The sequence below is a fragment of the Nicotiana sylvestris genome, chromosome 10 (genome assembly GCF_000393655.2).
Source record: "Nicotiana sylvestris chromosome 10, ASM39365v2, whole genome shotgun sequence".
Taxonomy (NCBI): Eukaryota; Viridiplantae; Streptophyta; class Magnoliopsida; order Solanales; family Solanaceae; genus Nicotiana; species Nicotiana sylvestris.
Window position 1 is genome coordinate 96,299,371 of NC_091066.1, and position 72,089 is coordinate 96,371,459.

The 72,089-nt window shown below is 39.8% G+C and overlaps 1 protein-coding gene across 9 annotated transcripts; it reads left to right on the top strand.

The window, feature by feature from the left end:
* Window positions 1-4,984: 4,984 nt before the first annotated feature.
* LOC104238080 (uncharacterized) lies at window positions 4,985-40,925 on the top strand. 9 transcript variants are annotated; one of them, XR_011402661.1, is made up of 8 exons: window positions 5,005-5,285; window positions 7,413-7,454; window positions 7,744-7,929; window positions 8,023-8,112; window positions 8,516-8,635; window positions 8,751-8,829; window positions 16,823-16,886; window positions 40,572-40,925. XR_011402661.1 is itself a non-coding variant. In XM_070158499.1 (7 exons), the coding sequence occupies exons 1-6, from the start codon at window positions 5,118-5,120 to the stop codon at window positions 8,772-8,774; spliced, it is 630 nt and encodes a 209-aa protein (XP_070014600.1). In that variant the 5' UTR covers window positions 5,004-5,117; the 3' UTR covers window positions 8,775-8,799; window positions 40,572-40,925. The 9 variants fall into 9 exon arrangements, 4 of the variants coding, with proteins under 4 accessions (XP_009790660.1, XP_070014600.1, XP_070014599.1 ...); XR_011402659.1 differs by lacking the exon at window positions 40,572-40,925 and adding an exon at window positions 21,941-22,207; XM_070158499.1 differs by lacking the exon at window positions 16,823-16,886 and having other exon boundaries at window positions 5,004-5,285; window positions 8,751-8,799.
* Window positions 40,926-72,089: the final 31,164 nt, after the last annotated feature.

Sequence of the window (72,089 nt, forward strand, 5' to 3'; positions counted from 1 at the left end):
CTTTGTCAACATGCAGAGGGTATTTTGGTCAGTTCAATTACAATGGAGTAATAGGATTGGTCAAAAAAGAATCTTACTGTAGCTACTGTATAAACTTTTGAGTGATTTACCTAAACTACCTTTTGCTTATGTCATTGCTCATCACCCTTAAGATATGGCATAGTTTTGGAATTCTGACCATTTATTCTACATGCCATGCGTTTATAGTAGCATCTGAAGTTGTCACTTCCTATCACGTGGACCCTCTTTTAATTTTTCTAGCAATTATAAATTATAAATCAGTTTATTTGTTGCAATGGTAACACAACATGGCGGGTGGTGCCTATGTATGCACTCCTGAAATAATAAAGTAATCTATTTATTTACTGAAGTCGATGTGGTATGTCAAATCGGCGCATAAGGCAAAAAAATTAAATAAAATAGGTATCCTTCCGACGTAATTAACCAATTATCACAATAAAAAATGATAGAAATAGGACACCATAAACGAGCGTCTTTTAACTTTTCGCCTTTGGAATAGGTCACCAGAAGAATAAGTAAAATTTCAAGGTCAAAAGTTGAAAGTCGTAAGATAGGTCACTTGACCAATGTGCAAACTTTCAAAAGTTAAAAATTGTGCCCATGAAACTTGTTAAATTTAAAATTTTGCTGCGGTAAAAAAAGTACACCCTAGCCTCCGTTTCAGTTTACGTGAACCTATTTCTTTTATGGTCTGTTCCACAAAGAATGACCCTTTTTTAAATTTTAAATTTTTTTAGCTTAAACTTACAATTCTACTCTTAATGAGAATCTTTTAAAATCACACAAATATTCTGGCTCCTTTTAACTTATTTAGGACCACACATTCCAAAAATCTTCATTTTTTCTTAAATTCCGTGCCCAGTCAAACAGGTTCACGTACACTGAAACGGAGAGTGTAATAAATAGTCATTTTTTGAATCGGCTGTTACACTTTAACCACCTATTAAATTGAATTGGCAAAGTAGCCACTCATTAATGCGGAAATACAAGTCTGTTTAGGAATGTCTACTAGACGTTAAACATTTATAGTTCAAAATCCAGGAACAATTCCTGGATTTTGAATGATATGAAGCAACAGTTATTAATTGTTGAAGTACAATGTAATTTAAAAAATCAAAATTCATTCCTGAATTTTGCACTAGTAAATGATTAACCCGCCAGAACTTCAAAGCAGGGGAGATGACCGACAAATCCACATAATCTTTACCAACTATCATTTTGGCCTTTGTTTTCATCTCCTTGAGATATACTTGAATGATGTATCCATTGGAGGCATATTAGTTATATACGAAACCCAGTGAAAGGATTTGGATTTTGTGCTTAGATAACGAGAACGAGAAATTTGTTGTTCCTTATTGAGTTAATCTGGTCCTATGTTTGAGTTATCATTGTTGCGCTTACATAAAACTGCAAATTGAAAAACTAAGTTTTAATTAGTGAATATGAAATCCTTATAACAGACCACATATTTTGATATTGCGGCATAAATTTTGTTCTAAGAATTGGTTTGAAACTCCAACATAGTATATTGGGGTTTCACCTTTAAAAGTTTCAAACTCAAACATATAATGTTGGAGTTTCAAATGTAATTGATTTTTAAACTCTAGCATAGTACGCTAGAGTTTTACTTGCAAAGTTTCGAGCTCCAATATAAGCATCAATTTAATTCGATCCATTGGCTAATCTAGTACTTCATTTAAAAAAGGGAAATTTTCATAAAGCACTATCTTTTAGTAGTAATTAGACATTTATAGATATCATTTGCTATATTATGGATTATAGATATCTTTTATGTGATTATAAGATGTATTTAAGTTATTGTATTCATGAATACAGTAGCAAAAATAGGCGTGAATCAGGGAAATCCAGCTAATCGGTTGTTGTATTCGAGTGTATTCGACTGTATTCATGGAGTGAAATATTGGATTACAGCTGGACAGATTATTGTATTCGACTGTATTCACGGCGTGAAATAGGGGATTACACTGTTTTTAAAACGGAAAGTGAATCAATTAACATAATAGACTCCTAATATAACTCAACAAACTCAATTATAACACACAAAAATTTGTATTTTCAGTTATAAAAAAGTTTCTCAACCAAAAAATACCCCCCAAAACATAACAATCTTCAGAGAAATCATATAATACATCTGAATACATAAATTATATTAATAAAAAAAATGTATGAATACATTTATGGCATATAGCGAGATAGTGAATACAATGAAATACATAGAATACAGCGGGATACATTGAAATACAATGAAAAAAAGACAGAGAATACAATAAAATACATGGAATACAACGAGATATATTGAATTACAATGAATACAATGAAAATCATAAAAATACAGCGTAATACGTTGAAATTACATTGAAATATATTTAAAAAGATGTTCTTCTTCATCGCGAAAGAAAGAAATCGTCACTTAGTGGATCTCCGAAACCGAATCCTCTTTCCACGACTGCCGCCATCTCCTCGCTGTACTTGAAATTATGAGCAATATTCCCATGTTGAAGTTGATGAAAATCTTGAAAATTTTGAGTACTACTCAAACGATCAGAATCTTGAACTTCTTGTTTGCACCATAGCCTTTGTTGTTGTTGAACTTCTTGTTTGCACCATAATCTTGAACTTCTTATTTGCCCCATAGTACTACTCAAAATTTTGAGTACTACTCAAATGATCAGAATCTTGAACTTCATAAGCCGCCGCCAACTCCTCTACTGCAGTTCAATTCCAGAAGAAGACAAAGCAAAAATAATGAAAAAAAGTTGATTAGCGTATAAAGGGAGGGGAAAGTGGGAAGGGATAGAAAGAAAATCGGTGGAAGGAGGAGGAGATCGGAAATTTTAATGGGATGGGGGAAGAGAATGTGATATATCAAAGTAGAGAGAGAAAGAAAATAGTGCAACTGATTAGCGTATTTAGTGGCTTATGGCTAGGAGATAACCAAAATTAAATATTTTGCTATAAACCTTAAAAGGTATCTATGGAATATAATTTTTTTAAATGGTATTTATTTAAAATAAATAAGGTGTTAACCTTTGCTATAGGATGTAATTATATTTAAATTTTTTTTCTATAAAGAATAAAAGGTATTTATAGAATGTAATATTTTAAAATGGTATTTATTTAAAATAAATAGGCTACTAAGATTTTCTATAAGATGTAAAAATTCCTTTAAAAAATTAGCTAAACTTTCCCGAAAAGTGACTAACCCAGGAAATTTTTTGGGCCAGGTGACCTATCCCAAATGTCATCCCACAAGTCTACCTGAAATTAACAAAGCGTAACCCCCAAAGGGGTGGTCTTGGCAAAATATCCCCATTTTTAATGGTCTTAGCAAAATGTCCTTATTTTTACTTGAACACCATAGTTCTCCAATTTTTAAAGTTTTTTTATATCAAATTATACTACTAGGCAGGTTGCCTAGTAGCTACTTTATTAATAATAAAAACCAAAAAAACCACGTAGAAAAAGTACAATTAAGGGGGGCAAAAACTACAGTAGTGTTGCGTATATGCCTTGGCTATATAATCACTCCTGTGCGCCTCTATTGCCTTATGATGACAGCCTCTTAGCCTCGAGCGAGCTCGAAAATAACAAACGGAAGACCAAAATATCCGCGACCGGATAGATATTACGGCAGGAATTTTGGCGCATATCGACAAGGAACCGGCAATTAGCAAATCAAGAAATTTTTACCTTTTATAGAAATGAGCAGGACTCCTCTACTACATAAAGTGAGGTCTGATAATTCATTGGACACATTGTAATACGCATCCCAAAGCAATATACTGTTATTGCCAGTTCTTATTATCTCATCATTCTGTTCCGATATCGATTAAGGCATTTTTGACTGGAGGTGACCAACCTTCAAGACCAAGATTGTTCAACTTGTGTGGTTTGCATTTATTTTTCTATCATTAATTTTAATATTAATATGATTTCTCAATTTGTATCAAGTTAGATCACGTATCCTTAAAATCGCGTATAAATTCAATTATTATCCGATTTTGAGGGTAAACAACTACAATATGGGAAGAGTTAAACATAGCAACTCAACACTCAAACCAATTAGATTGAATAAAGGATATTTGTACCTCTACTAAGAGCATCATACTTCCAAATAACTCATAAATCTCGTTGGCCATTATCACACCAATTATCCTTTGACATATTTAGCTAAACTATAACCATAACATCTTTAATAACTTCTCAACACACATTGATAGCATAAAAATCGTTTTACACGCAATGAACTATGCCTAACAACCCATAACTTCAAACACTTCATAACAACAAAAATTCCAATAAAATGGATACCCTGCCACAAAATCTCTATAAACTCAATATAGATGGTGCACACCAAAAGAACTCCAACATTGGAGGAGTAGGTGAAATCATAAGAGATTCCACAGGAAATTGGATTAATGGGTTTTTATGCCACATAATGGCCTCGTCACTATCTAAGCAAAAATTCTCGCCCTATTAAAAGGATTGGAACTTGCTTTCACAAAAAATCGAATTCCGATCATAGTGGAAATAAGCTTCCAGGTATTACTAAACCTTTTAAACGACAAATCCCACGGTAAAACTAATGCTAATTTTCTCCATGATTGCAGGTTCCTGCTCAACGCACTAGGACAACCGAATGTTAGGCATGTCTACCGGGAAAGAAACCAAGTGGCGCACAGACTAACACAGTTTGGGAGCAACTGTAACTCGCATACTAACGCTGAGTGTGACGAGAACTTTTGGAGTGAACCAACTTTATTTGCTTTATCTACTTTCTGCAAAGACTTATTAGAAATTATTTCGTTAAAATTAGTCTGGCACGGTAATAACTCTATTTAATTTACTGCTTAATAATAAATCCAGCGTATAAAAAAAAAGAGACAATCCCATAAACTTGGATGAATAATTTAATCCGGTCCTAAAGAGGTGTATGCGATTCCGAAATAATTAAATACCGCCAATTTTGGGACATTCCTCTATGCTTTTGTGTCCATCACCCCAAGTCCACAGCATTTAACAATAGGGCCCAGCTAGGTTGAATTGACGCCTTCAAGTGGGAGCAACGAAGGAAGATGAGCGTGTGGAAGCATTTAGCGCTGTTGGGGAGAGCCAATTCGAAGGAATCAATAGAATATATACTTGAAGCTCTGTGGAGAACTCGCAAGACAGGGCTTGATGCCGCCGACCGCCAAATATTCCGCGAAATGCTTCAGCTTCCTAATGATTCTGACCTCGACCCTGTAAGTTCTCTTCTCTTCCATATACTTCCTCCTTCCACCTTTCTTCATATCTGTTCGGTAGCAGATGAAATTAATTTGTTGCTAATACGTAATCATATGCTGAACTTAACAACTAGTCTAGAATTTGTCTAAGTCATACTTTATTTTTCCTTCTCACCACTCTTTTTTTTTGCACAACTGTATCTCAATATTCTTATGGGAGGGGAATTAAGAAGGCATTTGATAAGATGGGATGAGGTGTTGCTATGCAAAAAATATGGAGGTTTATGTGTCAGAAACCTAAGATTTCACAACAAAAGTTTATTGCTCAAATGGTTTTCGAGATGCGATATTGGAGAGAGGAACACTGGAAGGAGGTTATGAAATGCAAATATGGGCTACAGGACTTCGGATGCACCACTCTAGTTGTATGTTCACTTGGTGCTGCTTTTTCAAAATTTATCAATAGTTTATGGGGTGAATTTCAAGAGCTTACAAATGGAAATGGGAGGAAAATTAAATTTTGGGGAGACAAGTGGTATGGGGAAAAACCACCTTAGCTAATGCCTTTTCTGATTTTTACAGCTCAGCAGTTTACAAAAGCTGTGCGATTGCAGATTGCTGGGATGGCAAAAGTTGGAATCCCCATTCTCCAGTTTAGAAGAAATTTTCATGACTCGGAAATTGGAAGAGTTAGGATTTTACTGGAGAACGCTGAAGGGATTGTGCTGGACAGATCAGTAAGGGATTCTGTTTGTTGGAAGGGTTAAAGATGGCAACTTTTCTGTAAAATCTTGTTATCAATTGCTGACAAGGAAGTTGGCTAAAGACGACATGGAATGGCTTGGATAATAACATGGAAATCCGAGGCTCCAAGCAAAGAATGTTTGGTTGGATTCATCAGGCGAAGCTTGTTTGACACAAGATAAGTTGCAGAGCAGGGGCTTTAACCTATGTATCCAGTGTTATATTTGTAGGGGAAGAGGGAGTCGATGAATCATCTTTTTTTGTTTGCAAGTATGTTTGGAAAATACGGGGCATGATTTTGAATTTGTATGGGATGCACTGTTTTATGCCATCCAATGTCAAGCAGACTTTAAGGAGTTGGAAAAGTTGGCCACTGAGAAAGAAGTAGAAGAAGATTTGAGAAGCATCTCTGTTTTATGATTCATGTGGTTAATACCTTGAAAGGAATCAAAGTCTATTGAGTGCATGAAGGAGAACATTCTATTGTGAAATATAGATTTATTCAGAATTTTAAAATATGGTGTAATGCTTCTTTTGATTGGCATTGATGTAATGTTGGAATTCTTAGGTTCCCTACAGATTTAAGGAATTTAATTCCAGTGACCCTTCTGTACTGAACAAAACCTTTTGGTGCATCACCACAAGGAAGAAAGTCTCCTATTTATACATGTAGAAATTCTTCCATATAATAAATAAGAATTAGGTGAGTATAAAATTGTATGAACACGAGATCATGGGTTAAAGACTAGTAACTTAACTTTTAGTAGGGTAATAAATGGATAGATCATGAGATAGTGGTTTCAAGAGTCATACAAGAAAATATGACTACTTTTCACCATTAAACCATTAAAATGTAAAGTCATGCAAATGGATAATATTAGTTTTAATGTTAAAATGCAATATCTCCAACATCTAGTACTACATGGTAGCATATAGAACGTGCAGTGTGTTTTTCTAGGACTATCGCCATTGTATACCCCGTGAGATTGTACTTGTCGATGGGCTCTGTAGAAGATCTGGGCAAAGCTAGAAACTGAATGTAGTGAAGATAAATTATTGCATTTTACAGCTTTTCAGAAGGAATATAATTTGCAACATGAAGATTTCTCTACAAATGCGTTCAACTGCATTTGTTTAGTAGCATCTACTGAGTCTCTGTAACTTTTATCATCCTTTAAGCATAGCCCATTGCTACGAAAGGATGAACATTGTTTTAGCAACTTTGTTTTTCTCTAAATGAATCATTCCTTATTGTTTCGTCATTTGCATATGAGAATGATAGTTTTGGAGGAATACTGATATTCTGATGTAAAGTTCAGAACAGCTGCACCTTCAGGTATTAGCCTGGTTCCTCCTTATGTTGGTGCTACTTTGTGTTTTATATAGGTTAAATTTGTGCAGGCGGTGATCAGGTTGCTGGAATTTTCTCTATGTGAATATTGTGTACGTCTAAGTATCATATACAAATGTTTGTTTTATTAGTTGTAAGAATGTAAAATTTAATCTGTAATCTATAGTCATCTCTATTTTGCATAATGAGCTTATTTGGTTTCATTCCTGAAGTTTCTTACATTAGTTATTAAAAGTTTACTTATTAAAAAAAGGGAAGAAATAAAAAGATATGGGAATTACTTCAAGTAATGTGATAACTGTTACCATTCTCAAAAAAAAAAATTACTTCAAGTAATGTGATTCTTATATCAGCCATCATATTTACATGTTTGTTTTGCAGCTTCTGGTGTGCCTTCGTATTTTGATTCGCAAATGTGTTTATGAGAATGCCAAGAAGGATGAAATTCAAAAGTTGTTTCCTGCTGAGGTCCAACCCGAGTTACAAAGATTATTAACACTTCTACTGCAAAAATTTCAAAAGGAGTGGCGTGAAGATATAGCTAAAGAATATACAGCTAATGACCGGGTCTGAAACTGTCTCAATAGGTTCAGCAGTAATGCATGTAGTATTATCTAGCTGAAGAATGGAACACTAAAGTTGAATCTTATCCACAATCAGGTCATGTTGCCTCAACTGAGAGCAATGACATGGAGCAGGGGAAATGAGGGCAGTGAAATTGGAGGCCCTGCAGCAATTACAAATTTAAAGGTACAAATGATATATCTACTTTTGTACCATTATAAAAAAGGTACAAGTTATCTATCTTGGCATGTCAATCTGGAGAAAGAGAAGAAGAATTTCCATGGTATTTCACTCCTATGATGAAAAAAATCAATTGCTTAACATTTATGGACTGCTTTCTTATGTGATTGGTCATATATTAAGCCGTTCCATACCAAGCCTTACTCATTCCTTGAGTTGTGTCTATTAGCAATCATTATTTAGCAAAGAAAAGTGAGTTCTTTCCATTTTATTTCCTTTTTGGCCTCAGGCTTCTGACTTTCAGGAAAGAGCATAGTGACTTTGCTTTTCATGTTTGTCTTTTCATTTTAATGTGACAAATGGAAAGTTTTGTGCTTTTAATAGTTTTTCTAAAGCCTGTTCCATGCAGCTTCAAGGTGATGCAAAATCTAGCTGCAAAGAAAGGGATGTGCAGTTCCAGTTGACCAAAGGCACTTTAGAAACAATGTTGAAGTCAATGTACTCTGTAAGGAGCCAACTGTCTGATGATGTGAGTTTAGCAAAAGAATTGGGTTTTGATAGTTTTCTCTCTCTATAGGATATTCCTTGTCACCACGAGCTTGCAACATTGACTGTTCTCTATATCATCGCTCTTAAACTTGTAGGTACAAATATCAGATAGATCGTAATTGTGTACCCCAACAATCAAATGTGGTATGATTCTCTAATCTCCTTGACTAGAAGGTAATGTACTTTCATATGTATGTTAATTCACACAATGCTAAGGTAGATGGTTTCTGCTTCGTTTTACTCCCTGTTTAGTTGAAAGATTGCCTTTAAGGCTGAAAAGATTGATACATATATTTTGACAAGTGGGAAAGACGTATTTTGCATGGAGAAGCTTTAATCTCCTAGGAGTTGGATATGATTACCACCTTACTTTGCATCATTTTGGACATGGTAGATATATTTTGACCCATTCTTATCTTCCAATTTCTGTTGGAAGTATATTTCTGGATAACTCAAATGTAATTGCATGTCGTGCTGGCCACACATCATTCAAATGTAGTTCCATGTTTCAATATGTTTTCTTATTCTTGATGCTCAATCTTGACCATACTAACAGAGGTTTAGGAATTACATTATAATACCTGTTTGTGTAATTTGATCTTGGAACTAGTTCCGAGGCTTACAAGGGGTCGTTTGATACAATTGTGGGATATCCCATGGGATTAGTTATCCCACCTTTTATATGGATAACTAATTCCACCATTTTAGTGTAAAAGTTGTCTCGGGATTAACTAATACCCCAAACCAAACATGAGATAAAGTTAATCCCAAAGTCTAGATCAGGATCATTATCCTTATCCCATGTACCAAACGATCCCTAAAGGTATTAAAGGCAAGCCCTTAAAACTTTTAAAAATGTCTCTCGCAAGCGGTTACCACTATTAGCTCACTCAAGCCCGTGAACTTTTGTTTTGTTTTAACCCTTTCCATCACTTTTATTTAATATAAATAGTTAAATTTAGGGGTTTAAAGAATATTTTTCTCCTCTCTTTATGCTAGAAAGGTGGCAGAATTTCCTTTTCAAAGTTAGGGGATGCTAACACATAGGAGGATAGAAATATTTGAGCCCCTCTGATAATAAGAAAAATCTAAATTGCTCTCTTGTTCTAAGATAATTTTTATGAGTAGAACTTGAGGGGAGTGGGTTGTGTGTTACCACAATAAAAGTTTAGGCAGTTGAGTGACACTAAAAATGGCTTAAGGGCTTATTTAAGATTTTCTTGAAAAGCGTAGGAGCTTTAAACATGATATTTATTGGTCGTCTTCTATAACCCATAGTTCTTTTGTTTAATTTGGGCCTAAATTATTTGGTCGTAAGGGAGATATCGACCTTTCTAAAGTACAGTCGTTCATATCGGCATGGCTCAGCCAAGGAACCCTGAACCAAAATGTTGTCTTTTTGGACTCAAACAATAAAAATAGGTGATAAAAAACAACTGAGTACCATTTTATACATAATGCAGTTTTTCGCCGTGTTATATCGTAACGGCACGTTTGTCCGTTAAGGTGCGCTAAATTTGAACTTTAAATTGGCTGGCAAAGTTTACATATAGCGCATATGCAGGATGCGCTATGCTAGAAGTTGAAAAGACAGGTAGGTATAGCGCATCCTATATATGCGCTATACCTATATAAAATATCGGGCCCGTCTCCTTCCCAGATCAGACAGAAGCAGAAGTTAAAAAATCAGTCCCCCCCCCCCCCAATATTTTTAGCAATAAAACTTCATTGGAGCCCACTCGTCCCCCAAAAAGTGTCTTGTATTCTAGCAAGCTAATATCGGATCCAAGGCGTTGTCGTGTAGTGGATCTCGTCTATTGCTCGTTTCGGCCCCCAAATCATCAAACTTTCACATTTCAAAAGACTTTAAATCGAGGTATTCCGACTTACTTTTTGGTAAAACTCATGTATATAAAATGCTTATTAGTTATTTTTTTACTGTGGTGTATGTTTTTTTGTGATCGTTTTGTGATTTAATTAATTTTTTATTTTTTATCTGGATTAGTTTATTTACATGCTAAAAAATTACTAAAAAAATATATATTATTATTTTATAAATAATTATTGTTATATGTGATTTTTTTTGTTGTACATATATTAATATGTGACTTCACTGTTGTTTAGTACCCTTTAGTGTTATGTTGTGCCCTTAATTGTTATGTAGTGCCCTTTAGTGTAGGAAAACTAATAATAAATTTTAGCTTATGGTAGTTGACTTTGTTTATGGCCATTTAGAGTAGTGTTACTTTAGTGCTCTTTAAGATTCCTTTGTGTAGAATAAAAAATACGTGCCCTCTTTAACAAACTCAGATAGAGTATTCAATTAGTATAAAAATATAGGAAACTAACATATGAAATATTAATATGGGAAATTTATCAACCTAAGTATTTGTTATATGAATAATTACTAAAATATCTTTTTAGTTATTAAAATTAATTATTTAATTCTCTGTTAACCCCAAAAATATCTAAAAAAAAGATGATTGTTCAAACATAAGCCCTCTCGAATTTTAGTCAAAAAAATGTAAGAAAATAACATAAAAAACAACAATATAAGAAATTTGTTAAACTAAGTATTTTTATATGAATACTTATTAATTATATCATGTATAGTTATAAAAATTAATTATTCAATTCTATTATACCCAAAAATAGCTGAGTAAGAAACTAACATATAAAATGATAATATAGAAAATGTATCAACCTAAGTAATAATATAGAAAAATTATTGATTAAATATTAATATAAAAGATATTGCAACATATTTAAAGATGTTAAATAATTAAACAGAAAAATACTTTAATTAATATTGTTCAATTTACATACATCATCATGGAGGTTCCCCCTGTGCATCCTGGACCTGCATCTCGAGAGCTACTGTTGCTACAAGGCAATCATAGGTCTTCACACATCTGGGATGGGCGGTGTCTGGCCTAGATATTCCGCCCCAGATGTATAGACGATATGTGGGAGTTCATTAGGGACCACCCACTACATCCTCGTATAGTTAGATGCCTTCAGGATACGAGTTTTTACAGGATCATAGAGATCGGCCAGTCGCAGTTCGACTGAACATTGATCACGGTTATGATAGAGCGGTGGCGACCGGAGATGCACACATTTCATCTACCCATCGACGAGGCTACCATCACGCTTGACTGGACGTGGAGGTTCTTTTCGGGCTGCCTGTTGATGGTATACCTGTAGCTTACCCGCATGCTCTTAGAGACTATACAGGAGTAGATTACCTTCATGTGTTGCAGCGGCTTACCGGTTTCTAGCCAGCGGAGTCGAGTGCATTGAGTTGGGCTAGTTGATTGCAGCTGACGCCCGTTCGGCAACATTTGGTGGTGATGGATGCGGAGATTATTAATGATTCGTCACTAGAGGATATCGACCGGCACACGAGACTGTTGCTGCTGATGATGTTTGGTGGTATATTGTTCCCGAACACTTCGAAAAACCTAGTCAGCTTGTGATGTCTACATTTTCTGGAGTGGCTAGATGATTTATCTTGTTACAGTTGGGGTGCAACTGTTCTAGCTTACCTGTATAGGCAGATGTTTCGGGTGTGCATGGGCACCTAGAGAGACGTTGCCGATTTTTTACCATTGCTGCAGGTGAAAACATAGTCAATTCTTTTCATGATTATAATATACATAGTAAAAAATGCCTTAAATTTTACGTCCACAATCTATATTAGGTTTGGGCTTAGGAGATGACTCATGAACCACGACACTCTTTTATGCTATACATTCGTATCGCCCTGCTTAGTCGCGCTATCAAAAAGCATAATCTTTGACAGCACCGTTGGTCTAGATTCATCCTACATTGTTGTCCGAATGTCGTCAAGATCCCTTGTGAGGGCATCCACATTCGGCATACTAGGTAACTGATCAAGGTAGGGAATCTCCCTTGAATGAAACGACACATGGGACTCGTACAATCTCGGTCTAACGGGAGGTGGAGTCTGCATATATGGAGCATGCTGATTGGTGGCATCATGCTCCCTCGTCAAATCAGGTTCATCATTCTCGTCCTCATCATCATCACCCTCATCAGGGAAGGGTGTGTGATCTCCAGACTCATTGGCATTGTTTTCATAATCACTATCATCTTCCTGACTCTGCGCATCTGCCAAATCCCGATTACATATATCGTCTTCGGGCAATTGAGCAAGGACAGGACCTTCAAGTTGCTAAGTTTTCACTGCACAACTAATAAAATAATGAGTTTCTCAAATTCATCCAAATATTACATATAAACTTTATCACTTAACTTACAAATCATAATCTGTTGATATCCTACTGATGACTCCCGGATGGACCACCATGATCCAATACACCAAAACTAGGCATGTTCCAACTGTCCGTTGGTTCATAACTTGTAAAATTCATATCTGGCCGGTACCCTTGTGGAATATATGAGTGTTAATACAAATACAATACATAAAAAAAATATATCGTAATACAAAGGAAAATTGAAGTTTACCACTCGACTTGTGGATTATGTAAACTTGAAGAGAAATTATGTCTTCGTTCCTCATTCGCCCGTGGAGATAAGTTTGGATCTGGCCAAACTCTTTCAAACGGAACCTGCTCGGATAAAACTGCTCCAAAAAATCACCCCATGATTGAGGGTTATCCCTATTTTGCGGAACCTCAATATTGCAGACGTCTTTAGCCTTGGCGTTCTAACATTTTTATCACAAGAAGTTCCCGGTATTCATCCGGAGTTTTCAAAAATCTGTCAGAGTTTTATCGTTTTCGATGTTAAACTCAGCATAACAAGCAACCCCTTGCGGAGTAACAGAATACGAATATTTTCCGGTTACTGTAATATTAATTGAACGTTTCCTCACTCATTTTTTACATAATAACAATACCAATCTATCGTACTCCATTGTAAGTGGCAACTTAACATGACACTGTGGAGAACAAGTATAGCGTACTGAGTTATTCTCCACCACAACCTCACCCCCCCAATATAATGAAACCCTAATTTTTCGCTCTTCGAACATTATGACAAAATGCAAAATAAGTTAACCAACAAATATTTCGGAAGACCTGAAGGATCCTGAATGGATTTTTACTAAATTTTGAAACTCCTTAAATAAGTAAAAAAAACAGTCCTGGGAGTACAATAATTGAGGGTCTAGCGCATGCATAATAAGCACTATATATGTAGCGCGTATTATGCATGCGCTATGCCCTTAATTATTGGTGGGTCAATAAAGTTAAGATGAATTATTGGTTGCAGACATTGCGAGAACGTCAGATTTATGCTAAGTTCTCAAAGTGTGAATTTTGGCTAGACTCAACAACATTTCTGGGGAATGTTGTATCCAAAGATGGAATTATGGTAGATACCAAGAAGATAGAAGCTGTGCAGAGATGGCCCAAACCTACTTCTCCTATAAAGATTCGTAACTTTTTAGGCTTCACAAGCTATTACAGACGTTTTGTGCAGGATTTCTCCAGAACAGCAGCGCCACTGACTAAGCCAACATAGAAAAATGCAAAGCTTCAGTCGACCGAAGAATGTGAGTAGTGCTTTCAAAAACTCAAAATGTGTCTGACAACCACACCAATATTAGCCTTACCATCGAGTTCTGGAGGATTTACAATATTCTGTGATGTCTCGGTGGGATTAGGATGTGTTCTCATGCAAAATGGTCGTGTTATAGCTTATTCTTCGAAACAATTAAAAAAGCACGAGTAAAACTATCATACACATGATTTGAAGATGGCTACAATGGTATTTGCTTTAAAAATTTGGAGGCATTACATATATGGTGAAACTTGTGAGATTTATACTGACCATATGCAGTTCCAATACATTTTTCAGCAGAGAGATTTGAATCTTCGGCAACATTGGTGGATGGAACTGCTCAAGGACTATGATTGTTCTATTTTGTATTATCCTGGAAAAGCCAATGTGGTGGCTGAGCATTGGGCAGAAAATCTATGAGAAGTTCGGCACATATAGTTCCTGCAAGGAGACCTTTGATTGAAAATATGCATAGACTAGTGGGTACATGTGTCAGATTTAGTGTCGGAAATTTAGAGGCATTGTTGGCTTGTGTTCAGGCTAAGTCTTCATTAGTTGAGCGCATTAAGGCCAACCAATATGAAGAAGAGCAATTATGCAAATACAGAGATGAGGTCTTAGCTGGTAAAAACAAGGATATGATTGTTGGAAGGGATGGTGTTCTTCGAACGGGTGACAAGCTATGTGTAGCAGATGTAGATGGGGTGAGACGGGCTATTCTTGAAGAAGCCCACAACTCTAGATACACTATACATCTTGAATCCACAAAAATGTATCATAACCTGAAGTAATTTTATTGGTGGGAAGGCATGAAGAATGATGTTGCCAACTTTGTTTCTAGTTGTTTGACTTGTCAGCAGGTCAAGGCTGAGCATCAATGACCCCTAGGACGACTACTACAACAAATTGAGATTCCAAAATGGATGTGGGAAAGAATTACCACAAATATTGTGACTGGCCTAACCCGTACCCTTAGAGGTTATGATTATGTGTGGGTAATTGTAGATCGATTGACAAAATCAACACACTTTTTGCCCGTGAAGACTACATATGGTGGAGTGAGGTATGCACAGATATTTATGAACGAAATTTTCCGACTTCATGAAGTTCCAGTTTCCATCATCTATGATAGAGGATCACAAATTACTTCACGATTTTGGAAATCTTTCCAAGAAGCGTTGGGTACACGAGTAGATCTTGGTACTGCATTTCATCCACAGACATGGCAGTCTGAATGTACTATACAGATCTTGGAGGATATGTTATCGGACAATGATTACTCACATCTCAAAGTAGACTAAAGTCTTATGTAGATAAGTGAAGAAGAGATTTAGTGTTCACAATTGGGGACAAAGTGTTCCTACGAGTCTCCCCCATAAAAGGTGTGATGCAGTTTGGGAAAGGAGGCAAGTTGAGCCCCAGGTTTATAGGACCGTATGAGATACTAGACTGAGTGAGAGTTGTGGCTTATCATTAGGCACTTCCTCCTGAGTTGTCTTTTATTCATCCAGTGTTTCATGTCTCAATGCTAAGAAAATATATATCGGGCTCATCTCAGGTGCTTGAAGCATCATCTATACCGCTATTGTTAATAGACAAGTAAGAAAGCTACGATCAAAAGAAATTATGTTCGTTAAAGTCTTATGGAGAAATCATATCATTGAAGAAGCTACTTGGGAAGTAAAAAAGATATGCGAATGAAGTATCCCCATTTATTTCAATCTACAAGTACGTACTTGAGTTAATTTCGGGGACTGAATCTTTATAAGGTGGTAGGATGTAATATTCCAAAATTTTAAAATAAGGATACATTGGTCATTTAGCAAACTAATTAAATAAAAACAAAAAAAAAGAATAAGAAAAGGGAAAAAAGGAAAAAAATTAAATAAAACCTAGTCAAATAAAAGAATGGGCAAAAGCCCACTGGAACAAATGAGAGCTTCTAGTTCCAAAGTAAGGGAAAAAATCAAGCAGAGTTCCATAGCTGCTAGCAACTTGGTGCTTCAATATAATTATTCTGAACCATTGTTATTTCTAAATTCAAGGTATATCTTATTATTCCATTGATTTGTGTATCTTTGATTTATCATGATTTCAGTTACATAATGATATTGGTAACTTAGTGAGTTCTAATTGAATTGGATGCACGGATGCTCATTAAAAAGAAAGAAACTAGATTTTATATTTGATGATCAATTGAAAAAAAATATCAGATTTTTAATTAGTATTTTCCTGTAAATCTAACATTTTATATAGATTGTGAATAGATTATTGAATGCCACAAAGAAATAGAAGTACTGGAGTATGTTTGAGTGAATAATTCACTATAGAAATCTATCTTGATAAAGACATGAGCAATTAATGCTTAAACAAGGATGAGAATCTTTAAAAAATATTTCGAAGCATATATCTACTACAACAACTTTCCTTAGTCTCAAAAATTTAAGAAGACTTAAAGAATACAATTAAGGCAGAGGATTATTTTTAGAGGCATGGACAAAATTCAACTTGACAAATTGAGAATCAAAAATTAAAACCTAAAGAGGGATATTCTGAATTAGTTACGAATAAGCTTATACAAGTAAGCTAACACTAGATCAATATGATGTGATTATAGATTGACTGAAGGAAGTCCTACCAATTTCTTGAGGTGACATGTTTGGTATTTCGGCACGAGTACTGTGAGTAGTAATCTTACCGCAACTTGTATTTTTTTACCTGCATGGTTTGTACACGATTTTGAAAATAATATTTGTTACTGAATGTCTGAAATTTCATGTGGGACAAGTCCTTTACTTGATATGGTACTAAACAGTTTACTTGAGATGTTTACAGTTATTTAAAATGTTCTTACTGTTACTAGACATGTTTTACCGTTTTTTGAGATATGATTACTGTTACCAAAATGGGATTACATGATTTGATAAGAATTGAAATGCCATGTACTATTTTGAAAATGCTTTCGTATGAATAGTTACTGTTTATAAAGAAAAGTATAAATGGGAGGAGACTTTAAAGGATGCCATAGCTAATGGCGAGTTCTTTAGACCTTGTGCACCTTGTATTTAAAGATTACCGATTAGAGTTATAGCCCTCGCTGGTAGGAAGGTAGAACTAGTGTACAATTATAATTTTTCCTTGAGTAGGCACCTCCAACTACATTTGACTCTTTTTACGAAGGGGTCCACACAATGCTACAGATTATATGATCCTTTCTTGGAAACCTCCCAAATATAAATATTTTCTATGATACAATATTTATCGAGTTTATTATTGATTTGTTAAATTGATTTATGTTACCGGAAACATATGCATAGACTGATTATGTGTCCAATTTTCTGTAAAATACCGATGAGACTTACTTAGGTGCACTGTCTCCTAAGTGCCGGTCATGATCCTACAATGGATCGTGACATGTGTATTCTCTTACTTTATCTGTTTATGCATGCATATCAGTGTTATTTATTTGGCATACATGGGAAGACAAAATAATGGTCTTTACTCGTTGGGTAGAAGGTTTATCCATTGAAACCATGGGCGAAAATCATGTGCCAAATACTGTGTATTCTCTTATTTTATCCGTGTATGCTTATATATCAGTATAATTTATTTTGATTATAGGGGAAGACAAAATAATAGTCTTTACCCGTTGGGTAGAAGGTTTAGCCGTTGGATAAGGGGATGTCATGTCACATCACATGTGTTATTAAGTGTCACGCCCCGAACCTGGGCCTGGGCGTAACACGTCACTCGGTGCCTAACTACATGTGACCGAGCGAACCAACTGGCTGGCTGAATCAACATGTGATATCATAACATACTGAATACGGAAGATAAACTAACACATGCTGATATACTGAAAGTCTGGATAATATAAATCAAAGGTGCAAAAATACTAAAACAAGTCTGAAACATATATGTAGCCAACATTACTTAACATGAAAGCCTGAGACTCTGTCTAACTGTTACTCTAGTCTATGAAGCCTTTAATGAAGTACTAAAAACACTGACTGTCTGAAAATACTGACGACTGTAAGGTAATGATAATCCCCCGGAAGAACTGGGGATCACCAAGTAGCTGGTACAAGAATCCTAGCGCTCTGAATCATCAACCTGTAAATCATTACATGCATCGTGAGATGCAGGCCCCGAGAAAAAGGGGCGTCAGTACATTTGAATTACACTGGTATGAAAAGCAACTGAAAAAAAGAATTATAAATACTGAAACTGAAACCAAGCTGATAACTGAGAATTTATAATTGATAACTGAAATGATAACTATTGAAACTGAAACTGAAATGATAACTGATAACTGAAATGACAACTGATAACTGAAATGATAGCTGATAACTGAACTGAACAAAGGAAGTAAGGATATGAATACTCTCTCTTCTGAATGATGAACAACCTGTTTATCTGAATAAATAAACTGCGGCCTCAGGTCATATATATATATATATATGCACACAACTGCGGCCTCAGGCCCAAGTATACGTATACATAACTGCGGCCTCAGGCCAAAGATGCATAAAACATAAACTGCGGCCTCAGGCCCAAATACAGGTGTTCAACATTCAGGAACTGAGAATCATACTGAAATACTGAACCATACTGAGTTACATGATACTTGAATGCTGAATCACATTGAGTTACATAATACTGAAATACTGAATAGGACTAGACTGAGACATTTATTCTTGAACTGATTATGAACACTGAAACTTCAACTGTTTATGACATGCTGAGTAAGATATACTGAGACTCAGGGACATCAAGCCCAAGTCTATATTGAATATGAACTGAGCTCACAACGTTCAGAATGAAAGTCATGAACAAGTTATGAAACTAGAGAATAGAAGTTCTGCAACTATAAGGAACTAAGTTTAACTATATTTCTGATGCAATTGATAACGTGGTAAAAGAAATATAGTGTAGGGAGAATTACTAATATTCCCAAACATAGAGAATTAGCCTCACATACCTTAACTTCCTGCTCTTGAGTGTAATACAACATTCGCCAATGTGAGCACGTGATTTGTTTACACGACAATTACTCCAAAAGAAATCAAAAATAATAACAAATGGTCTTGCTGTACAATTTTTGGAATTTACGTGGCATTTTTGGTAGTTATTTGTGGTCTTGTCTGTTTTTATTTAGTCTTATCAAACAAAAATACAAAAAAACATATGTCGTGTGTAATTAAACCATAATTCGGTTATTAAAAGGAAAATCACAAAATATGCATCTTTTATTCTATTTGTTGCCATGGTGTGATTTTACCTATTTAAATATTTTAATATGTGTGTGATAATTGTGTTAAGTGTTAATTAATATGTGTTTAATTTTACTTTACTTAGGTATTGTGTTTTAAATTAGAAAATAAAAGAAAAGAGTGCAAATTGGTCTAAAAATCGGATTGAGCCAGTTTCTTTAGGAAAATTCGAGGCCCAAAAGCCCCAAAAGTAGCCCAAGGCAGCCGGTCCAAGAGACCCATTTCCCAGGCCACCAAACGACGTAGTTTGATACCAAAACTACGTCGTTTCAAGAACCACCCATCTCAACCGTTCAAACCAAGTTGATCTGACGGCCCTCGTCCCATCTCCCTTACCCGTTACCTGAACCCACTGAAACCCGGCTTGATCCATTCCCAGCATGAGACCAAACGACGCCGTTCCCTTCAGTGGAAAGATCACGGCCGTTGATCATTGGTGATCCAACGGCCAATATCAAATCACTCACCCCGTATATAAGCTTACTCCCTTTCACCCCGCACCCCCGAGCCAGACCCCCCTCCTCTCACTGTTCCTCCGTCTCTCTCATTTTAGAGACGGACCTGGGTTTAAACCCTAGCCGCCTTAGTCCCCTTCCGTTTGAAACCCGGCGGCATCAACGCCGCCGGCCACCATCTTAACACCCTAGGACCACTCAACCACCCTGAATCCAAATCCACAAACCGTTTAGTTCGAATCAATCCCTAGATTCTCGAATCTTCATTCGAAGATTCGAACCAAACCTCGACCTACACCAAACCCCCCCAAATCCATGCCAGGTACTCCCCTGACCTCCCCCATGACCAAACCAGGCTTGGTTTGGTCCGAATCTAACCAGAAAAACCTGAATCCCTAATCTGAGCCCCATGAACCCTAGAAATCTAGAAATCAGGATTTTGTCCTAATTAGCAGAAGTTTGAGGGTCTAATAGACCTTAGTCAAAGTGTTCTCTGTTGAGAACACTTGATTAAGGTCCGTTCGACCTCAAAAAAGTCGAGTCTGAGTTCGGGTCCGTTTCACCTAGTTTACTTGAGGTATTCTTTTGTTTCTTTCCATTTGATCCATTGTTGTTTGTTTGTTGTTCGTTCGTTGTTTAGAATGATTTTATTTCCAATTTCTTCGCTTAGTTCTTCTTTTTCTCTGAATCAGACCTTTTATTTGGTCGAATTATTCCTGTTCGTTGTTCAAGTATATAATAGGCTGTGTAATCGATTCGATAAGTTTCGTCGATTAATTAAGTTTCCTTTTAGCCCCTGTTTTGTCAATACCATTGAAATCACAAGTCTGCCTATTTAGTTCTGATTGTTTGTTGCCAGTCTTATGTTATACACTACGTAGTCGATTAATTAAGTTTCGTCGATTAATTGTTTATAGTTTATTTGTTCCCTTTGAACTATTTGGTGCCAGTTTTGTTGACATTCCCTGATTCAGAGTTTCCTGTTAGTTGATTCTGCTGAATATATGTACATATGAATTCATACTAGTTTCGAATTAAACCAAAGCCTAGTTTGGATTGATATTGATGTACTGACCCTGTTTGCGCGCATAAGATAGAGACTACTAGCCTTGTTTATTCACTTTAGATTTAGGAAGTCAGAAAGCACGACAATTTGTAGTTCTTTAATGAATTAGGGTTAATTGGACAGCATGTGCTATCAGGTATATTCCTGCTGCCCATGTTTGCTTAGTTTAATAAAATGATAAACCACTTTAACAATGAAAAAGGGGCTGTTAGGGGAATCTCATGGGAAAGGCTTTTATTTTATTCTTTTGAGTGGAAAAACAGGAGGAGAACATGGGAGGGGGTTCAATTTGAACAGGCTGTTTGAATGGGCTGAGAGAGGCTATAAAAACAGAAGGTTTTCACTGGTTTTGGGGGAGGAAGAGTTAAAAGAGAGATAAAGAAATCAGAAAGAGACAGTGGAGAGTTCAGAAAATATAGTTCTGAAAATCAAAAATAGTTCTGAAAAATCAGAAAGAAGAAAAATAGAAATAGACATAGAGAGATACAGAGAATACACAGGGATACAAAGATACACAAGCTAAAAAGACTGAAAAACAGAAGAGAAGAAAGAGTGAGTGAGAGTTGAGTTGGAAGAAGTAGATAGAGTTCACATAGCATCGAAGAGAGGCTTTGAAAATAGTTGATAGCGAAAGCAACAAAACACTACTTCAGTGAGTTCTGGTTTAGTGTCAAGTCCCAGTAGCTGACATTGGTCTGCTCGACTGATTTCAATTTGTTGGAACCTATTGGCTATCTATTGGTCCAGTTTTGGTCTAAATTCAAGTTCAGTTGATTCTGTTTGGTTTGTTTAGTTGCTGTCGGGTTTCACAAATCACTTCGAGCCTCCTTTAAGTATATTTCTGGGGTATTTGGTGCTGTTGGAACTGCTGCCTTTGCTATTACCTGTGTACTGCTGCTGCTTTGCTGACTTCGTTTCTCTTCAATTGTAAACGTTTCCAGGTACACACTTCTGAAACTATGGGTTGATGTAAGCTTGAATTGGAAGTTGAGTCGAAATAAACAAAGAAATGAAACGTTCACCTGCTTTCACAATATCTGTGTTTAAGATGTAGCAATAGGATAAAATGATTCAATTAGTTCGTATTTGTTTGGGCTCATTCTAATCGTATTTGTTTCGTATAAATTGGGGCGTACTCGAACCAATGTGGACTGTTAAGTAGTATGCTGTTATATTGATTAGATGTATACCATGTGTTTAGCAATTTAGTTTAACTTAGCTGACGATAATGGTATAACGCATAATCTAATAGGTGTCTGTATGTACCCTGTCGGACCTTTGGGCTGTTTAAATTTGTTATGGCCCGGTTCAGTTTGATTTTAAGAAATATGTATCTCACATAAATTTTCATATTGTGTTAGTTAATACCAACTGATTAGCGATATACGTCATCTCTCTTGTTGGATTCCTTGCTTCAATACAGTCTCAATAACGTAGAGTAGTAATTAATACTGGCATTGGCCCGCCATTTAAACAAAGCGGCTATTAATAGAATCAGTAGGTTTACATTTTTGGGAGCACGAATTAATGTAACAAGTTAAGAGCATTAATCTAATAAGCATGAAGTTAGCAAGAAGGTTTAGCGTTTAGATCTAATAGATTTTCAGATAAGCATTAATAATTAAGGGTAATTTTAGTTTTAAATAGTCCCAGGTAATTATTGGTTTGTGGAGTTAGCCCAGTTCTAGGATAATTAATCTTATTCGAATGTATCATCTTGTCAACCTCGATCTTGCTTAAAATTTCAATCTTTGTAATATTCTTTTCCATTAACACTTGTATTGATCTAGCCATTAATATGTCACGTTTCTTTAGCATGCAATGAACTAGGATTTTTTTTCTTTTTTTTTAGAGACTAGTTTAATAGAAATGTAGTCATTTTGGATATCCTTAAAATTAATGAATTGCGCCTCGCCAAATAAAACTTCCAAACTGTAGGCCCTCATAAATGTACATATTAAAAATACTTAGAATTTGGGATGAGCCGTTTAGCGAATTTCACGGTCTTCCTCAAAGATAATAACGCGTTAGACTCTTTAGGCGCGACTTAATTAAATTACATTCTTAAATTCGGGTGCGCATTTATGTGACCCAAATTCAAATCTCAACGGAGTCGAAATGTGTTAACAACTACGGGTGCATTGATTGTGACGTGGTTCGAGATGCATTTTCACGACGTTGCAATTCTATAAAAAATAAATGATAATAATAAAAGCGGTTTAAACTTAATAAAAGCACATAAGTCATAACATGTATTTAAATCAGATATTTAGCCATTATAACAATTTAAGCGACCGTGCTAGAACCACGGGATTCGAGGGTGCCTAACACCTTCCCTCGGGTCAACAGAATTCCTTACTTAGAATTTCTGGTTCGCAGACTTCATTTGGAAAGTCGAAAATTTCCTCGATTTGGGATTCAAGATAAACTGGTGACTTGGGACACCAAAAGCCAAACCTTTCCCAAGTGGCGACTCTGAATTAAATAAATAATCCCATTTCGAATATTGTCACTTAAATTGGAAAAACTGCCTCGCGCATTTAACCCTTCGGGACGGGCGCGCAAAAGGGAGGTGTGACAGCTCTGACGACTCTGCTGGGGAATAGAACCCAGAACGTTTGTTCAGGGTTCAGAATTCGAGCTTAGAATAATTGTTATATTTGGCTTTATTATCTGATCTTTATTACATGTTCTGTCATAACGTGCTAAATGTTGTCTTTTACCGCTTTGATATTATCTGAACTGTATATAAACTGTGCCGAAACCCTTCTCTTCTTACCTCCGGGGAGATGCTCGCTGGTCGAGACTCCCTATTCTGTTAGTGTCAATACCTAAAATAAGAAAGAGGTCGGACAAGTTACAAAGCCGGAAGATCTCGCGGGTCCCCGGTACGTAGCCCGCTCCTCGACTCGAGTTGTCCGCTCGGGTACACAGTCTAGAACATACACCCAGGTTATAAACCTAGTATAGCAAAACCTCACGCCGGATCCCTAGTAGGAACGCTTATTTGCATCATGTTACATTTGACATAGGGGACTCAACACAGGGGTTGAGTCCGTCTAGGACAGGCAACCTGAAATGAAAAGATCATCCTGCTGCATCCCGTTTGTTTTGCGTTGCTTCAGTTCTGCATGCTGATCGGTTTCTAAAAAAAAACTTAAAAAAAAGAAAAAAGAAAATAGCAGCGTAGGGAGATAATTACTTATTTTTTTGAAAAAAAAACCAATGTCCAAGTAGTGTCAAAACCTCGCCGGAATTTTCTTAAAAAAAAAAAAGAAAAAATGAAAATAAAATTTGTCTTTTAGTTTGATTTATTAAAAAAAAACATATTAAAAAAAATCCTTTTAATCACTTTCAAAATCCAAAAAAAATAATATATATTTATTTAAAAGTAAAAAAAAAGGAAAAATTCAAAATTCAAAAAAATGTTGTTTCTTTTGTAGTATCTCTTTTATAAATTCAGACTAATAGTCCAAATACTTCCTTAAAGGATTTTTCGAAATTTCAAAAACAATTAGGTAAAAAAAAAAAAAGTTCAAAGAAAAAATATTTCTTTAGTCTTCATCTCTTTTCAAAAATAAAAATTAAAAAACAAAAACAAAACAAAATATAAAAATCCAGAAAAAATATTTTCTCCTTTTCTTTAAAAGATTGTATTCAGAAGGGGTTTAGTTTATTTCCTCTACGCCTGATCGACCCGAACTACGCCGGTTTGATTCTCATAGGGTATGAGATACGTAGGCAACCCTCATCGGGTCCAACCTCCGCTTTTCAAAGTAGCCAAAATGTTAGAATTTTAATTTCGTCATGAATGAGTCGGGTAATGCCGTTTCATCAAGGATAGCCGAATGTTTCCGAAAAGGACGCCAGAAGGCTGACTTTGCACAAACGGCCATTATTGGTCATTTTAATTTTTTTTTCTGACCAAATTGCCCAACAGCCTTAGGATCCTCGTCCCCAAGGCTCTGTGAGGCCGTGTTCCCCATGCTGGTTCATTACTAAAAAGAGAGTCATAAATAAATTAAGTGTTTGTTTTTGTCAAATAGCCAAATGTTCCCGAAAGGGACGGCGGAAGGCTGATTTTGCATAAACGGCCACTTTCGGTCATCTTTTAGAGTTTTTTTGATCGGTTGACCCTCACAGCCTTAAAATCTTCATCCCCGAAGTGCTGAAAGGCCGTGTTCGAAAATCGGATCTTTTTTTTTTTTTTTTAAAAAATGTCGTCAAAATATTTTTTTTCGAGTCAAATTATTTTTGTTTAAAGTCACCTTAATAAATGTGCAGGATGAGCACAATGCAAAATGAACACTTTTTGATAATGACTAAAATCCTTGTCAAGTTACGGCTATGGTGGAATGATCTAGGTGCTGAAGGGCAAGATGAGGTCAAGAAATATCTGAAAGGTCTCACGGGTTTATTGGAAATCTAGCCTCGGGGAGATATCATAAGAGCTTTGGTCACCTACTGGGACCCAGCGCACAATGTTTTCCACTTCTCCGATTTTGAACTCACCCCGACTCTGGAGGAAATGGCTGGGTACATCGGAAATGCTGAACTTCCATTAAGGCAAAGATACCTGGTTGCCCCAAGAGCTGTCACGGTGCATCGATTTCTAGACTCACTAAAAATACCCAGGACGGTCCATAACCCAGATTTGGCCGCCGGTTTTTGTAATCCACGCTTCATATACGACAGGTATGGTCATGTAGGAGGATTCAACAATCCGATTAACAAGCTATGCAACAAAGGTAGTCGTCAGAAGTGGGATAAGCACAGACGGGTGGCTTTCATGATAACATTTTTGGGCCTTCTGGTATTTCCGAGGAAAGATGGAAATATTGATCTGAAAATATCCGGGGTCGTCAGTACTTTACTCACTCAAAATGACAGTACTCTCGCGCCTATGGTGGTATCCGATATCTTTCGAGCTCTCACAGCCTGCAAAGCCGGGGGGAATTTCTTCGAAGGTTGTAACTTGCTGCTACAAATATGGATGACTGAACATCTCTGCCATCGTTCCGAGCTTTTGGGCCATGGTTCCTCGAAGAAAACTTGCATAGAAGAGTTTTACGCGAGAACCAAGGAGGTCAGTCTGCCCAAAAGAGTTATGACATGGACTTCATTCTTTCAGACTCTCACTGCCAGCCAAATACAGTGGACACTGGTATGGTTGCCTGTTGATGAGGTCATGTATATGCCAGCATCTAGAACTCACTTTCTACTGATGGGACTTAAGAGCATTCAACCTTACGCACCCTGCCGAGTCTTGAGGCAACTCGGGAGATGCCAGATAGTACCACACGAGGAAGATCTTAGTGCTCAAACAATTGAGATTAGCCCTGACGGACAATTTCCTGAAGCAAAAATCTGCCAGATCTGGAATGAATGTCAACATTTGAAGGCGGATACTTGTGTACAGGATCGGGCCAAAAGTGAAATGGCGCCAGGTTACCTTGCGTGGTACAGAAGAGAACTTGAACACGAAAGGCCGGCTTAAAGACCCCACATCCTGAAGTTGAAGAAAGAAAGCAGTGGGATTGGTTGGCAAAAGAAAGAGGCTATCGTACCAAAATCAGCAAGTTGAAGCAACAAGTTGAAGGTCTGAAATATGAGCACAACGTGCAAGTTGCTACCGATCTGGGAGAAAAGAACAGGTTGACCCAGGAAAACGAGATGCTCAGGGCCCAGATTAAACATATAAGGATAGATGCTGATAACCAGCAAAGGAGCCGGTCGGATGAACGATTGATAAAAGTTTTAAAGATAGAAATTGGGGAGTGCCGGAGCGAGTCAGAAAATACCATAGCAGGGCTCGAAGCACACTGGGCAAGGAGGACAGAAAAGCGTAACTGGCACCTGCGGCAGTTGGAAAGGGATCACGAGCGAACCATTGCCAATCTGAAGGAAAAGGTGGACAGAGCGTTTGAGCAAACCCGAACCCTTGGAGTTGAAAATAGACATTGCCGCAAGCTTTTAGCCCAGATGGAAGTAGAAATTCAGCAATGACAAAATCAATGCCTCCAGGATTCTCGGGTTATGACAGCCCGTAAGGATCAAATAGAGCACCTACTCAAAGAAAGAAGGCAAACTAGGGATAAGATTAAGACCATTACCCATGCCATCATCAGAAGGTGTCTATGATGTGAAAACATGACTAGCATTACCGTTCTCTCGGCAGTGATAATTTATGTCAAACAGACCATGCATGAGCTGGAACAACTTGAAAGGGACCTCACACCTAAGACCGCGGCAAGGCCGAACGATGCCCCGCGGGCGCCAATTCTCGGAACCTTAATGGATTCATATGTCGAGTCGGTCTATCTTTTGCATCAAGGTGTATTAGGCTGTTGAGTCTGTACTATTTTCAAGGCCTGTTATTTTCCCTTTTTTTTCGTAAATGATAGTTTGTAATAGATTGTTTCAGTAATAGAATGTGTGCTTCTTTTACACTTCTCTTTTTGATACGTAGGCAATCCTCATTGGATCCGGTCACATTTTTAACTGCAGATAATGAAAACGATAATGATAGGAAATAACAAAATAAAATAAAATAAATAAATAAACAAAAAAAATGATAAATAAAGGGAAGCCTTAAGAGAAGCCGGAATGACGCATGTCCTTGTTGCAAACATGTAGAAATTCACTTAACTGTATAGGTGCATCATGCCCCAACGTGAGATTACCTATCTGTTATTTGTTTCGAACTAACCGTTTGTTTGCTGCTGAGTCCTTCAGGTTTTTAGAAAAGGTGGTTGGTTTGGTGGAGGTCTGGCCTCACATTCATACTTCACGAGGTCGAAAGGGAGTGTTCAGTTACCCGTTGTTAAGTCGAGAGGGAGTATTCACACTTACTTCATAAGATCAAAGGGAAGCATAGAGATGTCTTCAAAAATACCTTTGCCGACAATTCCTGTCTCTGAGGAGAGTTCAATCTCGGTCGTCCTGACGCCCGAGTCAGCAACTGCTGAGGAAAATAGAATCCTGTGGCTTCGCATGTTGGAAATGTTGGATGACTGGAATAACAGAAAAGAGCCACCAAGTATAATCCCTGGGTTCCCTGAGTTGTTCTCCAGGACGAGTGGGACTTCCAACGTCCCCATAAGCTATCCAACTACCCCATTCGGGTACCCGGCCATTTCAGCCCACTCTGCTAGATCACCCTCTGATTCTTATCCCCGGATGTCAACAACAGATGTAGCTACGAACATATTCACTGCACCTCCCTATCCAATCGTGGCACAACCCTCTACACACAGGCCGAATCTTGACTCATCTTCATTCACATTTCAAGCACCATCCTTCTCACTAGAACCAACTCGGTTCACCACCAGCACTCATCCTCAACAACCTCAATACGAGTTTGCACCTGGGCAGGATCAAAACCCCAAAACTGCTGAAAAAGATGAGATGGCAAAAAGAATGAGGAGCCTTGAGCAGAGTTTGAAAAACATGCAAGGTTTAAGTGGGCAAAAGAGTGTTTCCTATACCGATCTATGCATGTTCCCTCACGTGCACCTACCCGTGGGTTTCAAAACACCAAAGTTTGAAAAGTATGATGGGCACGGCGACCCCATTGCTCATCTCAAGAAGTATTGCAACCAATTGAGGGGAGCCGGCGGCAAAGAAGAATTATTAATGGCATACTTCGGGGAAAGTCTGATAGGAATAGCCTCAGAGTGGTATATGGACCAAGACATATCTCGATGGAATATATGGGATGATCACGCCAGAGATTTTGTGAGATAATTTCAGTATAATATTGACATTGCACCAGACAGAAATTCTCTGTCAAACTTGAAGAAGAAACCTTCGAAAAGTTTCAGAGAATATGCCATTAAATGGCGCGAGCAGGCATCAAGGGTAAAACCTCCCATGGACGAGATAGAAATGGTCACTACTTTCCTCCAGTCCAAAAAATCAGACTATTTCCAGAATATGATGTCAGCCATGGGAAAGCCTTTCGCGGAAGCGATCAAGATCGGGGAGATGGTAGAGAATGGTTTGAAAACGGGTAGAATCTTAAGTCAAGTAGCCATAAGGTCAACCTCCCAAGCCGTCCAAAGCGGGACCGGAGGAATGACAAGAGGAAATAAAAAGGAAGAAACGTCTATGGCAGCATCAGAAGCGAGGGAATATCGTAATCTTAGGCCCCGCTTTCCAGAATGAACCCCACATCATTACTACCCCCACCAAAATGTGACTTATGCTTCACAACCCTAAATGGTCATGAATGCCCAGCCCTATGTCCATCCACCACAGCAAGCCAATCGAGGCCAAACTCCACCTCATAGAAATCAGCCTCCCTACCGGAACCACTATAATCCTCAGCCCCCTCAAAATAACTTCCGCCCTCAGGAACCACCTAGAAGACGGACTTTCATACCTATCGGTGAACCATATTCTACCTTGTTCCCAAAGCTAGTCCAGATGGGTTTCCTGCAGCCAGTCCCTCAGACAAGGCACAATCCGGCATCAACTGCTTACAAAGCCGGTGTTAGGTGCGCTTATCATTCAGGAGCAGAAGGGCACGATACAAATGATTGTTGGGCTTTGAGAAGGGTAGTTTGAGAACTTAATAGAGCAAGGGAAGATAGTACTAAGGGACGAGGAGGTCCCAAATGTGACCAACAATCCCTTGCCCGCCCACAATAACGGGCCGTTGATTGGAATGATTTGTGAGGACAAAGAATTTGATCCTGCTTTAAAAGCTATAATCGCCATCGTCGATGCAGGGAAAAAGCCTAAAACCACCCCGAAGCTAGAGAAAGGGGAAAAGAGGGCTAGTGCTGTCAAGGTTGAGCCCGAAGAGAAGGTCGAGACAACGACATTAACGATGGTGCCTGTGAGGAATGAAGTTCTCTACATTCCACGAGGTCAAGCAGAGAAGCCTCAGAGATTTGAAGTCAAAAAGGGAAAACCAATGTACATACCGAAGGGGGCCTATGTGGTCTGGGGGACGATTCAACCACCTCGGCTGAATGAGCCAGTGGTTATCGGACGCATGCCACAGAAGCCAATGACGGACCCGTCCACAGTACCGTGGAACTATCAAAGAACATTGGTTATGTACAAAGGCAGAGAAGTCACGGGAGAACTTCTGGAGAATACTTTCATTGGGAGGTATTCGAACACTCAAGAGTTAAACAACGCCAGACAAAAACGCTTCCCACCAAAGAAGCCTGTAAGCGTTGAAGAAACGGAAGCTTTCTTCCAAAAGATGAAAATGCCCGACTACGAGGTAGTGGATCAGTTACGCAAGTGCCCCGACCAAGTATCTGTGCTATCTCTACTGATGAGGTCGGCCGAACATCAAAAAATCTTGCTCAAAACCCTGAACGAAGCATATATACCGGCTGAGACCTCAGTCGAACAACTGGAACGAATGACGGAGAGGTTCTTCGTAATTAACCAGGTTTCTTTCAGCAAGAACGACTTACCTCCAGAGGGAGCAGCTCACAACAAAGCCTTACATCTGACAGTTAAATGCGAAGACTACTACGTTAAGCGGGTAATGTTGGATGGAGGTTCAGCTGTTGATATTTGTCCGCTCTCCACGCTGCAGAGAATGGAAATTGGGACTGGAAGAATCCGCTCCAATAATGTCTGCGTAAGGGCTTTTGATGGCGTCAAAAGGGACACCCTAGGGGAAATAGACTTGGTATTAACTATAGGACCAGTGGAGTTTGACATAACTTTCCAGGTGCTCGACATGGATACGTCTTACAATTTTCTCCTCGGCAGACCTTGGATTCATGCGGCAGGGGCTGTGCCTTCCACTCTCACCAGATGGTGAAGTTTGATTACGAAGATCAGGAAATTGTGGTCCACAGAGAAGACGAACAGTCTATTTATCGGGACCCATCCATCCCATATCTTGAAGCGAGGGAAGGGAGCGAGCACACGGTTTATCAGGCTTTCGAAGTTGTGCTAGCAGAGCAGTATGAAGAAGGAAGACCTTGCCCCCAACCTTTTTGTCCAACGCCTCAATCATGGTGGCTAAAGAAATGATCCGACACGGATTCAGGCCAGGGAAAGGGCTTGGACGAACGTTGCAAGGAATAACGGAACCCATCACCTTGCCTTCCACCAAGAAACTTTTTGGGATAGGTTTTCAACCCACTCCAAAAGATGAAGAGTGGGCAAGGAAGAGGAAAAATGAGGGTTGGAAACTGCCTCGGCCATTGCCAGATTTATACGAGACTTTCGTCGGACCGAAATACATCGAAGAAGAAGACGATGAGGTTTTCACGGCCGAAGAGATCGAGGAGATATGTGGGGTAATGAGAGGAATGCTCTACGAAGCTCACATGGTTCAACCAGGAGAAGGCACAGGCACTGCTGAGATGCTATATATAGGGCCAAACGCCAAACTTCGAAACTGGGAGGCCACGCCGTTCCCAACTAGACAGGAGTCCGGGTAGGCCTGTCCTGCCACCTTTCCTACATCACGAGTTATCCCTAGGATGTAAATCAGATGTTTTTCCTTCAGTTTTTTGTTTTTGGATTCCTGAAATATAAACTTTTTTATCTTCCGAATTCCAAGAAATAAAAATCAGTGTTCTCTCATTTTTCCTTTATTCTGATTTATTGTTATTTTTCCTTTATCTTTTCTTTCAGTTATAATAATGCGGCTTTAAATAATATGACATGCTTGCGGACTTCACGCCCAGATCACAACGAGCTGTTTAATTGCGAAATAATGAACCAAGAATCAGAATATGACGAAGAAGAGGCTTTTAGGGAAATAAATCGAGAACTGGAACATTTTGAGAATAAACCTAAGCCGAATCTGAATGACACCGAACCGGTTAATTTGGGAACTCCTGAAGAAATCCGAGAGACCAAAATAAGCATTCACACGGACGAGGAAATGCGAGACGCAATAATTCAACTCCTTTTTGAATTTAAAGATGTGTTTGCTTGGTCATACGATGACATGCCGGGATTAGATGTTGATCTAGTGGTGCATAAATTGCCAATTCACCCTGATTGTCCTCCAGTTCAACAAAAGCAGAGAAAGTTCAAAACTGATGTCAGTGACAAGATTAAAGAAGAAATCACCAAGCAGTTGAAGACGGGAGTAATTCGAGTAGTCCAGTACACCACGTGGTTGGCGAATGTAGTTCCAGTGCCGAAAAAAGATGGGAAGACTCGGGTATGCATGGATTATCAAGATTTGAACAGGGCGAGTCCCAAAGACAATTTCCCATTGCCCAACATCCACATCCTTATTGATAATTGCGCCAAACATGAGATACAGTCTTTCGTAGATTGTTACGCTGGATATCATCAAGTGTTGATGGATGAAGAAAACGCCGAGAAAATTGCCTTCACTACACCTTGGGGCACTTACTGTTATCGGGTCATGCCATTCGGTTTGAAGAATGCTGGGGCAACTTACATGAGAGCCATGACTGCCATTTTTCATGACATGATGCATCAAGAGATAGAGGTGTATGTGGACGACGTGATAGTCAAGTCCAGGACTCGGGACAATCATATCCAAGACTTGAGGAAATTCTTCGAGAGACTGAGGAAGTACGACTTGAAGCTGAACCTGGCCAAATGCACTTTCGGAGTCCCATCAGGCAAGCTTTTGGGTTTCATAGTAAGCAGGAGAGGTATCGAATTAGATCCAACAAAGATAAAATCTATCAGAGATCTACCTCCCCCAAGAACGAAGAAAGACGTGATGAGTCTGTTGGGCAGGTTAAACTATATCAGTCGATTCATTGCCCAGCTGACTAGCACGTGTGAGCCCATATTTAAGCTATTGAGGAAGGATGCAACGATCAAATGGACAGGTGAGTGTCAAGAAGCTTTTGACAAGATCAAAGAATATCTTTCAAATCCCCCAGTTTTGGTCCCGCCAGAGCCAGAAAGACCCCTGTTCTTATATCTGACAGTCTTGGAAAATTCTTTCGGTTGCGTCCTCGGGCAACATGACATAACCGGAAAGAAGGAGCAGGCAATATACTACTTGAGCAAGAAATTCACCGGCTACGAGGCCAAGTATACTTTGTTGGAAAGAACGTGTTGTGCTTTGACATGGGTTGCTCAAAAATTGAGATATTATCTCCAAGCTCATACTACTTACCTCATAAGCAGGTTGGACCCTTTGAAGTACATATTTCAGAAGCCAATGCCTACGGGAAGACTGGCCAAGTGGCAAATCTTGCTTACCGAATTTGACATAGTCTATGTCACCCGCACGGCAATGAAAGCCCAGGCGTTAGCAGATCATCTAGCCGAAAACTTGGTTGATGAAGAATACCAACCATTGAGTACTTATTTTCCGTATGAAGAAATAAACACCATAGAAGTAGCCTCGGAAAGCGCTCATGTTTGGAAGATGTTCTTTGATGGGGCCGTAAACGCTAAAGGTGTAGGAATTGGGGCAATTTGATCTCACCCTCTGGCCAACACTATCCTGCTACAGCTAGACTGCATTTCTTCTGCACGAACAATACAGCTGAATATGAAGCCTGCATCATGGGCATGCATATGGCGATCGATCAGGATGTTGAAGATTTATTGATTATGGGGGATTCTGACATGATTATCCGGCAAGCCCAAGTCGAATGGGAAACTCGGGATGTCAAGCTTATTCCTTACCGAAAGCACGTGGAGGACCTCAACAAGCATTTCAAGTCAACAGAGTTCAGGTACATCCCGCGGTGTCACAATGAACTAGCGGATGCACTTGCTACCTTAGCTTCAATGTTACCCTACCCAGGCAACGCCCACGTCGATCCTTTGGAAATCCAAATCAGGGAAAGACACGGCTACTGTAATATAATCGAGGCAGGATTGCGTACACAGCCATGGTACCATGATATCAAGAGGTTCTTGAAGACACAAGAATACCCCGAACATGCTACTGGAGATCAAAAGAGGACTATCAGACGGCATGCAAGAGGTTTCTTTTTGAGCGGCGAGGTATTGTATAAAAGGACCCCGGACCTCAATTTGTTAAGATGTGTTGACGCCGAGGAGGCGGGAAGAATCATGCAAGAAGTACACGCAGGAGTGTGCGGGCCCCACATGAATGGTTATGTTTTGGAAAAGAAAATCCTTCGAGATGGTTATTACTGGATGACCATGGAAAAGGACTGTTTTAGCTTCGTTCGAAAATGTCATCAGTGTCAGGTGCACGGTGATTTGATTCATGCACCTCCCACGGAACTGCATCCCATGTCTGCACCTTGGCCATTTGTTGCTTGGGACATGGACGTCATTGGTCGGATCGAGCCGAAGGCTTCGAATGGACACAGATTCATACTGGTTGCTATCGACTACTTCACGAAATGGGTAGAAGCTGTCACTCTCAAATCGGTCACTAAGAAGGCTGTAGTGGATTTTGTACATTCAAATCTTATCTGTCGTTTTGATATTCCCGCAACTATCATCACAGATAACGCGGCGAACTTGAACAGTCATTTGATGGGGGATGTATGCGAACAGTTCAAAATAACGCATAGGAACTCCACTCCTTATCGGCCCAAGGCCAATGGCGCTATTGAAGCAGCAAACAAGAACATCAAGAAGATTTTGAGGAAGACGATCCAGAGTTCCCGACAATGGCATGAACAGTTACCCTTTGCATTGCTAGGATATCGCACTACAGTACGCACTTCAGTAGGGGCAACCCCTTATTTGTTGGTGTATGGGACCGAGGCTGTAATACCAGCGGAAGTAGAAATTCCTTCGCTCCGAACCATTGTCGAAGCAGAAATTGAAGATAGCGAGTGGATTAAGACTCGATTGGAGCAGTTGACTTTGATTGACGAGAACGAATGGCTGCGGTTTGTCACGGGCAGTTGTACCAACAAAGAATGGCCCGTGCTTACAACAAGAAAGTCCGACCCAGGAATTTTGAAGTGGGTCAACTGGTATTGAGGCGCATTCTGCCACATCACCAGGAAGCGAAAGGAAAATTTGCTCCTAATTGGAAAGGCCCATACATCATCCGGAAGATATTGCCGAGCGGCGCATTGTATCTGGGCGATATTGAAGGAAATGATCCTGAAACAGCAGTGAATGCAGATGCAGTCAAAAGGTACTATGTTTGATGTTTACTTCGGTGATGTCTTGGCACATTTGAGATGATGAAGGATTTGTTCCCACTACCCAAACATTATAAACACTCTCCACAAGCCTTTTGAGCCGGTTACATTTCTTTGGCTACCTTATAAAAAAAAACAAAAAAACAAAAATAAAAAAGAAAAAAAAAATATTTGTTTGAGCCTGAACTACGTTTGACTTGATTCCGAAAGGATACGTAGGCAGCCTCTCTCTGGGGTTCAGTCACACCAACAATAAAATCCCATTTACCCTGAAATTGAAACCGGGGCACACCAAACGGCTTAGAATTTGCAGTTTCATCTACCATTCTTTTACCAAGCACAAGTCCTTCGGATCAATTGCCAAAGGTAGGGGAAGCCGAAAGACATCATGATTGGAGGCCGGCACATTCAAATTGAGAGAAATAAAACAAGAGAGTCTTATCGGTGAAAACCTTCGGGCACCGTAAGGCGACGGGAGCAGAGAAATCGAAAATGAGAGAGCTTGTTTAGTAAAAACTCGCAAAGAGTGCTATCAGGCGACGACAAGAAGAGAAAATGATAGAGGTCGACTATGAAAACCCGCAAAGGGCGCTGTCGGCCGAAAAGATGATTCCGCGTCAGAAAGTCTTGGCAAAGTTCCACCGGTTTGGAAACATAGATCCGCTTTGGTTCATGAGGAAATACAAGTTCGTGAAGGTCAGGCGTCCAGTCCAAAAAGCATGTCATGTCAATCTAAAGTCAGCATGTTTTTCCTCAGATAAGTCTTTCTTATCCCGAAAGAGATACTTCTCTTCTAAAAATTGCTTTCTCCGTTCTTTGTTTTACTTTTCTTTGAATCTCTTTCATTTTTAACCCCAAGTTCCAGATATACTGGAAAGAATAGGTGGCAGGACCGGTTTCACAGGAGCTCCATTTCATGAGAAGTAAATACCCCGCTTCAGTGGTACGATTTAACAATCCCGATGGATCATGATGTTGGCTGCATTCGAAGTAAAGCCACACACACCCACACAAAAAAAAAAATTTCCACTGAGTCCTCCCTTGTAAAAATTCCAGTCTCCCTTTGTACAAATCCCCACAGAGTCTCCCCTTGTAAAAATCCCAGTCTGCCCCAGCAAATCCCCAACGAGTCTGCCTTGTAAAAATCCCCACAGAGTCTCCCCAATAAAAATCCCCACTGAGTCTGCCTCGGTAAAAATACCCAAGTAGAATGGGATGAAAGAACCAAAGCCTTACACGGGCAAATCATCACAGAATCCGGGAACGCGAGTTTGAACAGCCTAAAGGGATCTTACCTATGAATCCAATCAATGGCGGAGTTTCTCAACAGGAACAAGGACGCAACAAAGCAATTGGAACAATCAAGGTCACCGAACCAACCACCATTTTCAAACTGACAATTGTTCTTTGTTTGGAAGATTGGAACAGGTTTGATCCGGGGCAGCCGTCCAAAAGCAGGTGCCGCCCAAAAAGAAAAGCACAAGTGCAAGAAACGGCTTTGCAATAAGGAATCGACCCAAAAGGGAAGTTTCCCCAAAGTTCTCTCCTGCATTTTACTAAACGAAATGTAATAAGAAAAAACAAAAAAGGAAGTAAGAAGAAAAACTCAAAAAAAAGAGGGTCAGTTAGAATCCCCGGCATTTTCCATTTAGCCAGCATTAGGGCTCCAATCCCTGAACAGAGCATTTTTCTGTTAGCCAGCATTAGGGCTCCAACCCCTGAACTGAGCATTTTTCTGTTAGCCAGCATTAGGGCTCAAATCTCTGAACTGAGCACTTTTTCACTTAGCCAGCACTAGGGCTCCAATCCCCGAACTGAGCGTTTTGTTTTAGCCAGCATTAGGGCTCCAATCCCTGAACTGAGCATTTTTTCTGTTAGCCAGCATTAGGGCTCCAACCCCTGAACTGAGCATTTTTTCTGTTAGCCAGCATTAGGGCTCCAACCCCTGAACTGAGAATTTTTTCTGTTAGCTAGCATTAGGGCTCCAACCCCTGAACTGAGCATTTTTTCTGTTAGCCAGCATTAGGGTTCCAACCCCTGAACTGAGCATTTTTCTGTTAGCCAGCATAAGGGCTCCAACCCCTGAACTGAGCATTTTTTCTGTTAGCCAGCATTAGGGATCCAACCCTGAACTGAGCGTTTTGTTTTAGCCAGCATTAGGGCTCCAATCCCTGAACTGAGCATTTTTCCATTTAGCCAGCATTAGGGCTCCAACCCCTGAACTGAGCATTTTTCTGTTAGCTAGCATTAGGGCTCCAACCCCTGAACTGAGCATTTTTCTGTTAGCCAGCATTAGGGCTCCAATCCCTGAACTGAGCGTTTTTCCATTTAGCCAGCATTAGGGCTCCAATCCCTGAACTGAGCGTTTTTACCTTTGGCGACATTAGGGCTCCAATCCCTGAGTTGCGTTTTGCAGACTAGAGTTTTTTTATCCCCGCATCAGTGCTGTAGATTATTATGGCAATTAACTCACGAAATTTTCCTAGTGAAACTGGGGAAAAAACTTCGTTCGTTTGTTTTGTTTGTCTCAGCAGGTCTGACCTCGAGGCGCATGGATCGAGATGACCTATGGGATGAGTCTCAATCTTGAATAAAGAAAAGAAGAAAAGAACAAAAAGAGAAGATGTTCCTAAATACTGGAACAAACAAACGGCGGATCGCTCCAAAATTTGATTAAAGTCCAGAGCTCCGCCAATCCCGTTTCACTCAATACTGCAGAAATAAACAAGCGCCTACAACTTGCGAGCATCAAGATTCGGATCGAAGTCTACAAGCAGAATCAGCTAAGACCTAAGATCAAGTTGCAAAAGAATTATAGATAGGAATCTTGTAACTAGCGGTTGACATGCATAAATAGTTAGTTCAGTTTCAATTTCCTTTGGTTGTAATAAGGAGGCCAGTTAAAGTAGTTGTTGTAAGCACGTGATTTTTGCTTTACGAGCAATCGCTCCAAAAGAAAATAAAAATAGTAACAAATGGTTTCGCTGTACAATTGTTCGAGTTTTCGTGACATGTGTTGTTAGTCATTTGTGGATCTGTCCATTTTTGCATTTAATCATTAACAAACAAAAATACAAAATATGTATGATTAAACCATAATTCGGTCAGTAAAAGAAAATTCAAAAAAAATATATATATATATGTGTGCATCGTTTGTTCTAGGTTTTTAACTTACTTAAATAATTTTTGTGATAATTGTGTTAAAATGTTGCATTGTTGTTTAGTTTTAATTTCGTTATTTATTATTTTTATTTTTATTTTTGTTTTAAAAGAAAAAATGAAATTAGAAAACAAAAGTGAAGGAAATCGGTTTGGGCCAAAAATTAAACAAAATAACAGGCCCAACCAGCACTCAGGCCCAGTCCAAATCCGGCTGCCCAGGCATCTCCTGAAACGGCACCGTTTCAGGCCAATCCATCTCAGCCGTTCCAATCAATCCAATCCAACGGTCCAGGATCACTTTCAATAACCCAGGTTCAAACCCGACCCAAATCTGACCCAACCCCTCACTTAAACCAAACGACCCCGTTTAACTACCAAACGACCCCGTCTCAGTTCTCACCCTCAGATCCAAGCCGTTGAGATCATCTGATCTAACGGCTCAGATCCAATCCCATAGACCATATATAAACCTTCCCTTACACCCACGCCCCCTATACCAACACCCCACCCCTTCGTCCCCAAGCTCAAACCCGGACCTCCCATTAGAAACCCTAGCCGCCCCCGTCTCCCTCGCCATTAAAGCCGGCGGCACGAACGCCGGTGACCACCTCCTGAACACCCCAAGACCCCCTCACTCTCCTGAACATGGATCTGTTACCCTCTTGCCTCGAATCACCTTCCCTCGTCTCGAATCTTCGTTTGAAGATTTGAGTCGAACCCGGACCTATGCCAAACCACCCCATCTTCATACCAGACATTCCCCTGACCTTCCTCGTGACCAAACCAAGCTTGGTTTGGTCCGAATCTACCCACAACTCCTAAAAATCCAGATCTGGAAATCCAGAACTTGAAACACATGCACCTGGGGAACCCGGCCAGTTTTGACATGGGTTTGAGGTCTAATAGACCTTAATCAAGGTGTTCTCATGTGAGAACACCCTGATTAAAGTTTGTTCGGCCTCAGAAGGTCGAAGTTGAATCAGATTTGGGTCTGTTTGATTTAAACATTTTGGTAAGTTTTCCTTTCTTTTGTTTTATTTCTAAATAAGTTGTCAGCATATCTTTGTGATAATAGTTTGTTATTTTCTGATAGTTTCTTAATTTCTTTCTTCTCTGTAAAGACCTTTTATTTGGTCGATTGTTTTCTGTGTATGATTTAAATGTATCCTATGATAAGCATGTCCGATTAGTATAGTCGTCGCATGAATAAACTTATATAGGTTCCCAGTAATTGAAAAAATTGTCTGATGCCCTTTAGGTCCCTGAACGTATTGTTTATATGAGCGACTGATTATTACCTGCTATAATTAGTATAGTCGACTCGATAAATGTCGTTGATTAGTTTTCTATAACTAATGAATCGAACGAGCTAATAATGTCGCATGACTAATTGAACGTTGCCACTAACTGAATGCCCCAGCATTGTTTAAAATGGTTGGTTTGCATTGTAAAAATGACTGAAAAGGTTCAGTCCAGGCAGTCTTAAATCTGAACTTTCATCAGTTCAAAAATGCCCTGAGGCTGCAATAGGCAGGGCAGTAATAATCAAGGTTAAGCAGGGGTATTCTGGGGTGTTTGAAAAGGGCAAAAAAGGTTAGTTTAAATGAAGCTGACAAGTAGGGTACTAATTAAGATTAAACTAATACTAATGGGGAACAAGACACAAGGGTATGGGGCTTAAAATGAATAATAAAATGAGCCCATCACTCTTGATTAAAACCAGGCGTGGGGAACCAATGGCTGGCATCAAAAGATGCCCAAGCATGGGTTTAACAGGGTATGGGCAGGCTGCAAGTCGCAGCACGAGGGCAGCTCAGCTGCACTGGTTCATTTGGCCTATAAATAGGCCATTTGAGAACTTAAAAGGGGGCTGGATTTTTAGTTTTCAAAGAGGGAGAAAGAAAAAGGTTGAAAAGCTTTTAGTCTGAAGAGAGGTCTAGGGAGTTGAAAAAAAAGACTGAAAACATAAGAGAGTCCCAGTAAATACTGTAACCAAACACTGTCCAAAAGTTGTGTAAGGATTCATATTGGTCAAGCTGTCTAGGCCAGGTTTTGTTGTTTGCGTTAACTGGGCTGATTGGGATTGTTGAACTGTTAGTGTTGCTGCATTGAACACTCTGCTATCTCTGTTGTTTCCCACTCTATTTTTCTGGGATTACTGTTTTGGTATTCGACTATTTGCTGGTTTCTTTTGTTCTGGGAATTATTGTTGGTTGTCTGTGGCTATGGAAAACACTGGGTTTAGTTGGTTGTTGCTGTGCTGTTGCTGTGTATCTGTTGTTGCTGTGTTTACTGCATACTGCCCAGCTGATCATTTCCTTCTTCTTCTGTTCCTCTATACCAGGTACACACCTAAGACACTGTCAGATGTAGCCGGAAATTTGAGCATGAATGTAAATGAAAGACCTGAAGAATGTTTTTATAGATATAGAGTGTTACATTAAAAATTCATGCAATGTGTAATAGTTTTACATTTTTGTTCTGGGTACAAGAGGTAGTCTTCATGCCTATAAATGTTAATGCATGGTAGTTGAATGCTAGAATGTGCGTATAGGTTGGTGATGAGAGTATGCCCAAGGCAGTAGTTTGTATCTCATATTTAGTTCAAAGGTGTAGTATAAGCCTGTAATGTATGCCAAGCATGAAATTCGTACACTGTAGATAAGTTCTTTCCTTTCCAATAAATTGCTACATATAACTCTTAAACCATGTTTTAAGATCAGGAACACAAATTCAGGGCCTCAACCTCACAAAGGTCGAGTTCAGGCCAAAACAGGCCAAGCCGGCTTGCTTCGAACAAGCAGTGGCCCAGGTCTGGCCAATCACGCTCGGGCTGGATTCGGGCCCGTGATTATTTGCTCAGATAGCCTCGTTTCTGATTTTAGGCATTTCTGAATGTTGTTACAAACAACTTGCAAGCATGTAATTAATTAGGACTATCTACTGTTTCCAATTGATAAGGACAAACAAGACAAGAAACGTAGTTGTATAGGATATCCTTTTAAATAAGAACGAGATGAGCCTCGATGAAAATAAGCAAAACGCGCAGATGCGGGGCCCTTGTTAAATGTATATTATTGAAGCATTTAGTTTCCAGGATGGGTTGTTTAGCAAATTTCACAACCCCCCTAAAATAACAACACGGTAGTCTCTTTAGGATACGCTTTAATAAATCCTACCTTCTTGAACTCGGGTGCGCATTTATGTGACCCAAATCCAATTCCCAACGGAGTCGAAATGTGTTTCTAATCACGGGTACATTGATTGTGACGTGGTTCGAGATGCATGTCCATGACGTTGCAAGTTCACTAAAAATAAGAACGATACGAGCCTCGCCAAATAAAAATACAAATTGCGGGGCCCTCAGTAAATATCTGCTTTTAAAATTATTTGGACTTCGGGATGGACCGTTTTAGTAAAATTCCACGGTCTTACCCAAAATAAATACGCTAGTCGCTTTAGGCGCGTCTTTAATAATTTAATTTCCTTAAACTCGGGTGCGCATTGATGTGACCCAAATCCAAATCTCAACGGAGTCAAAGTGTGTCGACGACCACGGGTACATTGATTGTAACGCGGTTCGAGATACATTTTCACAACGTTGCAATTCCTGATAAAAACAATAGAATGATAAAAGCGGTTAAAAGTTAAATTTTGCACATAAGTTCACACTTGTATAAAATCAGATAATCAAGCCGAATATGACAGTTGAGCGACCGTGCTAGAACCACGGAACTCGGGAATGCCTAACACCTTCTCTCGGGTTAACAGAATTCCTTATCCGGATTTCTGGTACGCAGACTGTAATATAGAGTCATTATTTTCCTCGATTTGGGATTAAAATTGGTGACTTGGGACACCCTAAATCTCCCAAGTGGCGACTCCGAAATAATTAAACCAATCCCGTTTCGATTGTCCTTTAATTGGAAAAAACTCCCTTGACCTGTAACAACGACACCAGTAACAGTAAGCATTGCAATCCCATGGTAGCCCCAGCTACCAAAGTTTCCCGAACTACATTGACCTGATTAGTGTTTAGCCCAGGATATGTAGGAAATCTTTGAAGCAAAGATTCGGTCAAATCTTTCAAAATGTGCTTCACATGGAGTAGTCCAATGGGCAAAATCGCTCATATCCGCTCACTTTATCTTTGCACGAAAACTCTTCATGTTTTCGGACAAAGAGGGGCAGCTGTGAGCACGTGATTTTTGTTTACACGACAATTACTCCAAAAGAAATCAAAAATAATAACAAATGGTCTTGCTGTACAATTTTTGGAATTTACGTGGCATTTTTGGTAGTTATTTGTGGTCTTGTCCGTTTTTATTTAGTTTTATCAAACAAAAATACAAAAAAACATATGTCGTGTGTAATTAAACCATAATTCGGTTATTAAAAGGAAAATCACAAAATATGCATCTTTTATTCTATTTGTTGCCATGGTGTGATTTTACCTATTTAAATATTTTAATATGTGTGTGATAATTGTGTTAAGTATTAATTAATATGTGTTTAATTTTACTTTAATTAGTTATTGTGTTTTAAATTAGAAAATAAAAGAAAAGAGTGCAAATTGGTCTAAAAATCGGATTGGGCCAGTTTCTTTTCGAGGCCCAAAAGCCCCAAAAGCAGCCCAAGGCAGCCGGTCCAAGAGACCCTTCTCCCAGTCCACCAAACGACGTAGTTTGATACCAAAACTACGTCGTTTCAAGAACCACCCATCTCAGCCGTTCAAACGAAGTTGATCTGACGGCCCTCGTCCCATCTCCCTTACCCGTTACCTGACCCAACCCACTGAAACCCGGCTTGATCCATTCCCAGCATGAGACCAAATGACACCGTTCCCTTCAGTGGAAAGATCACGGCCGTTGATCATTGGCGATCCAACGGCCAATATCAAATCACTCACCCCGTATATAAGCTTACCCCCTTTCACCCCGCACCCCCGAGCCAGACCCCCCTCCTCTCACTGTTCCTCTGTCTCTCTCATTTCAGAGACGGACCTGGGTCTAAACCCTAACCGCCTTAGTCCCCTTCCGTTTGAAACCCGGCGGCATCAACGCCGCCGGCCACCATCTTAACACCCTAGGACCACTCAACCACCCTGAATCCAAATCCACAAACCTTTTAGTTCGAATCAATCCCTAGATTCTCGAATCTTCATTCGAAGATTCGAACCAAACCTCGACCTACACCAAACCCCCCCAAATCCATGCCAGGTACTCCCCTGACCTCCCCCGTGACCAAACCAGGCTTGGTTTGGTCCGAATCTAACCAGAAAAACTTGAACCCCTAATCTGAGCCCCATGAACCCTAGAAATCCAGAAATCAGGATTTTGTCCTAATTAGCAGAAGTTTGAGGGTCTAATAGACCTTAGTCAAAGTGTTCTCTGTTGAGAACACTTGATTAAGATCCGTTCGACCTCAAAAAGGTCGAGTCTGAGTTCGGGTCCGTTTCACCTAGTTTACTTGAGGTATTCTTTTGTTTCTTTCCGTTTGATCCATTGTTGTTTGTTTGTTTGTTGTTCGTTCGTTGTTTAGAATGATTTTATTTCCAATTTCTTCGCTTTGTTCTTCTTTTTCTCTAAATCAGACCTTTTATTTGGTGGAATTATTCCTGTTCGTTGTTCAAGTATATAATAGGTTGTGTAATCGATTCGATAAGTTTCGTCGATTAATTAAGTTTCCTTTTAGCCCCTATTTTGTCAATACCATTGAAATCACAAGTCTGCCTATTTGGTTCTGATTGTTTGTTGCCAGTCGTATGTTATACACTACGTAGTCGATTAATTAAGTTTCGTCGATTAATTGTTTATAGTTTATTTGTTCCCTTCGAACTGTTTGGTGCCGGTTTTGTTGACATTCCCTGATTCAGAGTTTCCTGTTAGTTGATTCTGCTGAATATATGTACATATGAATTCATACTAGTTTCGAATTGAAACAAAGCCTAGTTTGGATTGATATTGATGTGCTGACCCTGTTTGTGCACATAAGATAGAGACTACTAGCCTTATTTATTCACTTTAGATTTAGGAAGTCAGAAAGCACGACAATTTGTAGTTCTTTAATGAATTAGGGTTAATTGGACATCATGTGCTATCAGGGTATATTCCTGCTGACCATGTTTGCTTAGTTTAACAAATGATAAACCACTTTAACAATGAAAAAGGGGCTGTCAGGGGAATCTCATGGGAAGGGCTTTTATTTTATTCTTTTGAGTGGAAAAACAGGAGGAGAACATGGGAGGGGGTTTAGTTTGAACAGGCTGTTTAAATGGGCTGAGATAGGCTATAAAAACAGAAGGTTTTCACTGGTTTGGGGGGAGGAAGAGTTAAAAGAGAGATAAAGAAATCAGAAAGAGACAGTGGAGAGTTCAGAAAGTATAGTTCTGAAAATCAAAAATAGTTCTGAAAAATCAGAAAGAAGAAAAACAGAAATAGACATAGAGAGATACACAGAATACACAGGATACAGAGATACACAAGCTAAAAAGACTGAAAAACAGAAGAGAAGAAAGAGTGAACGAGAGTTGAGTTGGAAGAAGTAGATAGAGTTGACATAGCATCGAAGAGAGGCTTTGAAAATAGTTGATAGCAAAAGCAACAAAACACTACTTCAGTGAGTTCTGGTTTAGTGTCAAGTCCCAGTAGCTGACATTGGTCTGCTCGACTGATTTCAATTTGTTGGAACCTATTGGCTATCTATTTGTCCAGTTTTGGTCTAAATTCAAGTTAAGTTGATTCTGTTTGGTTTGTTTAGTTGCTGTCGGGTTTCACAAATCACTTCGAGCCTCCTTTAAGTATATTTCTGGGGTATTTGGTGCTATTGGAACTGCTGCCTTTGCTATTGCCTGTGTACTGCTGCTGCTTTGCTGACTTCTTTTCTCTTCAATTGTAAACGTTTCCAGGTACACACTTCTGAAACTATGGTTGATGTAAGCTTGAATTGGAAGTTGAGTCGAAATAAACAAAGAAATGAAACGTTCACCTGCTTTCACAATATCTGTGTTTAAGATGTAGCAATAGTATAAAATGATTCAATTAGTTTGTATTTGCTTGGGCTCATTCTAATCGTATTTGTTTCGTATAAATTGGGGCGTACTCGAACCAATGTGGACTGTTAAGTAGTATGCTGTTATATTGATTAGATGTATACCATGTGTTTAGAAATTTAGTTTAACTTAGCTGACGATGATGGTATAATGCATAATCTAATAGGTGTCTGTATGTACCCTGTCGGACCTTTGGGCTGTTTAAATTTGTTATGGCCCGGTTTAGTTTGATTTTAAGAAATATGTATCTCACATAAATTTTCATATTGTGTTAGTTAATACCAACTGATTAGCGATATACGTCAGCTCTCTTGTTGGATTCCTTGTTTCAATACAGTCTCAATAACGTAGAGTAGTAATTAATACTGGCATTGGCCCACCATTTAAATAAAGCGACTATTAATAGAATCAGTAGGTTTACATTTTTGGGAGCACGAATCAATGTAACAAGTTAAGAGCATCAATCTAATAAGCATGAATTTAGCAAGAAGGTTTAGCGTTTAGATCTAATAGATTTTTGGATAAGCATTAATAATTAAGGGTAATTTTAGTTTTAAATAGTCCCAGGTAATTATTGGTTTGTGGAGTTAGCCCAGTTCTAGGATAATTAATCTTATTCGAATGTATCATCTTGTCAACCTCGATCTTGCTTAAAATTTCAATCTTTGTAATATTCTTTTCCATTAACACTTGTATTGATCTAGCCATTAATATGTCACGCTTCTTTAGCATGCAATGAACTAGGATTTTTTTTTCTTTTTTTTAGAGACGAGTTTAATAGAAATGTAGTCATTTTGGGATATCCTTAAAATAAATGAATTGCGCCTCGCCAAATAAAACTTCCAAACTGCGGGCCCTCATAAATGTACATATTAAAAATACTTAGAATTTGGGATGAGCTGTTTAGCGAATTTCACGGTCTTCCTCAAAGATAATAACGCGTTAGACTCTTTAGGCACGACTTAATTAAATTACATTCTTAAATTCGGGTGCGCATTTATGTGACCCAAATTCAAATCTCAACGGAGTCGAAATATGTTAACAACTACGGGTGCATTGATTGTGACGTGGTTCGAGATGCATTTTCACGACGTTGCAATTCTATAAAAAATAAATGATAATAATAAAAGCGGTTTAAACTTAATAAAAGCACATAAGTCATAACATGTATTTAAATCAGATATTTAGCCATTATAACAATTTAAGCGACCGTGCTAGAACCACGGGATTCGAGGGTGCCTAACACCTTCCCTCGGGTCAACAGAATTTCTTACTTAGAATTTCTGGTTCGTAGACTTCATTTGGAAAGTCGAAAATTTCCTCGATTTGGGATTCAAGATAAACCGGTGACTTGGGACACCAAAAGCCAAACCTTTCCCAAGTGGCGACTCTAAATTAAATAAATAATCCCATTTCGAATATTGTCACTTAAATTGGAAAAACTCCCTCGCGCATTTAACCCTTCGGGGCGGGCGCGCAAAAAGGAGGTGTGACAGCCAACGCTTTCAACTTTAATCTATATCAATACAAATCAAAGAGATTCCATATTAGCAATAATTCTCATGTTTTAGTCACTTAAGCATTTTCTCAAATACTTGGTGACATAAAGCTTCATAGTCCTTATTAATGGTGTATCTACTCCCAACAAGCCATTCTGTTGATCCTAGATAAATTCTAAAGTCTCAAATTTCTTATAATCAATGTCATTCTTCTTCACTCATAAGATAAACAACACCCTTAACCAATAATCAACACTCAACTAGTCAAACATGTAATTGTTCATGCTTTTATATCCAATCCATCCACTCATATATCATGAACTTGTAGTCTACAATCATTAATCCAACGTTATAATCATCTATAGGGTGAAGATATTACCTTCTTGACGTTTAATCTTCTTGAATTCGAGTTCTAGAGTTCTTTCTCTCAACATTGATGCCCCAATCAAATATCTAATGATTTGGAGGGTTTATCCATGCTAATAAGATGTTAGGAAATTGAAATTAACTTAGAATCACCATTAGAACTTACCTTGGGTGGTGGAGGGACCCTTAAGGAGTTAGGTTTTTGATAGTTCCCATTTCTAGAGCAAGTTTTTATGTTTTGGAGTTGTGGGGGACAAAGTAGGGCTTTAAAACGACTCCCCATGAGCGTGCCCGCGCACCTGTAGACCTGACCGCGCTACTGACCGCGCAAAATGACAGTAACACTGCCTCAAAAGAAGCGCGGCCGCGCTCGAGGCACGCTCAAGGCGCGTATATCACATTCTGTTTTGTAAAACGCACATAACCTTTTGCACAGAGATCCGTTCGGGATCCATAATATATCGTTGGAAAGCTATTTCAAAGGCCTACAACTTTCATGCTTTGAGTTATCCCAAATCCTTACACATTTGCACTAAACTTTGATGGAGGATGGACCTTCTGCAAACTTAATCGATTTTGTCAAATCTTATGCACCTTACTTTCCATCTTGATTTTGAAACAACTATTTTTACCCATAATCATTCCTCTAGGACTTCATATGTCTAAAATATCAAATTAATACCCATTTAACTTATCCACACCTAGTCCAAATGTACGGGGTATTACATTATCTCCCCCTTGGGATTATTCGTCCTCGAATGATTGTCCTGACTGTAACTTCTGCTAACTCCAGACCTTAAATGGGTATGGTGGAAACATGAAATTTCATTAACACTTGCATACTAAACTGAATGGTTACATGATTACTGAACTGTTGAGATACTGAACTAAATGACTACTCCATTGACTGAATATTGGTCTGCCATGGATACGTGAATACTGAACTAACATAGGTATATGAATATTGAACTGACACGAATATTTGAGAATTGAACTAACATCAATATCAGAGTACTAAGCTGGCATGAATATCTAAGTATTGGACCGGCATGAGTAGTTGAGTATTAAACTAACATGAGTATATGAGTATTGAACTGACATGAGTATCTGATTACTGAACTGACATGAGTATCTGAGTACTGGAAACATGAATGTTATAACCTGACACGTGAAGCGGTGGCTGTATAGCCACAAATTCTGGTGTCAACTCCAACTCATAAGCTAATTGACCGATCCTTCGCAAGATTCTATATGGCCCAATATAGTAGGGACTATGCTTCCCCTTCTTCCCAAATCTCATAACCCCTTTCATAGGCGAAACTTTTAGAAACACCCAATCATCAACTTGAAACTCTAGGTCTCTATGCCGCATGTTCAAATAGGATTTTTGGCGGCTCAGAGTCGTCTTCAAACGCTCTTGAATCAATTTAAATTTTTCTATAGTCTGATAGACCAAATTTGGTCCCAATAACTCCTCTTCACCAGCTTTGAACCAACCAATTGGCGATCTACACCTTCGCCCATACAGAGTCTTTCACAGTGCTATCTTGATACTAGAATGGTAGGTGTTATTATTAGCAAGGTCAATGCGAGGAATGTGATCATCCCAATTACTTTTAACATCAAGGACTTATCCTCAACTATTTGAATAATGCGCTATGCCTGGCCATCTTTCTAAGGATGAAAAACTTGTGCCTAATCCTTTCTGAAAGAACTTCTAATTCATTTTATCTGAGCACCACGGTCTGAAATGACGGAAAACTGAGTCCCATGCAATCAAACGATTTCCTGAATGTACAACTTGGTATAATCTTCTACTGAATATGTAGTTTTTATTGGCAAGAAGTGTGCTGACTTGGTAAGTCAATTTACAATCACTCAATCAAATCATACTTTTAAAATGAGCTAGATAATTCCGTTATAAATTCCATATTTACCATCTCCACTCAAAATATGTGTATTTTTTGATAAAATACTAGGCTTTCTGCTGCTCGACTTTCACTTGCTGACAATTCATACAATTGGCCACAAAGTCTGCGACGTTTTTTTCCCATGTCGTTCAACCAATAAATCTCCTTGGTCATGACGCATATTTGGGGAACCTGGATGGAAAGAATACCTGGAATTATGGGCTTCTAACATGATCTTCCCTCTTTAAGTCCATCTATGTCTGGAACACACAATGCATCTTGGTACCTCAAAAGTACCATCATCCCCCCTTATTCAAAAGCCATTATCTTATACTTGTGAGTCTCCTCTTTCAACTGTAACACATAGGGGTCATCACATTGTTTCTCCTTCTCTTCGGCTACTAAAGGGGAACAATTCATATTCTAGACAACAATTCTACTATCTTTGGAGTACATAAATCAAACTCCTAACTAGGCTAAGCGATGAACTTCTTTCACCAGAGTTGTCTTATCTACCTCAATCATGAGATATAATTCCCACACTTGATTATCTTCTTAAGCACTTCCTGAAGACACTTATAGCATTGTTGCGAGCTAAGTCTTTGACTTGTATTCTAAAATTAGAGTCACATGCAACGCCGCTAACCTCATAACACATAAATAGGCATGGTTTTACAGCCTTTTTGTGATTACTTTATCATCAATAACTAAGCTCGATGATCATTCTAATCACTTTGTGTTTCTTACACATGTTAGACATAATCCCTATGGTAATTATACAAATTTCCCTCAATACCGAACTGATTTTGTTTTTCATATTCCATGCTAACTATTTGAGTTTCATATCTCCATCTGGACTTACTGATGGTTTTCACATCACCCCCTTAGACCAAAGGTCTTATACTTGGGGATTCTTCCCTTTTTTTGGGATCCAAATAAGTTTCCTTATTTTCTGCAATTCTTTGCACTCTATGTCAATGACGACTAATCTTCCAACTTACTTCTGAGAAATCTTCTTCTTTTTCTTGGAAAAACTAAATTATTCATATAACGGAAAGCTAATGTATTCACAACTATTATACACACTCTTAATAATTTAACTCTGCTCATACTGTCAATCTTGAGGAAACCCCTTTTCGATAACTCTTAAAGGCTATTCTTCTGCAGTTTGCTCTCTCACTGCCTAACTGATTTTTTCCCCACTATCACTGTACTTCATGTTTAACTTAAACTCTTTGGGTTCTAACACACGTTCGGTATTTCAAATTGTCATCCACTCACTATAGTTAACCTGGCTAAGTGCATCAAATTGTACCTCTACTAGCTCTGCTGAAATTGCTAATTCACTGTATCAACTCAAAACTTACTTACTATCCTTTTTACTAACCACTTGCGAGCATCATATTTTCTTCTCCTGCTTTGAATAACTAAAGTGAAGCATAAGGTTACTCCTAACTTCCCTGATCATCTGACCATATTCTTTTTCCGCACACTATCGTTTTTTTCTTCTAAACTATGTGCATGGATCACACATAGGGAATTCATATGCCTTAAACGAAATTTGAATATCTAACTCCAAACTTTCTATATAATACAAAATCATATCATAATATAAACATATGCGGTAATCACTTAGTCACATAACCTAAGGAGGAACTGCCATATCTTTTATCTTACATCAATAACTGCTTCTTATAGTAACTTACTAACGTGGTACTTCTAGTTCTGATTTGAATAACCCTAAACAACTTAAAATCTTTCCCTGAAATTCAATATCGGCTGCTCTTGGTTCTCATTTCGTACATCATGTCTTCTTAGTCATATACATGAGTCGTACGAAAAATACATCCCTGATAATAACAATCATTCATGACTCCTAGGTATTTTGCCCTTAGGCTCTTTTCTATCCAAATTATAGTGACCAATGTTAGGGTCTAACATCTAAACTATCATCATCCCACATGTGGCTCCATTTCTAAAAATTAAAAGAAATTGCTCTCTGAGGTAAAATACATACGATTACCATACACAAACTTATTCTTCAGAGTATACCATCATATGATAAATCACTTACTGCACCATCCGGTGAGTCTTGGTGTTAATCCAGACCTAAAATATGTGAAGATTTCGCTATAACCATTGTTACTTACATTTTCTTTAAGAACCCATATGCATCACTGTTACTCACAAGTCACCATAATTTTGATACAATGAAAATTGGAGATCTGGTAACTGAATAATTAATAACTGGCATACTGAATAACCATAAACTTGCTAACTGAAAGACTGTATAACTGGTAACTGAGGTAAACTGATAACCATAAGACATGATAATTTCTTTTGTACTTTCTGATAAGGTTATGCTCTAATCTGTACTACTACCCATTGTATCCTACTTTTAACATCATCTCATATCTCATTTGTTACCAACTTATACTCCATAATTATACCCCAATTGGAATAATCTTCTCTAAGAACTTGAGTTTTTTCCCGCACGTCGTTTGGGCATTCGATAGGAAGAGAAGGTTAACTATTGCTCTAAGCTTCATGGCACGATCTAGAGTTGAAAGAACTGAGACAATCTTGGATGTCTTGGTAGTTAACCATTTATATGAGTGGCTGGTGCACACATATAAAGGAAACTCCACTAGACACGGCTTCATAGACTCCCTATGACTCTTGAACCTAGTGCTTTGATACCAAGCTTTGTCACGCCCCGAACCTGGGCTTGGGCATAACACGACACTCGGTGCCTAACTACATGTGACCGATCGAACCAACTGGCTGGCTGAATTAACATGTGATATCATAACATACTGAATGCGGAAGATAAACTAACACATGCTGATATACTGAAAGTCTGGATGATATAAATCAAAGTGCGGAAATACTAAAACAAGTCTGAAACATATATGTAGCCAATATTGCTTAACATGAAAAGCCTGAGACTGTCTAATTGTGACTCTAGTCTATGAAGCCTCTAATGAAGTACTAAAAACACTGACTGTCTGAAAATACTGACAACTATAAGGTAATGATAATGCCCTGAAAGAACTGGGGATCACCAAGTAGCTGGTACGAGAATCCTAGCGCTCTGAATCATCAACCTGCAAATCATTACATGCATCGTGAGATGCAGGCCCCGGGAAAAAAGTGCGTCAGTACATTTGAATTGCACTGGTATGTAAAACAACTTAAAGAAAGAATTATACATGCTGAAACTGAAACCAAGTTGATAACTGAGAATTTATAATTGATAACTGAAATGATAACTATTGAAACCGAAATTAAACTGATAACTGATAACTGATAACTGAAATGACAATTGATAACTGAAATGATAGCTGATAACTGAACTGAACAAAGGAAGTAAGGATATGAATACTCCCTCTTCTGAATGATGAACAACCTATTTATCTGAACAAATAAATTGCGGCCTCAGGCCTTATATATATATATATATATATATATATATGTGCACAACTGCGGCCTTGGGCCCAAGTATACGTATACATAACTGCAGCCTCAGGCCCAAAGACGCATAAAGCATAAACTGCGGCCTCAGGCCCAAAAATGCACAAAGCATAAAATTCGACCTTAGGCCCAAAGATGCATAAAGCATAAACTGCGGCCTCAGGCCCCAATACAGTTGTTCAACATTCAGGAACTGAGAATCATACTGAAATACATGATTATGAAATACTGAACCATACTAAGTTACATGATACTTGAATGCTGAATCACATTGAGTTACATAATACTGAAATACTGAATAGGACTAGACTGAGACATGTATTCTTGAACTGATTATGAACACTGAAACTTCAACTCTTTATGACATGATGAGTAAGCTATACTGAGACTCAGGGATATCAAACCCAATTCTATATTGAATACGAACTGAGCTCACAACATTCAGAATGAAAGTTATGAACGAGTTATGAAACTAGAGAATAGAAGTTCTGCAACTATTCAAGGAACTAGGTTTAACTATATTTTTGAGGCAATTGATAACGTGGTAAAAGTAATATAGTATAGGGAGAATCACTAATATTCCCAAACATAGACAGTTAGCCTCACATACCTTAACTTGCTGCTCTTGAGCGTAATACAACATTCGCCAACCCTTTCAACTTTAATCTATATCAATACAAGTCAAATGGATTCCATATTAGCAATAATTCTCATGTTTTAGCCACTTAAGCATTTTCTCAAATACTTGGTGACATAAAGCTTCATAGTCCTTATTAGTGGTATATCTATGCCCAACAAGCCATTCTGTTGATCCTAGATAAATTCTAAGATCTCAAATTTCTTATAATCAATATCATTCTTCTTCACCCATAAGATAAACAACACCCTTAACCAATAATCAACAATCAACAAGCCAAACCTATAATTGTTCATTATTTTCTATCAAACCCATCAACTCATATCTCATGAACTTGTAGTCTACAATCATTAATCCAACGCTATAATCAATTAGAGGGTGAAGATATTACCTTCTTGACGTTCAATCTTCTTGAATTCGAGTTCTAGGGTTCCTTCTCTCAACAATGATACCCCAATCAAATATCTAATGATTTGGAGGGTTTACTCATGTTAATAAGATGTTAGGAAATTGAAATTAACTTAGAATCACCATTAGAACTTGCCTTGGGTGGTGGAAGGACCCTTAAGGAGTTAGGTTTTTGAGAGTTCCCCTTTCTAGAGCAAGTTTTTATATTTTGGAGCTGTGGGGGACGAAGTAGGGCTTTAAAACGAACCCCCCCTGAGCGCGCCCGCACACCTATAGACCTGACCACGCAAAACGACAGTAACACTGCCTCAAAAGAAGCGCGGCCGCGCTTGAGGCGCGTACTATTTGGTAAAGCACGCATAACTTGTTTCATAGAGATCCGTTCGGGCTCCATAATATATAGTTGGAAAGCTATTTCAAAGGCATACAACTTTCATGCTTTGAGATTTTCCAAATTCCTTAAATATTTTCACTAAACCATGCTGGAAGACGGACCTTCTGCAAACTTAGTCGATTTTGTCAAATCTTATGCACCTCACTTTCCATCTTGATTTTGAAACAACTATTTTCACCCATAATCATCCCTCTAGGACTTCATATGTCTAAATATAAAATTAATACCTATTTAATATATCCACACCTAGTTCGAATGTACGGGGTGTTACATTAAGTCAAATATCTTGTCATTCATGTCAAGTCACATCAAGTGTTGACGGGATATTGGGTTTGACTGAATTTGATCCTTATTTTAAATTTATTCTACCGATTTCCATGTAATTGCTAGACTGTACTATACATTAAAAAATAATTATTTAATTAAGAAATCTTGTAGTATTTATTTAAAAATATTAATGACTATAACCATGTTGTACTAATTATATTTTTATCCTTTTGAAAATAAAATATGATAGAATATCGTCATATTTGAGAAATAGGACAACTATAAATAAATTGTTTGAAATTTAAAAACATACACAAAATGGTAGTATTTAACTAATTGCAATAAAATGATAAAAATTTCTATATTTTGTGAAAATAAGAACAAATATCAATAAATTGCATTAAAGCTAAATAATGTGCAAAAAACTGTATTTTATCATTTTTTAACTAGGAAGCTTGCAGAAGTTAATTTAAATACGCAATGTCAAAATTTAGTGTCAACACTCATAATCGCCCATCAAATCAATAAGTCGTAGAGCTCTCTCGCTCAATAAAAACCACTACCTAACTCCGAGCTAATTAGTGATATTCTTTTTCGAAACATACCTTATACAAATCCGATTGCATTGATTCTAGATCTAATGAGCTCGTCTCACCCAAGCAGATAACATCGAGAACCTCATATGACACGATATTTACGCTATAAAATAACTACTCAAGTATTATCACTAATGGGAATGGAACCCAAGTATGAGAACTATCCAACAAATATAACAGCTATAACAACAAAAGCATAATGCTATAAACTCATCCCACAAAGAAGGAGTAAAACACACGAAATAATCCCAAGGAATCGTATCCATCATAAATCCGTTGCAGCGTTCCATCCGATCCAGACATATTCTTGTAGCGGCATACCACTCGATCCACACATGTACCCATGTCAGCATGCCACCCGATCCACACCAATCTCAACAATAACCATTGGGCCATAATTCTCATACTCTCGAACATATGTATATCAACAACAAGAACGTAAGGTGCATAAACATAACCATGGGGAGCATATTAAATAATGCTACGAAAGGCAAGCACATCTACGCTGCAATTAGCAAAGCAACATCTCAAGCGCCATCCCACTCATATATGTAACGACCCGGCCGGTTGTTTTAAGAATTTACGCCCCGATCCCCTATTAACTGCTTTCCCCGTGTTTGTTTAAGCTATTTTGATTCACCGGGATGTTTGGTTTTAAATTTCGGAGTGTTTTGGGACACTTAGTCCCTAAATGAGACCTTAAGCTTTAGAATTTGGACCGTAGTCAGAGTAGTGTGAAGACGACCTTGGAATGGAATTCTATCAGTTCCGTTAGCTCCATTGGGCAATTTCGGGCTTAGGGGCATGTTTGGATTGTTTTTTGGAAGTCCATAGCTAATTTAGGCTTGAAATGCCGAAAGTTGAATTTTGAAGTTTCCGGTTCGATAGTGAGATTTTGATCTAAGGGTCGGAATGGAATTCCGAAAGTTGGAGTAGCTCCGTAGTGTTGAATGTGATATGTGTGCAAAATTTTCGGTCATTCGGACGAGGTTTGATATACTTTTTGATCGAAACCGTAATTTGAGAGTTTTTGGAATTCCTAGGCTTGAATCTGATGTAAAATTAGTATTTTGATGTTGTTTTGAGCGTTCCGAAGATTGGAACAAGATTGAATGATGTTTTAGAATTGGTTGGCATATTTGGTTGAGGTCCCGGGGGCCTCATGTGTGTTTCAAATGCTCAACGGGTCATTTTAGAACTTGTTGAAATTTCAGAACTGCTGGTGTCTGGTTTCCTTAATCACGTTCGCGCCCTTTCCTCCGCATTCGTGTAGTGCAATTTCGGAGGATGATTTAATTGTTCTTCGCGTTCAAATGTTTTCGCTCGCGATCGCGGAAGTCTGCACCCTTATCCTTCGCGTTTGCATCCCTCTATTCGCGTTCATGTAGAGGAAACTAGGTGCGGGGGGGGGGGGTACTGTGACCATTCCCTCTACGCGGTCACATTGTCCTGTCCATGAACGCGTAAGACTGACTTTCCCTCTTCCGCGTTTGCATGCTTCATCATGCGTTCGCATAGCCCAGTTCATGAGGCATCAGATTTTCCTCTTCGCGATCGCACCTCATTTTACGCGATCGCGATGTACAACCACTTGGGCAGTATTAAACATTTCAAAAACGAGAGTTTGGCCATTTTTATCAAAACCAGAGTTTGGGAGCTTGGATTTGAGCGGGGTTTTGAGGGATTTTCAGAGACATCGATTGGGTAACGATTCTTAACTCCTTTTTTCTGGTAACCCATTAATCTAAACCTGAATTCATCATTTAATTTTGGAATTTGGACGAAAATTGGGGGAAAGTTCTTAGACCTAATTTTGAGTTTTGATTGATGATTTGGCATTTGATTTGTATAATTTTGGTATGGTTTGACTTGTGAGAGTATGAGGATTCGAAAAATATAAATTTTACCCGATTTCGAGACGTGGGACCAGAGGGCATTTCGGTCAATTTACTAATTTCGTGCATTAACTTAGAATTTAGTTTTGGAATCAGTTACTTGAAGTTATATTTACATTATGCAATTGAATTGAATAGATTTGGGCTATTTGGAGTCGAGTACTCATGGCAAGAACATGGTTTCAGGTTGATTTTGAGCCAGTTCGAGGTAAGTGGCTTGCCTAACCTTGTGTAGGGGACCTCCCCTTAGGATTTGGTATTATTGATAATTGAAATGCCTTGTACGTGAGGTGACGAGTGCATACTTGTGCTAATTGTTGAAAAATCCAGTTTTCATTAAGTAATTATAATTGTGTTTTTTCCCCTATTTATACTACTTGCAATTCAAGCATGTTGTTAGCTTGGGGAAACATGTCTAGTTGACTTAATTGTCTTACTTGCTCAAACTACCTTATTTGGATTATGTGCAGCATGCTAGGCTAGAAAATACCTGTTTTACCTTGGTATGGAATTTGAATTGAACCGTGTATCCTTCTTGTTGTTTCTGTGTGTTTACTTTGGGACTACAGGACGGTATCCTGGGAGATCCCCCTACATGTTTACTTTGGGACTACGGATCGGTATTCCGGGAGATCCACTTGCACTTTTATATTGGAACTACGGGACTGCACCCGGTAGATTCCCCCTGTACTATGTATTTACATTTGTGACTACGGATCACTATTCCGGGAGATTCCCACGCATTATGAGTTGGACTACAAGATGGTATCCCGGGAGATCCACTAGATATTTATATTTGGGACTACATAACGGTATCCTGGGAGATCCCCGGTTGTTATCTCTGTGTCGAGTTGTTTCCTTTCCGTGATTATATCGTCTCTGTTATAATTGTTGTTGTTCTTTCCATCATGTGTTCCTTCTTACTGTTGCACTTATTATACTATCTTATTTTAAACTGTTATACCTTGTATTTCATTTAACCTCAGTATGGCCCTAACCTTCCTCGTCACTACCCGATCGAGGTTAGGCTTGGCATTTACTGAGTATTGTTGTGGTGTACTCATGCCCTTTCTGCGCATGTTTTTCATGTGCAGATCCATGTACTTTCACTCAGTCTTATCACACTTGAGGCAAGGTGCTGCTGTAGAGACTCTGAGGTATATCTGCTGCATCCGCAGACCGAAGAATCCCTTTCTATTTACAGTATTAGTATAGCCCTTATGTATTTTCCTTATTGATAGACATTTATGGAGTAAGAGCTTTTTATGTAATCTCTTAGCTTGTGATTCATGGGGTTCCAGATTTTAGGAGTGTTAGGTTGAGAATATTGTATTGTTATCTGCTAGGCGGCATCTTAAACATTGTTAAATTTCGTTATCTCAGCTTTTATTACTTTCTTTCCGCAAATTGTTTCTTTTTCCGCATGTGTTTAGGCTTAGTTAGTCGTAGAGACTAGGTACCGTCACGATAGTTCACGGAGGGCGAAGTGGGGCCGTGACAAGTTGGTATCAGAGCTCTAGGTTTATAGGAGTCATGAATCACAAGCTGGTTTATTAGAGTCTCACGGATCGGTATAGAGACATCTGTATTTATCTACGAGAGGCTATGTAACTATTAGAAAAATTCCACTTCATTTGATTTCCTTGTTGTGCGAGATTTTTGATATCACAACTCTAAACTTCTGTCTTCTATTCTTTCATAGATGGTGATGACACGTGCTACCCGAGATGATTAGGCACCCGCGCCCCTACTGCAGTTGTCAGAGGCCGGGGTCGGGGTAGAGGCCGAGGACACGCACGTGGTGCAGCTAGAGCACCCACGCGAGATGCCACCGAGGTACCACCAGCAGTTCTAGCCAGAGTCCAGTCACCTAATACGCCTACTGCTACTACTACTCCAGCACTTTATGAGACTCTTGCGTAGTTCAAGAGCATGTACACCACTCTGGGTCAGACAGGGTTGCTTCCCCTTGTTGCAACTGCATCTCAGGCCGGGGGAGGAGCACAGACTCCCGCCGCTCGCACTCCTAAGTAGTGAGTGCATGTTGATTAGGTTCTAGAGATTATTCCTATACAGCCTACAGTCCCAGATCAGCCCGAGTATAGGGCATCGGCTTCATAGGATAAGCAGCGGAGGCTTGAGAGGTTCAAGAAGTATGATCCTCCTATATTCAGTGGGATAGCATCAGATGATGCCTTGGGATTTTTGGAGGAGTGTCACCGTATCCTCCGCACAATGGGTATATCAGGATCGAGTGGGGTTGTTTTCACTGCCTTTCAACTTCAAGGAGCCGCCTATGAGTGGTGGCGTACCTATGAGTTAGACAGTCCGGATAAGGCAGCTTTACTAACTTGGACTCAGTTTTCAGATATGTTCCTGAGAGAGTTTGTTCCTCAGAGCCTCAGGGACGCATGGCGCGCAAAGTTTGAGTATTTGCACCAGGGTACTATGACTATTTCGGAGTATGCTGTCCATTACACTAGCTTGGCTAGACATGACCTAGCCTTGGTTTCTACTATTCGCGAGAGGGTTCGCCAATTTATTGAGGGGCTCATTCTCAACATCAGGTCTAACATGGCTCATGAGTTGGAGATGGATATTTCTTATCAGCAGGTGGTGAGCATTGCTAGGAGGATAGAGGGTATGCATCCTAGGGAGAGATGGGAGAGGGAGGCCAAGTGGTCTCGAGAGTAGGGACATTATTCTGGTGGCCGTGCCCCAGCTGCAGGTCATCATGGTAGGGGTTATATGAGTCGCCCTGTTCATTTAGCTCTTCCAGTATTGGTATTCTAGCTCCTCCTAGGCCTCAGGAGCCTTATTATGCACCTCTAGTATCTAGTGTGCCTCCTCCGCGGGGTGCTTTCAGTAGTCAGTCCAGCAGACCTGGCCCGAGCCAGTCATAACTGCCACATCCTCCCAGAGCTTGTTTTGAGTGTGGTGACACACGCCATATGGTGAGGGATTGCCCCAGACTTAGGAGGGATGAACCTCCACAGACTTCTTAGCCACATCATGCCCCGTAGAGTTCTTAGGCTATGGTTACAGCTCCAGTTGCTACCCCACCTGCTCAACCAGCTAGAGGTGGAGGTCGAGGAGGTAGAGGTCACCCTAGAGGGGGAGGCCAGGCCAGATACTATGCCCTTCTTGCTTGTACCAAGGCTGTTGCCTCCGATTCTGTCATCACAGGTATTGTCCTAGTTTGTCACAGAGATGCATCAGTTCTATTCGATCCAGACTCCACTTATTCTTATGTGTCTTCTTATTTTGCTCCGTATTTGGAAGTACCTCAGGATTCTTTGAGTTCCCCTGTTTATGTTTCTACTCCTATAGGAGATTCTCTTATTGTTGACCGCGTTTATCGGTCGTGTTTGGTTGCTCTTAGTGGTTTTGAGACCAAAGTTGATTTATTATTGCTCAACATGGTAGATTTTGATATTATCTTGGGCATGGACTGGTTGTCGCCCCATTATGCTATTCTTGATTGTCACGCCAAAACTATGACGCTGGCTATGCCAGGTATACCGTGTGTTGAGTGGAGGGGTGATTTAGAACACAGTCCCAGTAGAGTTATTTCTTTCCTTAAAGCTCAACATATGGTTGAGAAAGGGTGTGACACGTATCTAGCTTATGTGAGAGATGTCAGTATTGATACCCTTTCAGTTAATTCAGTCCAGTAGTACAGGATTTTGCTAATGTCTTTTCAACTGATCTTTCGGGCATGCCGCCTGATAGAGATATTGATTTTGGCATTGATCTGTTGTCGGACACTCAGCTCATTTCTATTCCTCCGTATCGTATGGTTCCTCCTGAGTTGAAGGAGTTGAAGGATCAGTTACAGGAATTGCTTGATAAGGGTTTTATTAGCCCAGTGTATCACCTTGGGGTGCTCCTGTCTTGTTTGTAAAGAAAAAGGATGGTTCTATGCGTATGTGTATTGATTATCGCCAGTTGAACAAATTTATAGTGAAGAACCATTATTCTTTTCCTCGTATTGATGAGTTGTTTGACCAACTTCAGGGTGCACGAGTTTTTTCTAAGATTAACTTGCATTCAGGTTACCATCAGTTGAAGATTTGGGAGCCAGATATCCCGAAGACTACTTTCAGGACTCAGTATGGTCATTACAAGTTCCTTGTTATGTCATTTGGGCTGACCAATGCCCCAACAGCCTTTATGCATTTGATGCACAGTGTGTTCCGACCATATCTTGACTCGTTCGTCATTGTCTTTATTGACGATATTCTGGTGTACTCCTGGAGTTGGGAAGATCATGAGCAGCACCTGAGGACAATGCTCCAGACTTTGAGAGAGAAGAAGTTATATGCTAAGTTCTCGAAATGTAAGTTTTGGTTGGATTCCGTGGCATTCTTGGGCCACGTGGTTTATAGTAAGGGGATAAAGGTGGATCCGAAGAAAGTGGAGGCAATGCAGAGTTGGCTCAGACCATCCTCAGCTATAGAGATCCGCAATTTTCTTGGCTTGGCAGGTTATTACAATCGTTTTGTTGAGGGGTTTTCATCGATTGCAGCCCTTATGACAAAGCTGACCTACAAGGGTGCTCCGTTCTAGTGGATGGAAGAGTGTGAGGCGAGCTTTTAGAAGCTCAAGATAGTGTTGACTATAGCCCAGTTTTGATATTGCCTACAGGTTCAGGGTCTTATACTGTCTATTGTGATGCCTCGAGGATTGTCCTTGGAGCGGTTTTGATGCAGGACGGTAGGGTGATTGCCTACGTGTCCAGACAGTTGAAGGTACATGAGAAGAATTATCCTGTCCATGATCTCGAGCTAGCTGCTATTGTTCACGCCTTGAAGATCTGACATCATTATTTGTACAGTGTGCCTTGTGAGATTTATACTAATCACCGGAGATTGCAGCATCTGCTCAAGTAGAAGGATCTTAATTTGCGCCAGAGGAGGTGGTTAGAGTTGCTGAAGGACTATGATATCACTATTTTGTATCACCCGGGCAAGGCCAATGTGGTGGCCGATGCTTTAGGTCGCTGGACAGAGAGTTTGGGGAGTTTGGCTTATTTACCGGCAGCGGAGAGGCCCATGGCGATGGATGTTCAGACGTTAGCCAGCCAGTTTGTGAGATTGTATCTTTCGGAGCCTAGTCGGGTTCTAGTTTGCATGGATTCTCGGTCTTCATTATTTGATCGTATTAGGAAGCATCAGTTTGATGACCCTTATTTGCTTGTCCTCAAGGACAAGGTTCAGCATGGTGATGCCAGAGATGTGAGTATTGGTGATGACAGGGCATTGAGGATACATGGTCGGATTTGTGTACCCAATATTGATGGGCTTTGGGAGTTGATTCTAGAGGAGGCCCATAGTTCGCAGTATTCCATTCATCCGGGTGTCGCGAAGATGTACCAGGATTTGAGGCAGCATTATTGGTGGAGGCGGATAAAGAAATATATAGTTGGTTTGTAGTTCGGTGCCTCAATTATTAGCAGGTGAAGTATGAACACCAAAGATCGGGTGGGTTGCTTTAGCATATAGAGATTTCGGAGTGAAAGTGGAAGCGTGTGACAACCTGGCCAGTTGTCTCATGAGTTACCGCTCCGTTTCCCCCATTTCTGATTCTTATTTCTTTGTTATCCGTGTTTTGTAGTATCGGGTTGGTCGGATCGAATCCGGAATGATTTTGGTAAGGTTTGAGACACTTAGTCTCTTTTAAGGAAGTTTAAGTTGGAAAAGTTAACCGGATGTTGACTTATGTGTTAGAGGGATCGGATGTGAGTTACGATGGTTTGGTTAGCTTCGGGAGGTGATTTGTGACTTAGGAGCGCAATAGGAATAAGTTTTGGAGGTTCAGAGTAGATTTAGGCTTGAATTGGCGAAGTTGATATTTTGGCGATTTCCGGTTGGTAGGCGAGATTTTGATATAGAAGTCGGAATAGAATTCCGAGAGTTGTAGTAGTTCCATTGTGTCATTTGGGATGTGTGTGCAAAATTTCAGGTCATTCGGACGTGGTTTGGTTGGGTTTTTGATCAAAAGCAGAATTTGGAAGATTTTAGAAAGTTAGGCTTGAATCCGATATGTTTTGGTTGATTTGATGTTGTATGAGGTGTTTTGAAGATTGGAACAAGATTGGATAAGGTATTGAGATATGTTTGTGCCTTTGGTTGAGGTCCCGGGGGCCTCGGGTGAGTTTCAGAGGGTTGAACTGATCATTTTAAGTTAAGAAAAATTTCAGAAAATGGTTTCAGCTATTGTAGGTATTTTGGTCTTCGCGTTCGCGAGTGGACCCTCGGGTTCGCGAAGGGTCACTAAGGGAGGCGTCAGGTTTGGCCTTCGCGTTCGCGAAGGGCAAGATTAGTAATCATCGCATTCGCGAAGGGCCGGATTAGTAATCATCGCGTTCGCGAGAGGCTTGGTCGCGTTCGCATAGGTTGGTGAGGTTGAGGCATCGTGTTCGCGATGGTGGGGTCACGTTCGCGAAGAAGAGTTTTGGTCAACGGGATTTTTGTGCTTCGCGAATGCGAGGCTTTGACCGCGTTCGCGAAGAAGGAAATTAGGCCTGGGCAGAAGGTTTAAAAGGTCATCTTGTCCGCGAAGGTGGGGTTTATTTCTTCCATTGTTGGTCGTAAGATGGATTAAAAAGGAATCAGTTGGAGGTAAGATTCTTGGACTTAAAACTCGATTCTAATGTGAATTCTACCTAAATAATCATGAAAATTAAGCCAGAAATTGAAGAACGAGGGCTTGGAAATTTAGACTTTTGATTGAGGATTTGAAGGACCATTTGAGGTCGGAATTCAGAACTTTTGATATGTATGAACTCGTGAGGAGATTAGGAATCTATTGATGTAAAAATTATCGAATTCCGAGACATGGGCTCGGGGGTCAGGTTTTGGTCATTTCGGGATTTATGTTGTAAATTGATTATTTTCACTTGGGTTTCATTCCCTTAGCATATTTTGACGTCCTCGTTCTGATTTTGGATAGATTTGACACGAGTGGAGGCCGATTTGAGGGGAAAAGGCATCACGAGATAGAGATTTAACCGGTTCGAGGTGAGTAATTATTGTAAATGATGTTTTGAGGATTTGAAACCCCGAATTGCACATCGTAGTGCTATATTGAGGTGAGGCACACATTTGATGATGAGCATGGGGTCGAGCACTACTGGGGATTGTGACTTGGTCCGTCCCGATTGAGGATTTTACCGTGTATTTGACTGAAATCTATTTGCTATCATCATTATTTGGGCTGAATGACATATTAGGGCTTCGTGCCAACTATTTGAACCTTTCGAGGATTTTTATTAATATTTCCTCACTGTTTTGATTTTATACTTGAACTCAGTCATGTTACTTTCCACTGTTTTCATACTCAGTCATGTTTACTCAGTTTTAATACTTAAATAATATTTTTAAATGATGTTTGGGTTGAGAAACACTGTTTTACTATTGTCCGAGTGGCTTGTAAGGATTTTTGACTGAGTAAGGCCGAGGGCCTTTGTTGTGAGGAAACACTGATATTGATTTGAGGCCGAGGGCCTGAAATATGTACGCCATGAGGTGGCTTAATTGATATGAGGCCGAGAGCCTAGTGTTGATGCCACGAGATGGATTGATATTGCACTTTGGCTGTAAGGGGCCCCTCTAGGAGTCTGTACACCCCCAGTGAGCGCGGGTACCCGTTGTGATGTGAGATTGAGCCCGAGGGGCTGGTATTGTTCTGAGATGTTGTCCGAGGGGCGATTTTGTTGATACAGTGCCCGAGGGGCGAACCTTTACGTGTTTATTTTTCCTTAATTGCCTGTCAATTATGTGCTTACTTGTTGAAAAAGGATTTTACTTATCTTTTAACTGGTTTACTATTTTTAAATGGTTTTACTACTTTATTATAGAATGTCTTGTGCCTTACGTATTTTTTTACTTTCACTCTTTATTTACATTTGTTACTCACTGAGTTGGAGTACTCACTTTACTCCCTACATCATGTGTGCAGATTCAGGTGTAGCTAGTCCCGCTCACGAGTGCTGATCATTTCCAGCTTCAAGCGGATCCGAGGAGTCTTTAGGTAGCTGTTGGCATTCGCAGCCCGGAGCTCCTCCCTATCTCTTTTCCTTTATGTCCTTAGTTATGTCCTAAACTCTATAGTTACTTTGGGATATTTGTGTTGTTAGATGCTCGTGACTTGTGACACCCCGGTATCAAGCTGTGTTTGGGCTTTATTCCGCACATTATACTATCTTTTGCTTAAACTCCGGTTTATTAACTCATGCTTAGACTGTTTATTACTGTTTAATTGTTTAAAAAGTAAATTGGGTTTAGTTGGCTGGCCTTATCTTTATGAGAGGCTCCATCACGACCGAGTTCGGGTTTAGGGTCGTGACAAGTTGGTATCAGATCCTAGGTTACATAGGTCTCATGAGTCATAAACAGGTTTAGTAGAGTCTCGCGGATCGGTACGAAGACGTCTGTATTTATCCTCGAGAGGCTGTGGAACCTTTAGGAAAAACTTCATATTCTTGAAATTCTTGTCGTGAGAATTTGTTGATCCGAGTATTAAACCTCTGTTAGTATATTCTCTCACAGATGGTGAGGACACGCGCTACCGGTCAGGATGGACGACCACTAGTACCACCAGCTGTGGCTACTAGAGGTCGAGGACGCTGTCGTGATCACAGTAGGGGCAGGTGTGTGGCCCGCACATTAGCCAGGGTAGCACCTGCAGATCCACCAGCCGCCCTAGTTCAAGATCAGGTCCCAGTTATGGACGCTCCAGCAGCACCAGCTCAGGCACCAACTGTGTCCATTGTAATTCCGGGTCTTCAGGAGGCCTTGGCTCAGATCTTATCAGTTTGCACTGGCCTAGCTCAGGCGGTTTTAGCCACTACAACCGCAACTACTTCTCAGGCCGGGGGAGGCAATCAGACTCCCGCCGCATGCACACTTGAGCAGTTCGTGCAGGTACTTCAGACACCGGGGGCACATCCAACCTAGCCGGTTGCAGTTGCTCAAGACTGTGTAGTTCCTGCTATGCCGGAGGATGAGTAGGGTAGGTTAGAGAGGTTTGGTAGATTGCATCCTCTGACCTTCAGTGGTGTAGAGGGCGAGGATGCCTAGGGTTTCTTAGATAAGTGCCAGAGGATGCTTCGTACAACGGGTATTCTGGAGACCCGCAGGGTTGCTTTCACTACTTATCAGTTTTCTAGAGCTGCCTTCACTTGGTGAGAGGCTTTTGAGAGGCGTAGGCTTGTTGGTGCAGCACCCCTTACTTGGCAGTGATTCTCCATTCTCTTTCTAGAGAAGTATGTGCCGTAGTCTCGAAGAGAGGAGCTGTGTAGAGAGTTTGAGTGGTTGCATTAGGGAGAGATGATTGTGACTTAGTATGAGATGAGGTTCTCCGAATTATCTCGTCATGCTATTTGTATGGTTCCTATAGATAGAGAGAGGATTAAGAGGTTTGTTTATGGCCTCACTTATCAACTTTGTATTCTCATGACCAGGGAGAGGGTGATTAGTGCTACTTTCGAGGAGGTTGTGGGTATTGCCCGTGAGATTGAGTCTGTTCGTCACCAGGAACGAGAGGAGAAGGAGGCCAAGAGGCCTCGAGGATCTGGTAGTTACAGTGGTACTCCTTTGAGAGGTCAGTTTCAGCACTGCAGAGGCCGTCTATTCAGGCATACTCAGCCAGCTCGCGCAGGTTATCGTGGGGCATCATCGTGTTATGGTTCTCACAGTTCTCATCAGGGCAAGTCATCACTTAGTGCCCTTCCAGCTTAGAGTTCAACCCGTGCTCCATCAGTTCAGGGATCTTCTATGCCCAGTGCATCTGCTAGTCACTCCGGTGCGAGGGGTTCCCTTCAGTCCCCTTCTCCAGCACCCGGGAGTTGTTATGAGTGTGGTGAGATGGGTCATATGTGGAGGCAGTGTCCTCGTCAACTTGTGAGCTCATCTCAGCAGAGGTGTCAGTCATTGGCTTTAGCGCTAGTTGCTTCACCACCACCCGCCCAGCCAGCTAGGGGTGGCGGTCAGTCAGCTAGAGGTTGCCCCAGAGGGGAAGGTTGCTCAGGTGGCTGTCAGGCCCGTTTCTATGCACTTCCAGGCAGACTCGATGCTATTGCTTCAGATGCTATTATCATAGGTACTATTTCAGTTTGTCACATAGATGCCTCTATATTATTTGATCCCGGTTCCACCTTTTCTTATGTGTCATCATACTTTGCTCGTTATTTGGGTACGCCTCATGAGTTTCTTGCTTCACCTGTTCATGTATCTACCCTGGTGGGCGATACTGTTGTTGTAGACCGTGTGTACCGGTCATGTGTGGTGACTATTGGGGGTCTGGAGCCCCGTGTGGATCTTTTATTATTATGTATGGTGAATTTCAATGTCATTTTGGGCATGGATTGGCTATCTCCATGTCGTGCTATTCTGTACTGTCATGCTAAGACAGTCATATTAGCTATACCGGGCGTGCCACAAATCGAGTGGCGAGGTGTGACTGATTATGTTCCCAGTAGAGTGATCTCATTCTTAAAAGCGCAGCGTATGGTTGAGAAGGGTTGTCTTTCGTATCTAGCCTTTGTGAGAGATGTCAGTGCTGAGACTCCTAGTGTTGATTCTGTTCCAGTTGTGAGGGATTTTCCCGATGTGTTTCCTGCAGACCTGCTGGGCATACCACCGGATAGGGATATTGATTTTGGTATTGACCTGGTGCCGGGCACTCAACCCATTTCTATTCTGCCATATCGTATGGCACCAACGAAGCTGAAGGAATTAAAGGAGCAACTTCAGGAACTCCTTGATAAAGGGTTCATTCGGCCTAGTGTGTCACCTTGGGGTGCGCCGGTTCTATTTGTAAATAAGAAGGATGCCATAATGAGGATGTGCATTGATTATAGGCAATTGAATAAGGTAACAATTAAGAACAAGTATCCTTTGCCTCGCATTGATGATTTATTCGACCAGATTCAGGGAGCGAGAATGTTCTCCAAGATTGATCTCCGTTCAGGTTATCACCAGTTGAAGATCAGGGACTCGGATATTCTTAAGACAACTTTCAGGACCCGATATGGTCATTATGAGTTCTTGGTGATGTCTTTTGGACTGGCTAATGCCCCAACAACGTTCATGCGTTTGATGAACAACGTATTTTGGCCTTATTTTGACTCGTTTGTCATAGTCTTCATTGATGATATTCTGGTGTATTCGCATAGTCAGGAGGAGCACGCGGAGCATTTGAGAGTTGTGTTGCAGATATTGAGGGAGGAGAAGCTTTATGCAAATATCTCCAAGTGTGAGTTTTGGCTTAGTTTAGTGGATTTCTTGGGGCACGTGGTGTCCATCGAGGGTATTCAGGTTGATCCGAAGAAGATAGAGGCGGTTCAGAGTTGGCCCAGATCGTCCTTAGTCATAGAGATTCGCAGCTTTGTTGGTTTGGCATGTTATTATTGCCGGTTTGTTCAGGGATTCTCATCTATCGCATCGCCCTTGACCAAGTTGACTTAGAAGGGTGCTTTATTTGTATGGTTGGACGAGTGTGAGGAGAGCTTTCAGAAGTTCAAGACAGCTTTGACCACAGCTCCAGTGTTGGTTTTTCCATCAGCTTCAGGTTTATATACCGTGTATTATGATGCTTCAAGAGTTGGTATTGGTTGTGTATTGATGTAGGGAGGTATATTTATTGCTTATGCTTCTCGTCAATTGAAGCCCCATGAGAAGAACTACCCTGTTCATGATTTGGAGTTGGCTGCCATAGTTCACGCGTTGAAGATTTGGAGGCATTACTTGTATGGCACATCTTGTGAGGTGTTCACTAATCACCGTAGTCTTCAGCATTTGTTCAAGCAAAAAGATCTTAATTTGAGGTAGCGGAGATGGTTGGAGTTGCTTAAGGATTATGATATTACTATATTGTACCATCGGGGAAAGGCCGATGTGGTGGCTGATGCTTTGAGCCGAAAGGCGGTAAGTATGGGGAGTTTGGCATATATTCCAGTTGGGGAGAGACCTCTTGCAGTTGATATTCAGGCCTTGGACAATCGGTTCGTGAGGTTAGATATTTCAGAGCCCAATCGGGTATTGGCTTGTGTGGTTTCTCGGTCTTCCTTATATGATCGCATCAGAGAGCGCCGGTATGATGATCCGCACTTGCTTTTCCTTAAGGACAGAGTTTAGCATGATGATGCTAGAGATGTGACCATTGGAGATGATGGGGTTTTGAAGATGGAGGGCCGAATTTGTGTGCCCAATGTGGATGGGCTGCGAGAGTTGATTCTGGTGGAGGCCCATAGCTCGCTGTATTCCATTCATCCGGGTGCCGTAAAGATGTATCATGATTTGAGGCAACGCTATTGGTGGAGAAGAATGGAGAAAGATATTGTGGGATTTGTAGCTCGGTGTCTCAATTGTCTGTAGGTGAAATATAAGCATCAACAACCGGGTGGCTTGCTTCAGCGGATAGATATTCCAGAGTGGAAGCGGAAGAGGATCACTATGGACTTTGTAGTTGGACTTCCACGGACTTTGAGGAAGTTTGATGCTATTTGGGTGATTGTGGATCGGCTGACCAAGTCCGCGCACTTCATTCCTGTGTGTACTACCTATTCTTCAGAGCGGTTGGTAGAGATCTATATCTGAGAGACTGTTCATTTGCATGGTATCCCAGTTTCCATCATTTCAGATAGGGGCACTCAGTTTACATCGTAGTTTTGGAGGTTTGTGCAGCGAGAATTGGGTAATCAGGTTGAGTTGAGCATAGCTTTTCACCCTCAGACGGACGGGCAGTTCGAGCGCACTATTCAAATATTGGAGGACATGTTGCGTGCTTGTGTCATTGATTTTGGAGAGTCATGGGATCAGTTTCTACTGCTTGCAGAGTTTTCTTATAACAACATCTACCAGTCGAGTGTTCAGATGGCTATGAGCCTTTGTACGGGAGGCGGTATAGATGTCCAGTTGGTTGGTTCGAGCCCAGTGAGGCTAGGCTATTGGGGACATACTTGGAGTAGGATGCTTTAGAAAAGGTGAAGCTAATTCAGGAGAGGCTTCATACAGCGCAGTGGAGATAAAAGAGTTATGCTGACAGGAAGGTTTGAGATGTGTCCTACATGGTTAGTGAAAAGGTTCTATTGTAGGTTTCACCCATGAAAGGTGTTATGAGATTTGGGAAGAAAGGGAAATCGAGTCCTTGGTTCATTGGGCCTTTTGAGGTGCTTTGGAGGATTGGGGAGGTGGCTTATGAACTTGCTTTTCCACCCAGCTTGTCGAGTGTGCATCCGGTATTCCATGTTTTTATGCTTCGAAAGTATATTGGGGATCCGTCTCATGTTCTGGATTTCAGCACGGTTCAATTGGATGATGATTTGACCTATGATGTGGAGCCAGTAACTATTTTGGGTCGTCAGGTTCGGAAGTTGAGGTCAAAGGATATAGCTTCAGTAAAAGTGTAGTGGAGAGGTCGGCCCATGGAGGAGGCTACCTGGGAGACCGAGCGGGAGATGCGGAGCAGATATCCTCACCTGTTTGAGGTTTCAGGTATGTTTCTTGACTCATTCGAGGATGAACGTTTGTTTAAGTTGGGGAGGATGTGATGACTCGGCCAGTCATCTCATGAGTTACCGCTCCGTTTCTCCCATTTCTGCTTCTTATTGCTTGGTTATCCATTTTTTGTGGTATCGGGTTGGTTGGATCTAATCCGGAATAATTTTGGTAATGTTTGAGACACTTAGTCTCTTTTAAGGAAGTTTAAGATAGAAAAGTCAACCATATGTTGACTTATATGTTAGAGGGCTCGGATGTGAGTTCCGATGGTTCGGTTAGCTTCAGGAGGTGATTTGTGACTTAGGAGCACGATCGGAATATGTTTTGGATGTTCAAAGTAGATTTTGGCTTGAATTGGCGAAGTTGATATTTTTGGCGATTTCCGGTTGGTAGGCGAGAATTTGATATAAGGGTCGGAATGGAATCCCAAGAGTTGTAGTAGTTTCGTTGTGTCATTTGTGTGCAAAATTTTAGGTCATTCGGACGTGGTTTGGTTGTGTTTTTGATCAAAAGCGAAATTTGGAAGATTTTAGAAAGTTAGGCTTGAATCCGATGTGTTTTGGTTGATTTGATGTTGTTTGAGGTATTTTGAAGATTGGAACAAGTTTGCATAAGGTATCGGGATATGTTTGTGCCTTTGGTTGAGGTCCCGGGGGCCTCGTGTGAGTTTCGGAGGGTTGAACAAACCATTTTAAGTTAAGAAAAATTGTAGAAAATGGTTTCAGCTATTGTATGTATTTTGGTCTTCGCCTTTGCGAGTGGACCCTCGTGTTCGCGAAGGGTCAGGAAGGGAGGCATCAGGTTTGGCCTTCGCATTCGCGAAGGGGAGTTCCGCATTCACGAAGGGTCGTATTAGTAATCATCGCATTCGCGAGAGGCTTGGTCGCGTTTGCGTAGGTTGGTGAGGCTGAGGCATCGCGTTCGCGATGGTGGGGTCGCGTTCGCGAAGAAGAGTTTTGGTCAACGGAATTTTTGTGCTTCGCGAACGCGAGGCTTTGACCGCGTTCGCGAATAAGGAAATTAGGCCTTGGCAGAAGGTTTAAAAGGTCGTCTTGTCCGCGAATGTGGAGTTTATTTCTTCCATTGTTGGTCGTTTTTAGAGCTTTTTGAAGGGGATTGAAGAGGGATTCAAGGGGAATAACTTGGAGGTAAGATTCTTGGACTTAAAACTCGATTCTAATGTGAATTACACCAAATAATCATGGAAATTAAGCCAAAAGGGCTTGAAAATTTAGACCTTTGATTGAGGATTTGAAGGACCATTTAAGGTCGGATTTCAGAACTTTTGATATGTATGAACTCGTGGGTAGATAAGGAATCTATTGATGTAAAAATTATCGAATTCCGAGATGTGGCCCCGGGGGTCGGGTTTTGGTAATTTCGGGATTTATGTTGTAAATTGATTATTTTCGCTTGGGCTTCGTTCCCTTAGCATATTTTGACGTCCTCGTTCTGATTTTGGATAGATTCGACGTGAGTGGAGGCCGATTCAAGGGGATAAGGCATCACGAGCTAGAGATTTGACCGGTTCGAGGTGAGTAATGATTGTAAATGATGTTCTGAGGGTTTGAAACCCCGGAGTGCACATCGTAGTGCTATATTGAGGTGAGGCACACGCTTCATGACGAGCGTGGGGTCGAGCACTATTGGGGATTGTGACTTGGTCCGTCCTGATTGAGGATTTTACTGCGTATTTGATTGAAATCTATTTGCTATCATCATTATTTGGGTTGAATGCCATATTTGGGCTTCGTGCCAACTATTTGAACCCTTCGGGGATTTTTATTAATTTTTCCTCACTGTTTTGATTTTATACTTGAACTCAGTCATGTTACTTTCCACTATTTTAATACTCAGCCA

What these genes read in the sequence shown, in the direction of transcription:
- LOC104238080 (XM_070158499.1), top strand. Translation starts at nt 5,118, where the DNA reads ATGAGCGTGTGGAAGCATTTAGCGCTGTTGGGGAGAGCCAATTCGAAG. An exon ending in AATATACAGCTAATGACCGG is followed by an intron (nt 7,930 to 8,022) that starts GTCTGAAACTGT and finishes ATCCACAATCAG; the next exon opens with GTCATGTTGCCTCAACTGAG. An exon ending in GGAGCCAACTGTCTGATGAT is followed by an intron (nt 8,636 to 8,750) that starts GTGAGTTTAGCA and finishes TTAAACTTGTAG; the next exon opens with GTACAAATATCAGATAGATC.